Consider the following 70071-nt stretch of genomic DNA (forward strand, 5'->3'; position numbering starts at 1 on the left):
TGAGCTGTGGGCCTGGTGGGGGGAGTATGGGGGGGGAGTCAGCCCCACCCCCACCCTCCCGAAGATCTCACAGGAGCTCCTCCTCTGGGGCCTGTCAGCCAGGGGACCGGGGGCGGTTTGCAGCTGGGTCAGTCTGTGCTGTTGGCCCTTTGGGGACGAGAGGTGGGGGCTGTGGGCAGGAGCGGCTCTCCAGCAGCCCAGAAGGGTCCCTCATGGTCCACGTCGGACACGTGCTGTGGACACCTGAGCCGTCACGTCAGGCCGGGAGGGAACGCCTGCTCTCCAGACTCGTCCTCCGCCATCTCGCTGTCAGAACACTGGCCAGGACGGATCCAACAGAGGTGCCTGAAGGTGTTTCCAGAACCCAGCCAGCACCGTCAGTGTGTTCAAGGAACCACCCAGTCCTGCTCAATGTGAACGGGCCCAGCATCCTCCGACGCCCGCCTGATTCCAAGGAGAAAGAAAGCTGGTTCTCAGGCCTATAAGTCCCTGCACGTCTCCCCGGCCCAGAGCTCAGATCATTCCCACTCTGCCCCAGGACGCTTGTACATGCTATTCCCTTGGCTGCAGTGTTCTTGAGCACAGCTCACTCCCTCCTGCCCAGCCCCCTTGTTTGAGGGGCCTTCCTAGCTCCCTCCCAAGTGCCTTCTTAGGACACAATGGCTGCCTATCAGGCCTTCTCATGCCATGAGGCCCATGAGGGCAGGGGTTGGGTCTGTCTTGTCTACCACTGTCTCCTCCAGGGCCTCAGACAGAGCCTGGCCTGAGGATGTGCTTCGTAGGTCTTATGGAGACGGCGTGGTCGTCCACATGTGACGTTCAGCAAGCCATGGGCATTACCACAGAGAGAACTGCTCCCCGCCTCCCCCTGAGCCTCCACAGGCATATTGTAAAAACCCTCAGGAGATTCTAATGTGCGGGCAGGCCAACGTGTTTGGCTTTATTTCGATTCTCTACCAATTGGAGGGCGTTTAGGTTGTCCAGTTCTGGCAGGCCCCATCAACCATTCACTCTTGAGTATGAATTAGAAAGGAAGCCCGCTGAGTTTTCCTAACGCTTTGCTGGGTGAGATGGGTCTGAGGGAGTGGAACATTTCCTGGATGAAGAGAGAAAAGACAAAGGTGGTTTGGGGACAGAAAGTCCTTGAGGGGTGTGTGCGATTTGGGGAGGATGACCTGAGGACATGGGGGTGAGCAGGAAGGATGGCCGCATGTAGGAGGTGTAAGGCAGGGCGTTCCTCCTTCTGGATGTTTCTCAAGGTCAGACAAAGGATCCTCCCGCCTCCTTCAAGGGTGAGCTGAACTTTCCTGCCCAGCATGAGCGACCCGAGGTGCCCGGGGCCGAGGCTGATGACCCTTCCCTGCCGTCGGGTTGGCGTCCCTGACCGCTTGAGGCCCACGGGGGTCCCCTGCTCTGGCTGGTCTCTGTCGGCCGCGCCCTCCTCCCCTGTCATTTGACCTTGCCAATGACCTACAGCTGTTTCTCAGAGCGGATCCGTGTATGAGCCGTTCCTGGCTCTGGGGCCGGACTCCTGAAACTGCTGGGCAGGGTCGGGCGGCTCCTGTGCCCACTGGTCTCCGGTCTCCGGCCCAGAAATGGGCGTGACGGCCACCCGCGCCCACGCGGGGAGCAGCCAAAGATGCGGAAGCGGAGTCCGAAATGACCCCTCAGAAGCAGAGTTGGAGGGATCCCACCGTTTTCAGATCCCATCAGATGTCCTTTAATGCATGTGTTCTTTATCTCGGTGTGAGCGGACGGTGGTCACGGGCACCAGTGGCCCACGGGCAGGACTTCTCGGGCTGTGGGGTGGGTGGGCCTGGGTGGAGGCGTTGGGCCTGGAGGCCTGCCCTCTGGGGAGAAGGCAGCGTGGCCGGGCGGTGCCTGGGCTGGAAGGGGAAAGGGCCTCTGCCCAGCAGGACCCCTGCTACGAGCGCCCTCCAGGCCTGGCTGGAGCTGAGTGCTTTGCTATGGGCAGAGTGGGGACCCTGCTGCTTCCACAGGTGGGCACGGGGGCCATGGTCTCTGCAGCCTGTCTGGAGGTCAAGGTGCCCAGGCCAGAGCAGGTGAAGGCAGGCCTGGGCCCGGGGTGCCTGGATGTGGCAGGTGCAGACTTGGGAGTCCGAGAGGGTGGGCCACCAGGCCTCCGGACGTCTGAACTGTGCTCCTGCCTGGGGCAGGCTGGGGGCCAGGACGGGAGAAGGGCCGAGCCCACAGAACAGCAGCAGGTGAGTAACGCGTGAGCCCAGAGCTTGGAAGCTGGAATCCAATGACGCACACCTCTGAGAGGCTCGTCTGGTGGAGCCGTTTCACAGAGCTGGAACACGGAGGCACCACAGTCAGGGGAGAGCTGGGAGGGGGGGCCTGGAATGCAGGGCCCCCAGACCCACTTTTCCCGCAGCCCTGGAGGTGGGGAGGGGTGGGCCCGGGCGGGTGGGTGCCCTTCCCCAGCGGGCTGCCTGGGCTGCGGGAGTCAGCTGCGCTCCGTTCACTCGCGTCCGTCCCGGGGCTGTGGCCAGCCGGGGCGACTCTGGAGCACCCCCGGCAGCGGGGCAGGTGGGGAGGGCGGTCCCTCCGGCCAGCTGTCCCACCATGCGCTCTGGCGCCGGCCGGCCAGGGTCCCCCTCCAGCCCCGTCCAGGGTCCCCCTCCCCCACACTCAGCGCCCCCCGCACGGGCGGATTTCCCGCATCCTGTCACTACTCCTGCAGGCCGGTTCTGCCCCCCGCATGCTGCCGCCTCCCTGTCTACCTGGGTCCCCCGAGCCCGGGTAAGGTCGCAACCCTGCCCGGAAGAGGGGCCTCTCCCGCCCCACGGCGCCCACGCAGGGACTCTGGCACATGCTGGGGAATGTCACTGCAACTCTGACCCTCCCGGGTGGGCGTCCCTGAAACCCGCCGACTGGGTGCCCGTGACGGACTCTGGGGGCTGCTTCAGAGACAACCTCTTCATCCGACCCCTGGGAAGCCCGAGGCTGAGTCGCAGCGCTGCTGGGGGACCAGACAGAGCTCCGCCGGTCACTGGTGATGGAGTTGGAGGGGGCTTTCTCCGGGCCAGGGGTGGGGGCGCACACCACGGTGGGGGGTCCGGGGCTGGGCTTGGTCATCCGGGCTCACCTGGGCTGGGCCCTCACCTGCCACAGAGGTGCAGTTGGTCTGACTTCTATGACCTTCCTGAGTTTTCTCTGGTCCTAGGACCCCCGTAGGCATGTAGGCACGCAGAACCCACAGCCCGGAGACGGTGCCGTGGGCGGGACAGCATTCCTGGGGTTCTGCCCTCAGCCCCAGCAGCCTCGCCCAGACAAGTTCTGCCGGTCCCGGTCCCGGAGATGCAGGCCTGCGCTGTGTATTGAAAACCAGGAGGGAGGCCTGTCTGCAGGAGAGGAAGCCTCCCCACCCCCCACAGCCTCCTGAGCCCCAGCTCGCCCAGATTCGAGCCGAGCACCGCTCAGCGAAGCGGCCACAGGTCCGTGTCTGGAGCAACGGAGCAGGGGCCGAGGCAAGGACACTCACGGGCCACCAGCACGAGCAGCAGCTGCAGGAAGGGCCTTCCCGTCCCGGGGGCACTATCCGTGGGGCCCGGGATCCCCGTGTGTGCACGCGCCCACGGAGGCTTGTGTGTGCCACCTCTCTGCACGTGTGTGTGTGGTCGTGTGTGGTGATGCGTGTGTGAGCCCCTGTGTGTGTCTACACGCATGCACATGCATATGCATGTGTACACGTGTGTGCACTTTCTCCCTGGGTGGGAAGTAACACTCAGGACAGCGTCCGCCCCTCCTCTGGAGCTTGGTGCCGCGAGTGACTGCAGCCCGGCTTTCCCAGGGAGCGGCCCCGCCCTGTGGGTCCCCCGGCGCCGAGCCCGGGCTTCTGCGTGTGCCCCGAGCCTGTGTGCACGAGGCTGTGTATGCTCAGCATATGCTGCGCTCGGCCCTCCAGGGGACGTGTGCGTCAGTCACTGTGAACGGTGTGGTCGGCCCGAGGCAGCCTGGAGGCTGTGTTCACGGCTTGACCCGTTCATTCATTCATTCATCCTGGATCCGTGGAGCACTTGCCGCATTCCGGGCTGGCCTGGCTTTGGGGGGGCAGAGCCTCGTCTTTGGGAAATGTCCTGCCGGGGAAGGGGAGGAGGGAAGGTGGGCGAGATGCGGGGGTCCTGTGGGAAGACACAGCTGGCATCGCAGCTGCTGATGCTTCCGGAAGACCTGGGGTGCAGGGGGACAGGCTTCCCAGCATCCCCCGTGCAGCCAGCAGGATGGACTGGCTTGTGGGGCACAGCTGACGTGTCCCCCATCTCGGCGGCGTGGGACAGCCTTGTCTCGGACGCGGGGCTGAGGGCCTTCCTTCTGCCTGGGGCTGTCGGACCTTGCTGTGAGGCTCCGTGTGGCTCCGTGTGGCTGCCCCCTCCTGAGGGACTGTATCCTCTGGGAGGCGTGGTGGGTCAGGCCAGTGAGTGACAAGGACAAAAGTGTCACCTGCGGAGCCCCTGCCCCAGCGTGGGGTTGTGTGGGGCACGGGGATGTGCTGTCTCCACGCCATGGGGGGACTGTCGTGGTGGCCGTGATTCGGGCGGAGAACCGAGCCAGCCAACCCGGTCTCCCCCGCAGACGTCCGTTCCCCAGCAGTTACGGGGTTCCGCTGCAGTCCCGCACACATCAGGGCCCGGGGAACGGCAGCTCTGGTTACGGCGAGTCAGGGTCGCCGAGGGCTTGAGAAGTGTGTGGTTCAAGGTTGCACGCCTCCCTCGAGGCAAGCACGTGCGTGTGTATCCCGGCCCTCCTGCTGGGGGTTCGGACAGCACAGCTCGGGCTCCGGATGTTTCCTTATGTCCTCTTTCCGGATCAGCTTCCACAGGTCCCAGACGGATCCCCAGGGAACCGGTCATGGCAGTTTGCTGCTGCTGCGTGACAAGCTGGACGAAACCGAACCAGAGCAGCCCAGGCAGTCGGCGGAGTTTCTGTCCCTGGACTCGCCCGGGCCTGGGTCCCTTTAGGTCAGCGAGGCCAGTGTCTCCGTGTCCAGTCCCTGGGGTCTCTTTTCCTCCTGCCACCGGGCGGCAATGTTGCCGTAGTCCGGTTGAGGACCGAGAGAGGGTGACGGGCTCGGGGGTCTGTGCAGTCTCGGCGTAAGGATGACCCCGTCACTCTGGCGCCTTCTATTGTCCACGGGAAGGTGCAGGCTGAGCGTGGGCTCCCGAGGACGGGGGCGGGGTCCCATTCTCCACGGAGGAGCTGCCGAGAGTACGGGTCCAGGGAGGCCTCGGCCATGGGGACCCCAGCCGACCCACCACCGAGTCCCTCCTGATGCCACGCAGAGCGGGGGGCCCTTGGGCCCGCCTTCCTCGGCTCCCACAGCTCAGCCGGTGGCCGGCCTGCCTGCCGTCTCCCGCTGCCTCTGGGGCTCTGCGATTCTGTTTTGGGATGTCTGTGTTGGGGGCTTTCCAGACACTCACCCCCAGCCCTCGATCTGGTGTGTGTCCTACTAACACAAGAGGTGTGTGTTTGGGGAATTCGGGTGGATTTTCCTTCTCAGGTCATCCATGTAAGGGGCCTGGGTGGCTCGGGGACTCTTGATCTGGCCTCAGGTCACGATCTCGAAGTTGTGAGATCGAGCCCTGCGTCGGGCTCCATGCAGAGCACAGTGTCTGCTTAAGATTCTCCATCTCCCTCTGTCCCTGCCCCTCCCCGCTCACTCGCTCTCCGATACACTCACCCTCACCCGTGAGTGCAGCGGGGTGGGGCGCTTGGGCGCTTGTCCTCGCCCCGGGGGCTGCTCTGGGGCCAGGCAGGCTCCAGCCAGCTGCTGGGGAAGGGGCAGCCTCTCGGGGTGGGGATCGCGCTAGCTTCTTTGCTTTTTGAACTGGGTTCTGGGGGTGGAGCCCTTGGCTCTGGGGCTGGAAGGAGGCTGCGAGGGGTGCTCCGTTCTGCGGGTCACGCCGTCACCCCTTCACACCGACCCCCGTCACCCCAACCCCTCTCAGCGGCAGCCTGCACTCCCTGCGGGACCCTTCCCCATGTCCGACCAGCGGGACCCCTTCCTGGGGCCGCAGGCGCGGTGGGGCGTGGGGAGGGCGTGGCGGGAGAGCGAGAGCCGAGAGCCGGGCTGTGCTCCCGGACTCCCTCACCGCCGGGCTTCGTGAAGGGTGGGGCTGCTGGACCCCAGAGCCCTGGAGCCTTCCCCGTCCTCTTCAGAGACACCGGACAGACGGGGACACGGAAAGGGGAGGAGAGAGCCGGCCCGCCGCGTGGGAGGAGCTGAGAGCCGCTGCGCCCCACTGGGCGGCTCGGAGCACCACGGCTCCCTCCCAGGGGGCTGACGGCAGGACGTGGGTCCCGGAGCAGCAGCCTCTGAAAGCCGAGCGGGCGTTGCTTAGGGGCACAAGCGTGCGGCTGGCAGACACGCGGGTCCCGGAGATCTGACGCACCACGCGGCGACCGTCGTCAACCCTGATCAGAAGCTTCGAAGTTGCTAAGAGACCAGATCTTCATTGTTCTCCCCGCAGGAGCATAGGGACGACGTGCCGTGGTGCGGGGTTAGCCGACACCCGGGGGTAATCACAGCGCATCCCGTGAACCTGTCACGTCAGCCTCCGCCCATGCCGAACTCGCACAGCGTTACGGGACGAGCGCACCTCAGTTCGAGGAAAAAGGAGCCGAGCACAGCCGGAATGGGGACGGGGCGGGGTCTCTGGAGAAAACAGTCCCATGGGGTTGACGGACGAAGGCCAGGGGACCCACAGGATGGGGCTTCCTCACATGGAAGTCCAGACGGTGGGGGCCGCGGGAGGGCACCGCCCGAGGGCCGCCTCGCAGCTGTCCCGTTTCCTAGGCACGCGCTATGGGGCTGTTCCTCGCAATCCTCGGGGCCGCGTCCTGGCCTCTTTCCATGCAGCCGGGCAGGGGCAGTGGTATGCACACGGGCTTTGGGGCAGATGAGCCTCGGTCCTGTTGCTAGTTCTGGGACTTCACAGGTGGCTGAAGTTCTGTCTTGATTTTCTCTTCCGTAAAATGGTTCTAATAATACCTTATCATTGTTTTAAGATTAAAAGAAGGGGCTCCTCGGTGGCTCAGTGGGTTAAGCCCTTGCTGTCAGCTCAGGTCATGGACTTAGGGTCCTGGGATGGAGCCCCACATCGGGTTCCCAGCTCTGCGGAGATCCTGCTTTTCCCTCTGCCACTCCCCCTGCTTGTGCGTGCTCTCTCTCTGAAATAAATAAATAAAATATAAAAAAAATGAAGATTAAAAGAAGGGGGACGCCTGGATGGCACAGTTGGTTAAGCATCTGCGCTCAGCTCAGGTCACGATCTCAGGATCCTAGGATCAATCCCCACATCGGGCTCCCTGCTCAGCAGGAAGTGTGCTTCTCCCTCTGCCTCTGCTGCCCCCCCTGCTCATGCTCACTCTCCGTCTCTCTCAAATAAATAAATCAATCAAATCTTCAAGGAAAAAGATTAAAAGAAGACACTTAGCATATTTGCTATTTGGCCCAGGGTAAGTTCTCAGTAAATTGTAACAACATCGTCACCACCGTCACCATCATCATTGCCATCATCATCAACACCACCATCAACATCATCATCATCATCATCACCATCATCATCACCATCATCATCATCATCATCACCACCCTCATCACTATCACCATCACCATCACCATCATCATCATCATCACCATCACCATCATCATCATCATCATCATCACCACCATCAACATCACCATCACCATCACCATCACCATCATCATCATCATCATCATCACCATCACCATCATCATCATCATCACCACCATCATCACTATCATCATCATCATCACCATCACCATCATCATCACCATCATCACCATCATCATCATCATCACCATCATCACTATCACCATCATCATCACCATCATCACCATCACCATCATCATCACCATCATCATCATCATCATCATCATCATCACCATCATCACCACCATCACCACCATCACCAAAACCAACACCATCATGGCTGAGTTGTTAGATCACCTGGATGCTTCATAATCCTTTGATGGTCTAGTCCAGGGTAATGATAAAGCAAAAGAGCGGGGAGAAACAAAGGCCGCCCTCTACAAAATCTGACCCCAGATTGATCACGGGGTGTGGTGTGGGATGAGTGGAGATGAGGAAGGAGGAGATGGTGCTAGGGTGACAGGCTCTAGGGTGGATTCTGAATTCCATCACCTAGCAGGGATCCATGGTGGCTCTTTCAAGGTTAGGTGATACCACATCCTGGATAGGCCCATCCGAATCATGGTTTCTTGAGCTGGAACACAGTGAGTCAGAAGCACCAAGTGGGACTGGGCCGCCCATGGATGTTGGAGATGGGAAATAGAACTTCTAGGTCATCCTGGTTCTTCTTTGGTGCTGACTTGGGGGTCCCCCTGGGCTCTGGTGGGATGTGGGGCTGGCCGGCAGCTGCTTCCAAGGCCTTAATGGTGACTGCTCTGGTGCAAAGTCAGGGCAGTGGCCCCAGGGCCCCTGGATGGTCCAGTGCATGTGTGCCTTGGCTTTGTGGCTGGCTGTGGAATCCAGGGACTCCGGCCCTGAGCTCATGCAGGGAAGAAGCCATTCCCCTGGTACACTCGCAGTCCCTCAGGGGTCCTGGGTGTCCAGTGCCTGCTAAGCAAAGGTGACTGACAGGGCCAACCACGGTGGGTACGTGTCCTTGTGCCTCACTCTTGTGTATGTGTGGGGGGCTTGCAGCATGATTTGTGCCAACTGCCAACAGACGAAGGCCCTCTAAGTGAATTCCTGTGCACCCCATGGTGGGACCTGGCTGATGGTTAGGTCGCCTGCTGGAGTTGCACCTGTACTAAATTGTGATCAGGCGAAATTAGATGGAAAAACATGCAAATACAGTTGGAGCTTTTTGGCAAATTAGCATGTGAGCGGGCGGAGGTGATGGTGGCTTGGAAGGAGGCATGCTGGCACCGCCTGACTCATCGCTGGGGCGGCCAGACCTAGACGGCGGGCGCCCCGGGCACGTGGCTTTTAAATGGGGAATTATTTCAGCTACATTTCCTAGATTTCTGAGGTTGCCTGAAAAAGCCAAGAAAAGATTCCTCCCCGCTGTTTTCTCCTATCACATTGAAAAGGTAAAAGTTAAAGAGCCTTTCCATACTAATGGTCTGTGGAGACCCGCCTTGGTCAGCCCTTGGTCGAGCGCAGAGCACGCAAGGCCAGCGTGCCGCAGACTGAGGTTGGGGGCGGGTCATTTGGGCTAAACTGGCTGAAGACGGAGCAGTCAAGGCCCCAGACCCATGGTCATCCGTGTTTGGGAAGCAGTGGTCAAGCTCCGTTCGCAGGAGGGCCAGGCTGAAGGATGTCTCACAGGCACCCAATTGCACCCAGGCGATGCTTTTGGAGTTAGCTGAGACTCCATGAGAGGATGCATGTGGGGACAGGCGGTAATAAGGATCCGGTGGACCAGGACAATGGGCCTCACACGGGACAGGGCCACGTGCGTCCAGTTCCTTCCCTGGGCACGAGGGCTTGGATTTGGTCAAGGCCAAAGGCATGTCTGGAATGCCCAGCGGGCACTACAGACACGGCAGCTGTCATTTGCAGCAGAGCGAGGAACCCGCACACGTTATCCCCAGCCTCTGAGACCCCATCCTTCCTCAGGCTGTCTGGGGCACACCATTCCCATCACCATGTAGCCCTCCACACCCCTCCCAAGTCTTTACAGCTTGTAGGGTATTTTTCTAAACTTCCCCATGGGAGTACTTGGTCTTATGCTTCCCTGTGATTGGACTTTCCTTCTCTCCTCTTCCCTCAAGGTCACTGCACACAGCTGTGCTGAAGGGATGACCTTGCCCTCGTGTGGTCCAGGGTAGTTTCCCAGGTGAGGCATCTGTTGTTCTCTGAACTGCTGAGATGGCTGAGAGTTGCAGCAAGGCATCCTTGGTGCCCGCCTGTGGTGGGAGACATAGGGACCGGACACCCGGCTGACCCGTGGTCAGTCTCCCTGTGATGGCACCACTATGTGTCTGTCTTCTGACCTCAGAACTCAACCGATCTCCTCTGGCTCCAACTGGTCTCAACAGCAGCCATGCCCTGAGTCCCTGAGGAGGCACACACCTGTGGTGGAGGGGTTGCTACGGCAGGTGTCTGTGTGCTGACCTCCCTTTGGCTTGACCTGCCCCTGTGTGCGTTTGCTGTGAGCAGGGCTGTGGGAGTCAGTGGTGTTCACCATCTTGCTGGTGGAGGTGGGCTGAAAACAAGAAGCTTTTAAAAAAAAATTCTCTGGGATGGAATTTGGAGGTGGAAGAATCACCTACAAATTAATGTAGCCAGTGAACAAGTCTCTGTTGACCAGTTCCCCCCATTACCTATGTCTGTCGTCCTGCAGCAGGTTGGTAGGGGTTCCAGCAGCAACCACGACAACAGTGACAACACACAGCATGGACCCTTCTGGGACATTGTCCTGTCTTCAAGAGCTTGACATTTAGCTTGTCTTCCAAGGTCACTGCCATGGTTGGAGAAATGCGTTATATCAACTCCACAGCTGACCTAGACAACTAGAAACCTGAGGCCCGGGGGGCACTGGAAATAAGACATCTCCAGTCCTTGATGAGGGGAGGTGAGACACCAGCATCCCGAAGATGCCTGCGGGGTCTTCTGTGCAGCACAGACTCGTGCTTGCATTTGGAGATGATACGTCCCTTGCTCTGGGTCCCCCTGTGAATCTGTAACCGGGCACTGTGTTTTGTTCTTGGGAGGTCTGGAAGCTTTCAGCAGCGAGTACTGGGGAGATGTTTTCGGGTCTGTGTCTCTGAAGGTTTTGCTTCCTTTACATACAATGTGTCTTCCCCGAATCCTCATCTCCTGGGGGACATGCTGGTCCTTTCCCAGCACTGGGCACCGAGAGGAGAACAACAAGGCGCTGGAAGGAAAGGCCAGGGGAGTCTCTGGGTCGATCCCGAAGCTGTGTTGTTCCGGGCACTGCCCTGAGATTGCATCGTGCACCCCAGCACTGATGAAGTCCCACCTGGCCCCACTTCAGGTTAAATAAACTTGGCCAAGGACTCCCCACTTCCAGAGAAGTTTTGTTTCACTAGTCTTCCTGCTGCTGCTGAACTGCGGACAAAAGAGAAACAATTATTATTTGAAGGCATCAGGAAGCCACATAAAACAGAGGAGAAAACCCTCGAGGGGTATGAACTTTGAAAGGAGTTTGAAAGAAAGCTTTTCCCCAGACCCCACAGGGGACGGGCTCCAGCAGAAGGTGGCTGTATTGGGCGGAAAGGTCAGAGGCTAAAATTGGGCATTGCCAGAATGTCTGGAAACAAAAGAAGAAATCTCAGAAAGGCCACATAGGGGGAGACCCCTTAGCCTGGCATAATCTCTGCCCCGGTTTTCCTCAGCTCCCAGAAGCATGGACGCGCAGGGCAAGACTGGAAAGCTCTGGAAGGAGCAGCGGGTGGATGGGGCAGAGCTAACAGAGTCCAGCATCTGGCGGGTGCTGGGAAGACCAGGTTTGGAGGTCATGTCTCCCCAGGTGAGAGGAACTTGTGTGTGCTGAAATAAAATGATTGAGGCATGCAGTCAGAAGACAGAACAATACCCTATTTGAACTGCTTGAGAAAACTCTTAACCTAGAACTTTATACCCAGCTAAAGTGTCTTTCAAGAGCGGTGGCAAAATAAAGACATTTCGGATACACACAAACCAAGAGATTACTAACAACAGAGTCTCTGGAAGAATTCCATTGGGTGGTTTTATAGGTAGTGGTCAGAAGGGATCAAAGTGGACTGGGGTTTTGTGTTGGTCCGAAGCAGGGGAGACAGGCACACGCTAAAATTAAAAAAGATAACTCAAAATGGGTGGAACAAAAAGATTTTACAAAACTTTTAATTGACCCCAAATGACATAGCAGAAGAGAATAAAGGCAGAGAATAAGAGGACAAATAAATAAATCAGACCTTGGGAAATGTGTTGGCTTTCAATGGTCGAGCTCTGCAGTCCCATGGGGGCCCACAGCAAAGACCACCCTCTCCAGTGGGGAGGATGAGGTCTCTCAAACAGTCACTGATTTTGCCCAACCAATGGTCCCCTGAGAGGGGAATGAAGGTTTGGAAGGCATGTCTTGCTGTAGCAAGGGGGAGCCTGGGCTTGGGGAAGGGACGTGCTTGCGGTGTTCTCGCCGGCACAGTTGGACGATCGCCCCGTTGGAAGGCAGACGCAGCTCACATCAGTTTCCGTCCCAGTGCCCAATGCTTCAGCGAGAGCCTGTTGAAGGTTCTAGGTTCCTGCAGATATTCCCATCCCTGAGGGGAACCCAGGGAAGGACTTGTGCCCTCAGGCAGCAGAGTAGTGCAGAAGAGAGGAGGGGCTGATAAGTGACTTGCCCAAGTCGACAGCAACGTCCCAGGGTACGCAGGCCAAGGGGCCCCCGCCCAAGGGCCCAGACACCCTTGGGGCCACTCTGGGTTGGGGAGTAGAATTTCCTAGGGGCCGCGAAGGCATCTGTAAGCGGGTAGGCTCATGGTTTGGGGATTTGGACGTTAGAGGGAAGACAGTCTTGCAGGCAGTCTAGTGATGTCTAGGACCTTTGGGTCCAGGAACGTGGGAAGCCATCATTTGGTCTGTGTCCTGTGTCCTGACGTGGCCCTGTGTTCCGGGCACTCCCGATCTCACCATTTACCCCACAGAGAGGGGTGTCATGTGGGTTTGGAATCCCAGTTCCTGCGCTCCGGTTATGAGTTCAGAGCTGGGAACCCTAAACCAGCACCTGGTGTTTCCCTGAGTGCTGGTGGGGGCGGGGGCGGGGGTGAGGCCACGAATGGGCCAAGTGGGTGTGACTACCGCCATTCCACGCCCCCAGAAAAGGGCTCCCAGAGGCTAAGGCCACTGGCCCAGAGCTAGCGTTCAGGATTCAGATTCTGCTGCGGAGAGCAAGCAGGTCTTTGGGTCAGGGCAGCTCTCTGGGGCCCGTGGGTCAGTAATCAGCCCCTCCCGTGAGCAGGTGCTTAGGCTCAGGTAACCAGAGCTGTCCCTGTGAAGACCCGTTGAAATATTCATGCTCATGGCCTTGGGGGTTCTGGACCTGGGGGCCTCCGATGATGCACGTGCGCCCCCTCCCCCACCCCGCCCCGCATTGTAACGGCTGCAATCCCGTCTGCACACGCCCCGTCTGCTTTGTTTCTTGGTTCAGTCCTTTGACTCATCATTCCGCAGCTCCAGCTCCTGCCCCACCCCCAGAGCACCCAGGTTGGGAGCTGTGGGTCCTTTGCAGCGCTCACGGCTGCTGGGTGAGGGCTGAGTTACATGGAGAGTGCTGGGCCCCGGGCCAGCTTCTCAGCACTTTCATGAGATCGTGGCCTCCTGGTAAGGTCCTCCTCGGCCCCGAGGCGGACTGGAGCCGCTGCTCTAGGTGCTGCCCAGGGCCCCGGGGACCGAACAGGTCTGTCTGCCCTTCTGGTCACATCGGGTGACCGTGGACTCACCGGGCGTCTCAGAAAGGACGGGGCTCAGCCTTGGGCTGGAGTCAGGAGGTGGGGCTTCTGCCCCAGCACGGGCTGGAGTCACCGTGGACCTTGGTTTCTTCGTCTGTGCTGGAGGGACGAGGGTGGGTTCAGAGGAAACTTCCCTGAAACGTACGCACTCGTTTTTAGGGAAACTGCACACGCACACACATCATACGCACACGTGCACACACACAGGAACACCCGCTCGCACATGCGCACACTCACTTGCAAACACAACACGCACACACCCATGCACGTGCGCACACACACGCACACACCACACCACATCACACACCCCAGGGGGCTCACGGGCTCCCAGGTTAGAAACTCTCAGAAAAGACCATGTTCTTCGAGTTCTGGTCACGTGCTCCTAGCGGGTCGTGGAGCCCGCGCGGTGGGTCAGCACCGGCATCTCCGGAGAAGGAGTGCAGAGGTGGAAAGTGGCAGGAGTCGTGACCTTGATGAGGGTCCTGCGCACGCAGTGTGCTCTGGATGGCCACGGAAAACGCTCCTCCCTGTGCGTCGTGGTCTCGGGGTTCTGCAAACACGAGGCAGGCCACCTGCCAGATTCGTGGGTCCCCAGGACGCAGGGGCCGGCAGGGCAGACTGCGCCTCCCGGAGGGCCGAGCAGCCTGAGGCAGAAAGCCCGACTCCCTTCTCGGGTGGGGAGGGCACAGGCCTTCCTGTTCCTTTCTATCTTCCTTTTGCCGGGCAGTCCCCGTTGGCCGTCTGCGGGGGTCCCTGCTCCTCCCGTCTGCTGAAACGTTAGGCAGGGGGACCCCCCCCCCCCCCAACCTCTCTGGTGATCGCACGGAGGAGCGGACGTACTTCCTTCCCCAGCTGAGCGCGCTGCGGGCCTTTCAGCCGGAGCAGGACCCAAGCTCTTCCCTGCCAGGTGTGCGGGGGACCCCGACTCTCGCCGAGGGCGTGACTGCCGACCGCCCTCATCCGCCCATGGGGAGTTTTTCTGTTTTCAGAAAAAGTGGAACAAAATCCAGCTCTGTTCCTTGAGCTCTTCTGAGACTCAGAAAAGAAAAAAGTAATGATTCCATTATTTTTTCCCTGAACTCTCTGGCCTCATTTTGCTCCGATACACACTTTTGTCTGTGTCTGCACTAAATCCGTGTCGCATCCCGCATCTGCCCTGAACGGCGTCACTCTCACTACGGTTTTTCCTAATGTTTTTGTGACTTAAAACAATTTTATTTTATTATTATGATTAGAGATCTCTATTTATTTGAGAGAGAGAGCACGAGCAGGGGGAGAGGCAGAGGGAGAGGGAGAACCCTGATGTGGGACTCGATCCCAGGACCCCGAGATCACAACCTGAGCCGAAGGCAGACGCTCTGCGCACGGAGCCTCCGGGTGCCCGGAAACTATTGTATATTTTCACTGTGTGGTACACGTACGTACAGAGGCTGTACTCACACGTACGGTTTGAAGCCTGCAGCCTCTTCCCAGACTAAGCGCTTGAACATTTGGCAGAACCGTAGGAGCAGCTGCGCGTCCCCCGTGGTCACGTGTCACCCCTTCTTTGAGTCCCTGCTGTGTGCCGGGCCCTGTTCTGGGTGTTGGGGACCCACAGTGAACGGAGTGTTGCCCCCACCCCGGGGCCATGATGCTTCCCCTGTGGGCACGTGACCCTCACTGCCTGGCTGGGCGTGTGCCCCCAACCTCACGGTGCGTGTGTCCTGGTTTGGGGACGTCACGCCAGCCAGATGCCATGTGTGGTTTGAAGGTCTTGTTTCCCAGGGCCACCGGGGCTGTGCTTGTCGGTGGGTGGGGCTGTCACTTGCTGGTGCGCATGCCTGCGTCGTGTTCCGGGCTGTGACCGGGAGCCAGTCCCCACACTCTGGGGCTGCTGGCCACCTGAGTGGTTTCTGACTCACGGCTCTCAAGAAAAGACAATGTTGCTGTGAGCGTGGCTGTCCGTGTCCCCACGGCCTGAACTGTGACGGGGGCACGACAGGTCTGGGTTACGGTCCCCCCCAGGGGGATTGAGTGCTGCCCCCTGGCTCCTGGGGAGCCGACCCCCCTTCTCCTGGGCTCAGGGTTCTGCACTTGTTCCCTTTGAAGTCTTGGTCCACCTCCGTGTTCTGGCCTTGTGCTCTGACTTCTAGCCTTCTCCGTGTTGGCAGTCCCCAACGGGGGCAATGGTGGCCCCCGGGGGACACTGGGCAGGGAGGTTCCAATGGTTGGGGTGCCCGTCCCAGCGCCCATGGGCTCCCAGGGTTGCAGCCGTTCTTGGGAGTGCTCCCACATTCAGACGTCATCCCCAAGTGTGACTCCAGCCAGCCCTTCCCTGTGGGCATCCAGGCCAGGGGACTGGCCCCAGGCCACTGGCGCTCAGGCTTCCTCTTCCTTGTGGCTCCCTTGGGCCGAGTTCTTACCCCTGACGGCAGAGGAAGGGGCCGGGTCACTGCCCATGCCAGTGAGCTCCCCCTTTTTGGTCCTGCACAGGGTCTGGGGGAAGGCCTGATGCCAGGCCACTTGTCATCTTGTCCCTTCATCCACTGGGCAGGAGGACCTGCCCAGGTGTCTCTGCTCTTGCACAGGGTTGACCCCACCGCCGCCTGCCATGCCTGCCCTCCGGAGGATAGCTGGCAGTTTCTCGGGCTGGAGAGTTCTGTCTGGCTTCCTGGAATGCTTGCCCGCCGCGATTTACCTGTGGATCGGGGACTGTGGTCCAGATCACACCGTAGAACGCAGCAGTGCCCGGACCCCCCGGCGGGGCAGCGTGGGGCTTTGATTAGAGATGTCGTGCAGGGGTGCTGGGGGAGAGCTGCCGCCAGACGCACTCCCGTCACTCAGACTGTCTGTGGAGTAAGACGTGGAGCTCACCACAGCGGCCGCCTTCTCTGAAGCACGGATTTCCTGAGGTCCCTTTGTGGACGGTAGAGCTTACTTGATAGCGATCAGGGAGCGCGGAGGGGGTGGGGAGGGGCAGGGTCGTCCGTATCAGGTCCAAGGTGTGTAAGGGGCAGGGGCGACAGGAAGAAGGGCAGGGCAGGTGGGACCCCAGCGGGCGGCAGAGGTCAGCACGGGGACTCCTGCGAGCCTGTGCGGGGGAGGGTGTCTGTGCCCCAGGAGGGGGATACCCGTGTGCTTCCCGGGCATTGGGGTGGGGGGCAGGTGTCCTAGCCTCTAGTACAGGAAACATCTGGGACCCCTACCTCCGGGGCTGCCCCACAGCTGCAAGCCCTGGAGGGAAGCCGGCAGGGGCAGAGGCAAACGGTGGGTTTGTAACATGATGATCGCGCCATAAAGGTTTTCTTTTATGCCTTCCGATCATTAGCCCTAAATTTCCTCCCGACCATCATTAGTTCTACGTTAATGCAAGGAGTGCTCATTTTTGTGCCGCATAAAACTGCTACCCAGTTAGGTTTTGTGCAAAAGAGGAATTAGAGACAGCAGGACTGAGCACTCATTCTTTGTTTTCGGAATGACTCCTGCCTCCGGCTTTCCAGACCCTCCCCAGCCGTCATCCTGTCTTCCGGCCCTTCGGGGCACTGCGACCCAGGGAGCCCAGGCAGCTCTGTCTCCCAGGAATCACCCCCAGCGTCTGGGCGCTAACAGCTGCTGAGCCCAGCTGTGGACCCGAGATCATCGGCACCTTCCTGCCAAGGCCAAGGTCACCTCTCACTCTGGGGCTTCTCTGGGAACAGCGGTGATGGTGAGGGGTGCGGGGAGCTCCAGGGATCTGAGAGCCACCACAGCTGGGGACCCTCCTGCCTAGCCCCCTCCCTGCTGCCTTGGTCTGCTCAGGCTGCCGCAAGGATGCCCAGCCTGGCCACGGTTCTGGAGATGAAGGTGCCCACTGCCCCGGGGTCTGGTGAGGACCCACTTCCTGGCAGGCCGTGTCCTCACTGTGTCCTTGTCTCTCCCTCTCCTCCTAAGGGCTCAAGCCCCACAAGACCAAGGGCCCCGCTTCCCCTCCGTCGCCCCCCACAGGCCCCATCTGCTGAATCATGGGGAGGGGGCGTAGGGCTCAGTCCGCAGCACTCTCCCTGCAAGAGAGGGGTCTCTGGGGCCGCTCACTCCATCGCCACGGGGCCGCTTTTGGATCTGGTTTATGAGACCCCAGCTCTGCTCCTTAAGAGGCCACGGTCCCTCCGGCTCCCCACGCTTTGCTAGTCTCTCCTGGCAGCACCTCCCAGAAGGATGTGGCCCCGGGAAACCTCCACGGGCACAGGCCCAGACTAAGGGAAACCCAACCCCCCACCACTCAGCTGCCCCAGGCCCTCCCGCTGGGCCCCTCCCCCACCCCCTTGTGCCCCGCCTCCTTTGGTCTGCCCTTTGTGAGGACATTGCAGGTTCTGCGGGGGAGGGGTCTCCCTGCCACCACAGCCCCCCAACCCCCGCGGGTGTCCCCCATGAGGTCTGTCCTTCCTGAGTCTGCATATGGTTTCTGTGTGATGCTTGTCCAAGGGCTTCTCCTGTCCCTGAGTCCCGCGTCCCAGGGGACGCCAAGCTGGCTCTTTCCAGCTCACCGGGCTGCCTGAAGAGAGCCAGGAGCAGGAGCAGACAGACAGACGGTGTCCTTGGGCACTCAGAGACAAGGAGGCGGGGCAGGCCCACTGTCCCTAGGGAGGGCTCTCAAGCGGGGGTGGGGGGTGGGGGGGCTCTCCACAGAGTGGGGGGAGGAGGACAGGACAAGCAAGAGGGGCCCCGAGGGAATGCGGCCACCTTGCGTCCGGTCTCCTGCCCCCCCCCCCCCCCCCAGACCCCAACTCCCTGCTTCTCAGGCTCCATCATTCAGCTCCAGTGGGGGGTTGGGGACCGACCCGCTGCACAGTCACCCTGCATGTGACCGTGAAGGGACGTTCAGGTCTCAGGGCGACCTGAGACTGAAGGGCCACGGGGAGATCTCCGGGTCAGCTCCGCTGTGGAGAGGAGGACCCCGTCCAGGTGCCTGAGGCCCGGGTGGGCCCCTTGGCAAACAGCCACGGAGTTGGGCCACGTCGGGACAGGCCCGGGCTCAGCCCCCCTTCAGCAGCTGTCACCACGCCTGGCACATGGGTACAGGGCTCAGACCTCCTCGGTCAGGGTGCCTGGCAGCCAGGCCTCTGGGAGTCAGCTCGAGCGGTCCCTGCTCTGGGCCCGCGTGCTCTGGGCCTCACTCCAGCCCTCCGGTGTGAAGGACACTGTGGTCACGCGCAGGGAGGGGCGCCCGGTCTCTGAAGCGGGGCTCCTGTGAGAAATCGCGGAGCCAGGAGAGGGGTCACAGGGGCGGCCAGGGGCAGGGACCCCAGAATAGCAGAGGCCCCGTGCATGGATCCAGGAGGACGCACATGCAGACCGCGGCGAGGACAGATGTTGCTGGAAAGGGCGCGCGGTGGGGCGGGGCCAGGAAGCACCTGCGAGGCCAGGCCTCCCTTTCGTAAGGAAGTGTACGCGGGGCTGGCGAAGAGCCAGGCTGGGACCAGGGGCAAGAGAGGGTGACGGGGGACAATTAAGAGAGCTGCTACGCGGAGGCCAGCTGGTCTCCGGCTCCAGCTGAGGGCAGGGAAGGGGGTTGGAAGCTCCACAAAGTCCGGTCAAGGGCAATTTCGATCAGCAGGGCCCACGGATCAGTGATCTGTTATGAGGCCAAGAGTGGGACCTTGGTGGGACTTCAGCGGTCTGTGCCTGGCCTTGTCCTATGTGACCAGGGGCACACTGGTGGGTCCTGGGATAGAGGTTCCTCACAGGGAGCCACTTCCAGAACGCTGAGTGTGTGTGGGGTTGCTTTCCGATGGCTGTTTCCCAGGGTGCCCTGGCTGCCGTGAAGCTGGAACTCACCCCAGGGGACCTGTGTCCCTGGCGCAGAATAACAGGAGAGGCTCAGCTCAGCCGGGCCTGGAGAGGCCAGTGACTGTCAAGGTCCCATGCAAGCCAGAGGCAGTTGGTGTGGGAACCCAAGGTGCCTGGCTCCCAGCTCGGGTCTCTCTGTAAGATCAGCTGGAGGATGTCCCCCGGGGTGGGGAGGGGGATCCCCGGGGGTGTGCGTCGGGTGCCCACGTGGGGATCCTCCGTGAGTGGTGGGGACCCAGCCCCGTCTGAAGGGGACAATGCCTCTCAGCTCCTGTGACCGCGATCTGGGGGGGCTCAAGCTCAGACTCGTGGCATCTTCTGGTTTCTCAAGGGGAGCAAGACATCAGGATTTACTAGTTTATATTTTAAAATGACTGTGTAAATTAAAAAAAACACGCCTGTGATTTGCATACAGCTCTTCAGCCACTGGTCTGAGACTTCTTCCAGAGCTTTCCTGGCCCTGCCCGACAAGGGGTCGACGATTCACTCATGCTTGCTAGCCCCCTTGTCGGGTCTCTGCAGCCCAGGGAGCGACGGGGATCCCTCAGTCACGCGTTAGAGATGTCTGGATGCAAAGTAGCTCAGCCAGAGATCTCTGACCCTGCCAAGAGCAGTATGACAGCTGTGGAACTAGAAGGGGCCAGCTAGCTCCCCTTGCTCCAGCCACCCTAGGCTCTACGTGGCCTCAACTCCTGGGGGACGACACCCTGGGCTGTCTCCCTTGTCCCCTGTCTCGGGGACTCTCGCTCAAACCAGTCAGTCCTCTCATGGTCTGGTGCTAGCACGTGCTTCGTACCTCTCTGTTGTGGTCCCTTAAATTGCCTGTTTGAATCTCAAGTTCAATTTCTAAGGGGTCTTCCGGAATTTCTGTAGCTGGCCACGATGGAGAACTTGGTATAGAAGCTGTGCTAGGTCTTTTCTTTTTGCCAAAAAGCTGGACAAGTATACGGAGCATGGGGATTTGGACACTGGGACGAGAGGTTGTGCAGGAGAAAGGGAATGGACGCAGTGAGTGGTCCGATTTCTCCTGGCGGTGGTGTCCCTGCTCCAGCGGGGAGGACACTGCCGGCAGCCTGGGGGCCCGTGGGTTGCGGAGACAGAGGTTGGGCTGTGGGGAGGCCACAGGACGGAGTGCCGGAGAGGGCAGAGACGTCAGAAGAAGGTCTCGTTGAGCTTGTGCTGAGGTGGGCAGGGGATGGCGAGCCGGAGCCTCGAAGCTCCTGGAACCCAGGCCACGGGAGGAGGTGTGCAATGGATCTCAAGGAACCCTGGGGCCATCGATAGAGATGGGAAGGCTTCTGCCTTCATAGGAGGGATAAACTAGCCCTAGAAGAAAGTGTCCTTGGATGCATCTCAGGAAAATATAACAACAGAGCTGGAAAGGATGAAGTCGAGAGCACCTCACTTGATATAAATGGAACCTTTCATGTTGCGATTCTAGGAAATACTGTGCCTGGAGGTCTTTAAACGTTTTTTTCAATGGTTTGATGCACAGAGAGCTAAGGAAGCATGTCATTAGCCTTGAAGGAGAACCAGCGCCAAAGCTGCTGGTCCTCAGACCGCATGGAAGCCGGCCTCTGCTGAGCGCACCTGCTACCCCCCCTCCCCCGGAGTGAATAAGGCGATAAGAAGCAAATGCAGCTTGGTTTCTTCAATACCAAATGTGCGTAGGAACTAGACAGCAAGCTGGCATTTTCCTGGGAGGACCCTTTCTAAAATACATTTTATTATTCTACATGCCTCCATGAATCTTGGAGAGCTGATCTTTCCAGAATGCTCTTGGGGGGCCACTTGTTTTTATCTGCTTTCCCCTTAATTCTGGCCAGTGCCTGCGTTTCTCGCCTCCTGCTACTAATTCTGGGGATTGTTGCCGGTCAGAGCCCCTGCCATGCCCAAAGCATGGACATCTGGTCAGAGGCTGGCCCAGTCACAGTGTCCCCATGTCCCCATGCCAGCAGCCACAGAGGCTGGTCCAGGGATGGGGTCCCGAGTCCTTCCCTTACTCTGTGGGCCACAAAAAATCATGTAGAGATGTGTTTTCTGGAGCCCTTTACTTTCCCCAGTCTTCCCACCTGCGGGGGAGGGAGAAGTTAGAGCTACGGGCTGCTGTATTGGTCAGGGTTCTGCAGAGAAACAGAACCGATAGGACATCCGTATGAGGAGATCTATTACAGAATTGGCGCACCAGCAAGTCCACGATCTGCCATCTGCAAGTTAAAAACCAGGGCAGCCATTGGTGTACTTCAATCTGAATCCAAAAACCTGAGAACCAGGAGCTCTGGTGTTGGAGGGCAGGAGAAGGTGGATGTCTCGGCTCAGCAGAGGGAGAGGAGTGGCCCTTCCTCCAGCTTTTCATTGTATTTGGGCCCTCGGCAAATGGGAGGACCCCCACCGGCGTCGGGGCAGCCCGCCCCTCCTCAGTCTGCTGACTCAGATGTGAATTTCTTCTGGAAACACCCCATGGACACACCCAGAAATGAAGTTTTACCAGCTGTCTGGGCCTCCTGGTCAGGTTGACACATGAAGTTCACCTTCACCTACACCGTAGAAGCTCCCACTTCACCCCCGTTTCCAGGATCCTCCCCTGACCTCTGTACCTGACGTTCCTGGGTCTGGAGACTTAATGCTTTAATACTTCAGAAAACGAAACTCCAGATTCTTGTGGGGAAATGTCTGGTATAGGGGCTGGAGGGAGACTTCTGCACTTTTCCCCAAATCCCCAGCTGTATATCTCCGCCTCACCCCACCTTCCATGCGTCTGCTACATTGTGTCCCTGAGCCTTTCTGGGGCTCTGCGGTACAGCCCGCAGCAGTTCTTTCACTGGGTTCCAGTGAACAGCAAATGCACCTAGTTTCTTTCCTGAAATGACTTCCGTTTATCTTTACTCTGGAGGATAGTTTAGTTGGGTATAGAAATTCCAGGTTGACCACAATTTTTCTTCAGCACATTGGGCAATCACTTCACATTTTTTAAAAATAGATTTTATTTATTTATTAGAGAGAGAGAGAATGAGAGAGAGAGCGCGAGCACGTGCACAAGCAGGGGGAGCAGCAGAGGGAGAGGGAGAAGCCGAAGCAGGTTCCATCCCAGGACCCCAGAATCCTGACCTGAGCCAAAGGCAGATGCTGAACCAGGCAGGTGTCCCTGGCATATCTTGATCTTGTTGAGAAATTCACTGGCAGCTTAACCGTTTCTCTATGTAGGAAATCTATATTTCTTCCCCATAGCTTTTAAGATTTTTGTTTGTTTGTATTTATCCTGTCTGGTGCGTGGCGTGCCCTGTTTGTCTGAGAATTCAAGGATTCAATTCTGAAGATCCCGAGTCGCTTACTCATTGTTTACCCTGGAATCGCAGTGCCTGAGCTGATTTCCTCTGTTTTCTACTATTGGAATTCCCAGTAGGCGTGCGCCAGCTTTTTTTTATCTGGCTTCCGTGTCCCTCAACTTTTCCTTCGTATTTCCCTTCTTTTGACATCTCTAAATTATTTTCTTGATATCTCTGCATTATTTTCTTGGCCAGTTCTTCACTGGTACTTTCCAGTTCACAAATAATTCCTTCTAGGTAGCATTTATTCTCCTCCCTGAGGTTTTAAAAAAATTTTCATGGCCATTGTTCTCATTTCTAGCATTTTTAATGGGTTTTTCCCTATCTCTTCCTGTTTTGTGTTGATTATCTCCTTGGTTTGTTTACCAATGTCTGGGGGTTTCAAACACATCTAAGTTTATAATGTCTCCTTGGATGGCTGTATTATTTTAGCTTCTCCCAGTTGATGACTTTTTGGGCTGGGTTTCATGGCATTCATTTTACTAATGTGTTTTCAGGCTTTAGTTTTTCAGTTCGTTTGAGGGGATGTTTTCTGTTGACCTTTACTCCCTGCCCCACCCCCCAGCCTCGTTGTCGGTTGCGTGGGCACTTCTGCAGCTGCCTCCTTTGGGTTCCAATTCAGAACGAGGTCACGCTCCAGCAGACTGTGATTGCCCCCACCCCGTGGGGATTGTGGCTGACGTGGCTATCTGTCCCCTGCAGGTTAGAGCTTCTTTTCAGCCTTCATCTACAGGCAGAGAAGCTCCCCGCCAGCCCACTGCCTGCCTCTGCAGGCTCCCTGGTCCATGCAGCAGCCGGCTCATCCCTCCCATCTCGCTGCGGAGCCTTCGATGTCCAGAACCCTGGCCAGGGAAGGGCATATCTCCTGGCTGCTCTTCCTTGTCCAGACTTGATTCTGAGAATTCTTGCTGAGAATCTTGTTCCCTTTCAGGATCCCCAAAATGCTTGGCTCACTTTAGGGCTCAGCTTTGCCTTCTTAAACATAAAAACCCCACCACTGACGGGAGTTGGGGTGGGATGACCCTGAGTGAACTGGGCAGGCAGTTCCCTGATGTCACTCCTCACGCACCACTCCAGTGTGTCTGCTCTCAGTCCCTTTCATGCAGCCTCTGCCACTGCCTCTGTCTGCCTCCAGGCTGGGCCTTGCCAGTCCTCTCTTCACACTGTCAAGAGGTCCTGCCCTCATCTGGAAACTCAGAAGCGTGGCAAGGCTCAGTAGTCCTCAGGACAAAGCCCTGATCCTTCTCCAGGCCTAGTGCCTCCCTGTTAGGGTGTCCCAGTCCCACTGCCTCTCACACCCAGTGCTTTCTCCGCTCTGGACTCTTGCCCCCACGACTCCCCTACTCCTTCTGGCCTCACGGGTGAGATGAGTGCGGGCCGGCCCCCTCCTGATGTCTCGGCCCCACGTCTCCCACCCCAGGCCGTGCTGCAGGGACCAGCAAGCCCCATTCTGCAGAGAGCACTCAGGGGCCAGGTGTTCATTCTCTAGTCCCTGGGGCTTGGCGAGGGGAGGTGCTCAGCAGTGTTGATTCAATTAACGGAAGGAGGATTAGTGTTCTGGCCGGCCCTGCCCTCACACATGTGGTTTGTCAGCCCCACCACTAAGTTAATCTGCCTCTGGCAGGGGCAGGGGTGGGAATGGGCCACGGATCAAAGTCTTAACCGGCACCTGCCACTAGCCAAGGGAAAAAACAGCTCCTCTCTGAAAGGGAAAAAAAGATCAAAAGAACCAAATGTATTGACGGAAAAGCCATCTCTGTGAGAAGGCAGAGGCCGAGTTCTTAGCAGTTATCTTAAGAAGAAAATGAAAGTCAATACTCACCCGGAGAAAGTCAAATCTTATGCAGCCTCCCGTGATTTCCCAATCAATGCAAACCTTTTTCCTGTTAATATTTCTCCCAGTGAAGAGCTTTCACTCCTCAGATCCTTACTCACAGACCCATTTGTCTGGGCACGCCGCGTTCCCTATTGTTCATAAAATGCACGTGCATTCGGAAGGAGGAAAATCCAGTGTTCGTTCAGCGTACTCTGGGGTCCCTGAATTACAAGAAAAACAATTTCCACTACAAAACAAGGATATTACGCTACACAGGGATGCCGACTGCACCCAAGAGAATTTCCAAGGGGGTGCGGTGTCTTTCCTTGTTCAGATGAAATCACGCCACTGACAAACAGAAGGCTTTTGATCAGACCATGTGGGCGAGGAGACAGTTGCATGATGAAGGCCACACATCGGCCACCGTAGGGGGTTTCACCCTGGCTGCTCTGTGGCCCCCTCACGGGCAGCGGTGGGACTGGCCAGGGTGGGAAGCACGTCAGAGCTCTTACCCAGTGTGCTTCTCTTCTGTGGTCTGGGGGCCCCCCAGGGCAGACAAGGGGGATAGAGGTGGATTGTGCGTACACCCAGTAGACTGGCATCCACAGTCACACTGAAGGTCTGGCCTGCCGGGCTCTGCTGGCCCACTGCCCCGGAGAACCCCTCCCAGGGCGCCGGAGCTCATTGTCACATGGCGGCTGCTTTCCACGTGTGTCCCTCACACTCGACACTGGGCTTGCCACGCACAAGTGTTTTCATCCGTACCCTGGAGGGAGCTTGCTGGGACATCAGAGGCCCTTGCCCCCACTTTGTGTCGTGCCCACAGGGGTGGAGCGGGCAGGGAGAGGCTGACAGGCCTTTTGTGGGTTGGTGGCAGAACACAGCGCCCAGCACCCCCATCATGTGGCATCAAGGTAAAGGGAACCTCCAGGGCAGTGCCAGGGGCTCTGTGCCCTCGGTGGGGTGGGCGTGTCACCGGGGCCAAGCAGCCTGCTGGTGAGAAGATTTAGGAACACACAGTTCCAGGGGACAGAGGGGAAGAAATTAGGTGCCTGTTTTGGAAAGCTGGGCCGTGTTCCTCCTCTCCTGCCTCTTGTGCAATTGCCCACATTCCCCACTGGGCCTCATGGCCCTGCCTCTCCTGCTGAGACCTGCTGTGTCACCTCCAAGTGGGGAGCGCGCTCGCCACCGGGCCAGCTGTCAGGATGACTGAGCTCATGCCCCAGAGCCCAGCTCCGAGCAGGTGGTCAGCCCACTGGTCACCTTAGTGCTGCCTTCTGGGGCAGGACCCACCTTCTGTCCCCGGCGGCTCTGCTGCCCCATGACGGAGCTGTGATAGGGAAGGGCAGGGCTGGCAAGGATGCCGGGTGGGCCAGGATCCCCGCATCCAGAACCCAACTCCTGCTCCTTCGGCCAACTGCTCCCCCTCCTGCTGACCAGGGTGGTTCTCCGGTCTCCCTAGATGAGGAAGGCATCTCCCTGGACCTCTAGGGCTAGGGCTACTTTGGTTGACTTTGGAAGGTTCTGGAAGCTTTGTCCCTGCTCCGGGTGTGTTACTTGTCATGGCCTCATCGTTTCCCTGCAGACGGGACCAGTAACTCTGCTTAGATGAGACAGGCCCATGGGCTTAATGTGGGGAGAAGTGCTGTTGGGGGGCTGCTTGGGAGACTGAGCTATTGCCATTGGTTCTGGGGACAAACGAGCTGTCCTACAAGGTGGGCACCTGGACAGGCCCCCTGGGAGGCCCAGTTACAGCTCTGGGCTCCCGCCTCCTCCCAGGGCGCTCCGACTTGCTTCGAGACCACGGTGCCCCCTCCCCATTTCTGGCATCCAAGGCCCACCCCTGACAGGAAGCCCGGGACCCCTGTGATGGGTAGAGATTCTGGGGCGGCCCCTCTGGCCATCTGCAGATGACCCATGTGCTGCAGCGAAGGGCCACGTGGGGTTTTCACACGGTGACTGCCAGTTAGGCCCCTTGTCGGGGGCCGTGGGCCTCTCACTGTTTGTCTGTAGGCGCCCCACTCCGCAGAGGGCTTGAGTCCGGTGGTTCCCGGATGCCCTGTCCGCCCCCTTCCCAGCCGCCTTCTGCACATGCAACGTGCCATTGGGGGCCTGTGGTCGTGTGTGGGTGAGCGGCCGGAACCCCTGCTTCCTCTCTGTGGGGCTGGGGTCTGCGGGCACGAGTGTGACCCCTTCCCCGGCCAGCAAGCTTCTGGAGCCCGCACATGACGTGTCTTTGCTTCTGTGAGAGTTTGATCACCTCCGTGATGACAGTCTCTCAGGGTTTGGCCCGTGAAGCGGGAAGAAGGCATCAGTGACTTCTTGGTACATACCGGGGGATTGGGTGTGAGGGAGCGACAGTGAGTAGCTGTCCCGCAGCCACACGCTGGCCACAGCGGCACTGGGAACAGCTCTCTTTGGGCACGAATGGCGGAGATTTCTTGTGAACCCAGTGTCCAACCTCCCTTTCTGGATGCACCTTCCTGCCTTCCCTGAAGCCTGGCGAGGCCACGTGGACTGGGAGCAGCAGACATGAGTTCGAGTCCTGGGTGGGCCAGTAGAGGTAAAGCCCGTGCCTCCCCTCCGCTCTGCCCCTTAGGCCGCCTGGAAACGAGATGAGAAGGCAGGAGCTGGAGCAGCCGTCCTGGGCTGTGAGGGTGACAGAGCAGCAGACAGGAGGAGCTGGGTGCCACGTGTCCTGGCGCAAACACCGGGGCATGCGGCTGAAGGAGGTAGCTCTGTCCTGCTGGTGCTCCTGTGTTTGGGGTCCCTTTGTTAGAGCAGCACGACCTGCGCCTTCAGACACCCAGCTTCTGGCGTATGCCCCTTGGCCTTACCTTAAGGCTAACTTCACTTTCAAAACCTTCGCTTATGACTCTGTTTTCTAACCCAACTGATCAGACTCGTTTGCTGAGAAATGACATCAAAGGCAGTCAGGACTGACTCTTCTACCAAGTCTCCTGTTTTACTTCCCTCTGCTGTCTGGCTTCTCTCTCTGAACGCCGGGGGCTGACAGCGGGGCCTGTGGGAGGAGCCCCCACCGGAGAGTGTGAGTCCCTCCTGCAGGGGAGGGAGCACCATCCTCGGGCTGCAGACGCCTTGGCCTGGCGAGCTCCGCCCCTTGTCCAGGAAGCCAGCGGCTGACATGGGGCCCAGAGAACGAACCGCCAATCCCAAGGGCCATGGCTTTTATTTTGTGCACTTTTGTTTGTCAGACGTTCAGGCCCGAGATCTGCCGTTTGCCTTCACTTTCGGTCATTTGGGCTCTGGGCTCAGTTCAACCCAATGCACTTGGAGTTCAGCGGGTTGTCCAGATCGTAAACTCAACTTCCGCCTCGGTTCCCGTCGCGGGGACATTTCTGCCCAGCAGAACCGTTTCCTGCTAAGTGGCCCCTGGCCCCTTGTTCCCAGAACCGGTGAGGGCCACAGGCGGGAGGCTGGCTCAGGTGACCCCGGTGTTCTCTCGTCCCTCCTGGCTTTGCTGGCCGACCGCTCGCGGGCAGCCCTTTGCACGGCCTCAGGCCCCCCGGAGACCCCGTTCTCTCCTCGTCCCAGAGCCAGTAACTCAGTGACTGCAGAGCCTGCCCTTGCGACGTGCCCACTCATTCCGACGGGCCCCCTCCTGCAGCTGGAAGCGGCTTCTGGCCTCTGGGGCCTCCCACGGACAGCCCTCACCTGGGCCACCTGCTAACGAGGGGGGCGGGCCAGCGGCTCCGTGGACGCCTCCGTGGCCGGGCGTGAAGTCTGGGGGCAGGCCTGCGGCTGCTGGGTGGTGGCTGGCTTTCTCTGAGCTTGCTCTGGGCCCTGGGACGTGGGAGGCAGCCAGGGGGTTTTGAAAGGCCACGGACCCCTGGAGGGGGATGGCTGTCCCTTTGGGTTTCCTTGGGGGAGTTGGTGACAACATTTGGGCAGTGAGGCCAATGCTGGCTTCAGTGGGCTTCAGGCCCTCAGGCCTCAACCTCTGTGGGGGAAGGAAGAGTGGGCGCTGTCCAGGGCTCCCCCAGCGGCCCAGGAGCTATCACGGACAGCACTGCTGACCCAGAAACATCGGCAGGCCCCTGGCACCACCCGTGGGACTTCCAAGACTTGCGTGAATAAAGCCACGAACACAGGAGTCCTGATCCCTCCACGGGCCGCCCAGGAGCCTGAGCCCCGGATGAGGGCACCGGTGGGCAGAGGCGCACCAGGGGAGGGAGAGGACTTGAGGTCTGGTCCCCCGAGGACCCCTTCGGTGCCTCCCGAACGGTGGGAGGGCCGATGGGGCGCAGTGGGGAGACGCTCTTAGCCAGGCCGAAATCTCTGCTATTTCTTGTTCACGACCATGTGCGTTTGCTTCTGGAACTAGCGGGTCAGAAGGAGCAGGACAGGAGGAGGGCAGGGCTCCGGGGCGTGCTAGACGGAAGGACACGTCGACTGGCAGGAGCTCTGGGACGGCAGAGAGCATCCGGCTTGCATCCATGTCCCTTGGCCCTGGAGCGAGGCAGGGCTGGGAGAGAGAGGCCAGAAGTGGGACCAGGGGCTTCTGGGGGCCGTGGGGGAGGGGTGTCCTCACCTGGAAACAAGCAGAATAACCTTGCAGGGACCCCTGCTGTGGGCCATCCTCACCGCTGGGGCCCGGCAGTTCCCAGTTCCCCTGCCTCCTCGAGAGGCCCACCCCCGGGGAAGGGAGAGGCTTCGGGCCAGGACCTGGCAGGGAGGGGTGAGCCCTGCGGGGGGCTGGGGAGGAGTGGCCGGGGCTGTGGGGAGAACGCAGCAGGTGGGGCCGCGAGGTCAGGGACCCCGCTCAGCAGCGAGATGTCACACCCCCTCTTAGAAAGGTGCAGTAAAATGGTAATCACATGTAGCCGGACCCCAGGAACGGGGCCCCCAAAGCAGCTTTTCTCCCCAGGAGCTCCCCGTGGGGCCTGTCTGGCTCAGCGTCATGGTCATGACCGAAAGCTGGACGAGGGAGGCAGCTCTCTCCAGAAACGAGATGGCACGTCCCCCCTCCCTCAGCAGTACTATCCCCGCCCAGGGCCACTGGCCTCTCAGTCCCCTGCTGCCCCAAACCTGTGCCCCCCACAACACCGGCAGACAGGAGGGGACAGCCAGGGAGGCTGGGGCGCAGCTCCGGAGGCTGGCAGAGGGACAGAGGTCCTCCATGGTCCTGTGAGCCCCCTGCTCTGACCTGTCACCTGTCCCCTCCCCAAGGACAGATGCCCTGATCCTGCCTGTACTTTGAAGTCAGCCAGCGGGGACGTAGCCCGAAAAGCCATTCGGAACTGTTAGGCGAAAGCAGCTGTCTGGGCCTGAAGAGTCCCAGTTTGGGTTCACTGGAAGGAAAACAGGCAATTTCCCTTTTCTCTGAAGTTGTTATTCGTGCAGAGATTTCCTGGAAACTCCAGCAAGACCCCTCAGGCAGATGGCCTTGTAATTACCCGCCAACTGCTGGCCACTTGGCTTCCCCTGGGGACCTGCCGGCGGAGCCGGCGGCTGAGCCCGCCCTGGCTTCCTGGAAGCCCCCTCCGCCCCCGCCGTCCGCTGCCGTCCTGGGGAGAGGAGCCCGTGGCCCCGCTGGAACCCGCCCCGTCCAGACGGATGTGCGCGGCTTGGAACGTGGGACAGACTGAACGCGGCGTCTGTCTTTCTCTGCCCGAGGAAACGGGGCTGCGGAGGGAAGGCGTGTGAACAAAATCCGGGGAGTGTCTAACTGGCAGCATCGGACGGGAGGGAGCCTCGTCCACGGCTGCTTGCCTTGACCCTCGGGGCTGTCGAATGCACTGCCGTCCCGGTCACGGCCCGAGGGACGTGGCTCTCCAGCGCCAGAGTGCGGCGTGAGACCGCATCCGTCAGAACGGGGCCACACATGCCCTAAATCCCAAATGACCGCGAAGGTCCAAAAGTTTTAGTTTTAAAAATAAGCACCCTCTGCCACTGGAGACAGCCACGGTTTTTCTCCGTGGCATCGCGGTGCCCTCGTGGGTACATGTGTGAGCCCACTGTCCCCTGAGCCCGTCCCGGTTTTCTAGAGCTCCCCTGTCTCTCCGACAGACCCCGCCTGTGTGCCCGATCCGGGTTTCCAGCCACCTAGCGGGGCTGTCCCCACCATCCAGCGCCGCATGGGACCACCCAAGCAGGGCTCTGCCCACGGCTGTGTGGCTCCCCCCAGCCACCCCGCCTTGCTTGCTGACCCCTCCCCTTCCCGCCCACCCTGCTGTCTCAGTCCCGGCGAGCCGCCAGCGAGCTACGCTTTGAGCTGGAGGAGGTCACCTTCGCTCTCCTGGGCGGCTCAGGCCTCGGCACCGGGCGTCTGGGGCCTGGCCGGTTCCTGTGCTGGGTCGGTCTTGTTCCGGCCTCCCCTGCCCCTGCCTCCCCGCTTCCTGGGCTCCTCTCCTTCCCGCAGCTGGAAATCCAAGAGGAGGAAATGCAGGCCCGAGGGAGGGAAGAGGCTTTCCCTTTGAACGTCTGAAACCTTGGGGGTTCCTTCCAGGTTTGTGAATGCGGGGCAGGTGCGGGCTCTCTGGGCCACAGGCTGAAGCCAACGGGGCCAGTGGGGCGCTGCCAGCTTCCTCCTGATGGAGGGGGGGTCCTTTCCCAAGAATCTCCCCATGCGGGCCTCAGGGGGGCTGATCGCAGGGTCAGGTACAGTTTTGTGAGGTGCCCCTCCCCCACACTCTCCCCTGACTGTTCACATAGGGGCGGGTCCCCGCTGACCTGGGAGGCAGAGGGAAGGGTCCACACCCTTCGCAGGTGCAGGCTGAGTGCCTCGGCCCTGGGATCGGGAGCAGGAAGGGTAGGGGGTTCGTGTCCCTGGGGTCAGGACAGGAGATGCCGGAGCCCAGGGTGGGCAGACGCAGGGCTCAGGGGAAGGAGTGTGATGTTCCCCCACACAGTCCTTCCTTCTCGGTTCCGGGGGCCAGAAGCAGCTGCCTCTGCTGGGCCGGCCCGTCCCCGGCCACGCCTTCCTCTGTGCATCACCAGACGGCAGGGGCCTACGTGGCTGGTGGAGGCCCGGCCACCTGGGAGGCGGTGGGTAGCTGTCCCCTCCCCCTGTCTGCACTGTGGGAGACGGGAAGTCCTGTCCCACACCCAACCCTCACCTGCCCCGATGCCCACCTGGCTGGGCGGTGGCTCCGGTAGGACCTCGGGGCCACTCCAGGTTGGGAGGATCTGGTGTTTTGCTGTGAATGGACGTCCGTAGAGATGCTGGCTCTCTTGCACAGCCTGTAAGCACCCGCCAGGGGAGTGCCACCGTGAGGGGGTGTCGGCCACCCCCCGCGGTGCGAGCTCAGGTTAGGGACTCATCACGTGAGGCAGGAGCCAGGGAGGAGACCGAGGTCCCGTTCAACGTCTGCTCCCACCGTCTGGAGGGAGACATCCGTGCACTCAGCAATCCCTCGGGGCCGTCGGGGGCCCAAACAGGGTCACGCTTGCGGAAGGGCTCTCCAGAGGTGAGGGTCACGTAAGGGGACGGTATCGGGATGGAAGGTTCAACCCAAAGAGAAGGTACAGCCGCAGGACAGTGGGGCCCCCACGCCCGGAGCCGCCTGCCCCCCCAGAAGTCACCCACACTCCCTGGGCGACCCGGCCGGCAGCGTGGGGCCCGGCGTCCCCGGCTCTCCCGTGTGAATACCGACTGCGTAGACGCTGCGTGCATGGGGAGAAGGCGAGGAGGACACCGGCCGAGCGGAGGTGACGGCCCTGTCGCAGCTGGGACACGGGAGGCTCCGGCTCCGGCTCCGGCTCCGGCTCCGGCTCCGGCATCTTCCTGACGCGGCCGCCCTCCTCCCGGCCGTCCAGTCCTTTAGGGATGGACACAAACCTCGGGGCCGGGGTCTGGCGGGCCTTCCCGGAAGGGATGTCCCCATCCTCCGGTCTCTGCATACGCACATAAAAAGCCAAAACGGGGTCTCAGGAACGTGGCGCCTCGTGTTTATTAACGAACTGGCTTTTACACGTAAGAATTAAACGCCACATAACTGTGTTACCCAAGTCCAGCTATAGCTCGTGTATCAGAAACATCACTTCATGATGCACGTGGCTATCGGGGTCAAGTCTGAAGGCGCCAGGAGACTCCTGTCTCCCCTCCGTCCTGATGGGAGGCTCCGCGGCTTCCTGGGGAGGGACGCCCCTGACCAGCCCTGGGGTGACACCTCACGTCTGTCTCCCCACGGCTGGCCCAGCAGCCTAGTTCCTCAGCCTGTGGCTCCTGCCCCGTGAGATGACCGGTTGGGTTCACTTGTCCCACGCACAATGGTCGCCTCAGTTTCCCCGAGGAGCAGCGTGACTGCCGCAGGGGGTCGGTGACGCGCACGTCCTACCGCCTGAAACTATTCCCTTACCCGGCCGAAGACGCGCTCACGGTGAGGATGTGCAAAGGAGGAGTGTATGGGGGTTAGTGGGTGGCCCCAAGCACCGTCAGGGGCGCCCTTAGAGAGACAGACGGGGAAGACGGAACGGACACACGGAGAAGATGGAGCAGAGGGACATGGGGTCATAGCCAGGGACACTGGGGTGGGGGTCCCAGTATCTGGGAGGCGCAGGAAGGGTTGTCCCCAGAGCCTCCAGAGGGAGCCCGGCTGTGGCCAACACCTTCATTTCAGACTTGTGGCCTCCGGCACTGAGGGAGAAGGGATTCCCTTTCTTCTAAGCCACCTAGCTCATAGCGATTTGTTCTGGAAGCCCTAGGACACGAATGCAGGCACCTTCACTGTTGTGCCTTCGTTGCGGTCATTTTCGTACGGGGTCACCCCGGTCTCCTTCTGCCAGGCTGAGCGCTTTCTCTGCGGCCGAGCCAGAGCCTTCACGCGGCCGCTGTGACCTCGCTCCTCGGGGACCGAGCGCCTGGGCTGATCTCGGAACACCTGCAGATCTGGTTGATTGTCTGCGGCCTCGCCATCGAGCTTTAGAAACCTCCCCTGGAGATCCCAGCTCAGGGGCTCGAGCCCAGCTGGTCCCACTCTGAGTTGGGGGGGCGGTGTGTCCTGGCGGGGGCCCCTTCGCTGGGAGCCGAGGCGCCCGGCCGGCTTGGGCCGCGCTTAGCACAGTGTCATCCTGCAGACGGCCGGCGTCCGTCGGGCTAGACCGAGCGCCCCCTGACGAGAGAGGCTTTCGGCGGCTGCTAACACCTGCATTTTCCTTCTGGACTTTCTGAAACAGGGCTAAGCCACGTTGAACGCGCAGAGAGAGCACAGACCATCCCTCTCCTCTGTTGACCTACGGGAGGGTGAGCACACCCAGGGCAGCCGGGAGTGCCACTATGGGATGAGTCTTGCTTCCTAAATGCTGACCCAGAGGACAGATATCGGCCAAGGTCTGGCAACACTGACGAGAGCTGGGAACAAAGCCGCGGCCCAGAAACCCACCGGTGCTCTGTCATGATTGGAGAGTGGCGTGCCTGGCCCCAGCACTTGGCCACCCCGGCAGCCTCTTGGCATGGCCTCTCCGCTGTGACCCGGGTAGCCGGTCAGATCCTGAGCCCTGACGCTCCCTGTCCCAGCGGTGAGGCCCGTGGTGCCGGCACACGGGATCGAGCGGCCCCGTCCCCAAACGTGTCTTGGTGGGAAGGGCCAGTGTCTCCAAGCGGCTTCTGGGTCCCGGGCTTCCGTCTGCGTGGTCAGGCCACTGCCCGTGGAAAACACCCTCGCCCCGTCTCCCTTCGTCGATCTGCCGTAGCTAAAAATGAGAACCGCGTCTGTGACTGTGCTTGACTGGTCTCCGAGCGCTGGTCTCCACGAGAACACCGCCCGGCCTGGCTGCCATTCAAGGAAAAGAAGAGAACATTCCCCCGTGCCGGCGATTCTATTAATTAAAAATGTTTATCTTCTCACATTTGAATGAGTGATATGTTCACAGACTCAAAACCCAGAGGGCATGCTACCCCCTGCGAGTGACCAAAACGGTACGGTGTTTGCAGGCAGAGGGACAGACGTGCCCATCGGCAGGACGGCACAGAGAGCCCACCGTCCGCCCCGCTGATCGGTGACCGGGGGCCAAGCAGCCCGACCAAGGGAGGACAGCCCTTTCAGCGGACGGCGTGGGAGCGGCTGGTAGTCACGGACCTTGACCAGAGCCTCACACCTGATACGAAAATTGATTCCAAACGGATCACAGGTCAAATGTTAAATGTTGTACCTAAACTTTTAGGAAAAAGTAAAAAATCCTCAGGATCTAAGGTGAAGCGTTTTTAGACTTGACACCGGAAGAGCACATCCATCGCAGGCGAGACTGTAGGCCAGACTTCGTTAAACTGAGAAACGTCTCTTCTGAGAAGGATCTTGTGGGAGGGTGGAGGGGCGGGGCGTGGACCGCAGGACCGTATTTGCGGTCTGGGCCTCGTGCAGAGGGCGGGGCCGAGACCACACATAGCACCCCAGGCCCCACCGCGAATGCAGGCTGGTTGGAACACGGGTGGCAGACACAAACCAAGGGTCCACGGAGGACAAACGGGCCCGTGGCAGTGGGTACCACGGGGTGGGGGGATCTGCTGCGCACGCTCAGAGCGGCGGACCCACAGCAGCGAGCACACCCGCCGTGGCGGGGCGTGGACACACGGCCGGGAGGAACGGACACAGTGCGGCTGTTCTGGACCAGGGTTCCGGTGTTCCTTATGAAACCGCGTCTGCCTTTCTCCCAGCGGGACACAGAAGCGTGCATATGACAGATGATGACGGCGTGATAGCCCAGATGTCCCAGATGTCCGCGAGCAGCTGGACTGACCACAGCCCGTCCACACCTGGCGCCCTCCTCCAGGAGGCAGCCCGGCCATAGCTCCCTCGACGGCTCGCCGGGTCCTCAGAGAACCGTCCTGTGTGAGGAGACCTGTCTCCAAGGCTGACAGTCACTGTGACCCTGTGACTGTGACTGTGTCCAGCCATTCTGGACGTGCGCAACCATGGGGACAGGTCAGGGCGGTGGGTGCTGGGGGTTTGGAGTGGGGAGTTACAGCGGGGCCACACAAGGGACCCTTGGGGTGGGATGGTGTGGTCGCCGTGTGAAGCTGTCTGCGTGTGAGTGTTGCCTCAGCCCAAAGCCGCACGCACATGCACGTGCGACTTGACGTGGGGACATCTGTCGGGCCGAGCGTATTGATGTCGGGGTCTTGCCTGACCTAGAGCTTCGTGTTCACAGTCGGGCGGAAACAAATAAAGTTTGTTCTTCAAAATGTATCCTCAGGCCCAGGCGGGCCGGGGCCGCCCTCCCTGACCAGGCCTGTGGCCGGTGATGCTGGTCCCCGGGGCCGGGCTGGGAGTGCCACATGCCGCTGTCCACACTGCAGTCCGCCGGTGGCCGAGCACCGCCGAGATGGAGGTGCGGGCCTGGGGAAGCGACTGCCTGAGCCCCGCTTCACGTCCCTGCGGCTTTCTCCTGGGAGACTCCGAGGCTTTCGTCCATGGTTTCAGCCCTTGGAAGGGGAGCCGAGCCCTTACTCCTGGCAAGACGGGAGACAACTCTGCCCGAAATAGAAAACCATTCATAGGGACGCACGTACCATCGATGATTGGGAGAGAACGGTTACACGACTGCTGTAACACGAGACCGACGCTTCCATGTGTCCAGCGTGTGGAGGGCAAATCTCCGTTTAAGGTCCTCGTGAGATAGATCGGCTTCTGTCAGCCGGGGTCCCCTGGGCCATGCAGGAGGTCGGCGGGTTCCGTTCTGGTCGGGGAATACGGCCTGGGCGGGGTGCACCTGGGCGGCCCGGGAGCCCTTTCCATCCGGGTGGAAGGGAATCGTGTCCGTGATCGGTGGTTCTGACACGGCATCGCTGTCTGGGCTGGGGGCCGCTCCCTGCTGTACGGGGTGTTTCGTGGTGTCTGTCGGTCTAGATCCCTCCGTGCACCTGTCCTTCTGCCCTCTTCTGGGGATGCAGGGCAGGGAGGGGGAGGAGGAGCAGGGGAGCAGGGGTGTGTGTGACCATCTCGGGTCCCGTGGGGTAAGGCTGTGGGGCTCCCGCCTCCCATCCACCCCTCTTGGGAGCCTCCCGCCACCCACCCCTCCTAGTCTCGGGCCCCCTCCCCGTTTTGCGTATCTAACACCGACCTTCACAGCTGGGACCACCGGATCCTCATGCACCCGCCATGGGAGCCACTGTTACTACATCCATTTAACGAGGGGGACACTGAGGCACAGAGAGGTTAGGATGTCACTGCGGGTGACGTCTAAGCCCCGGCAGTCGGGCTCCAGCGTCTGGCTCTGCCTCAGGCAGACAAGCACCCCTTGTCTGTGTCCTGCGACCCGGACTGGCTGGGACACTGTGGGCTGGGAAATCCAAACTCCTCCCGACCCCCGGACCCCATGGCGCTCCGTGCTGGTCCTTCCGCGCTGTATCTGTTTTCATGCACTGGGGATCACACGCGCACAGGCTGCCTAGGCGCTTGCAAGGCTCCCACCGGCCTCCGTGATGGACACAGGGAGCTGAAACGCTTCAGAGCAGTCAGCCCGGAGCCGGCCAACCAGGACCAGCAGACGTGTGAAACCGGTATGCCAGGAAGTAAGGCAAACAGCAGGCGAGGTGGTGAGCACAGGGCTGGGTGACCACGTAACACGGACGGGCGAGGCCTCCCTGACTGCACGATATTTCCGCACACACCCGAGGGACGTGGGGAGGCAGCTGGCTGGAGGAGGAGCCGTCCAGGTCGAGGGAACAGCACACGCAAAGGCCCTGGGCAGTCAGTGGCCTGCTTTGGTGTTCCAGGAAGGGCAGGCCAGTAAGGCTGCAGAGGAGAGATGGTCATAGAAAGTTCCGACAGTTTTTGCCTCACTGCCCCCAGAAAGTTGACACCAGTGCGTACCTCCAGCAATGAAAAGTTTCCCGAGGCAGGAGGGGTAAGAGGAAATCGGTTGCAAAGGAGAGGAAGGGACTCTGCGGTGATGGAGGCGTCGCACATCTTGATGGTGGGGCTGGTTGTGTGGGTTTAGACCTCTGTCAGACACACTGACTTGTAGTTTAAATGGGTCTCATTTATCGTACACAAATTACACCTCAATTAAAAATGCACAGAAGAGTGTGGTTCCTGAGGGTCACCGAGCAGAGGCAGGTGTGCAAGAGGCCCTGGGCTTGGGCCCCCAGCACAGCATCTCCAGCCAAAGCCTGCTCTGTGGGGACATTTCGAAGGAGCGGAGGACCCAGCCCTGCTCTGACAAGTGTCCAGGACGCTCCAGGTCCGGGCCAGGAGGCAGAGCACCCCTCACCTGCATTCACATGGGGCCTGGAGGAAGGGCCCAGGCTGTGGGTGTGCGGGTCCCCAGGGAAGGGCCCACCTCTCCGGGGCTCGAGCTCTGAGCAGGTGTGGTACGGGGGCTGCTGGGGAGACGGTTTGGCGAATCTGGAGCCTCGACCCAACTGGAGATCAGAAAGAGGCCCCTCCTCCGGGAGCTCCCCAGGAGACATAGACTGTAGAGGAAGGGGCCAGCTCTGGCCTTCCCCGGGCAGGGTGTGCCTGTCCGCCCCTCGGGAGCCCCCCAGCCCAGACAGAAACCAAGAGGCTGACACCAGCCTGCCGTCACCTGCCGGGAGACAGTGAGTCAGCCCCAGGGGGTCTCTGCCAGCTACTCGGGCCTGGGGTGTCTGTGATGACCCCCCCACGTCCAGCCAGCACCGGCCCCCAAGAGCCCCATTTTCAATGTTTGGCCGTCACTACTACTTGACTTGGGATCAAAGTGCACATACGTTCCTACAGTGGGCTTTCTCCCGGGATACGACCGAGGGAGCATTTCCTTGCGGCGTGTCGCCCGTCTGCTGCTGCAGACTATCCCGGCAGGTGGACCCCCGCTCACTCGGGCGACCAGGGTACACGGTGTCCTCGGTTGTGGGCTCATTCAGCAGCTGCGCCCGTGTGTCAGCGGCATGGCTTGTGGCTGCCTGGGGGCTGGGTCACCAGCAAAAATCAAAACGCCAGCTGCGCCCATCTGTCACCAGCTGACGGGCGTGGCGGTGGCGGTGGCGGAGCGGGGGAGTTGTGTGACGTCTGTCTGCACTCGGTCCCTGGCAGGACTCCGGGAAGGTGCCCGCTCGCCCAAGCCGGGTCTGGCGGAGGCTTAGGCGCGTCAGTGAGCCGGGGGCAACTGGACGTGCGCGGTCCTGGCCGGGCCCGTTAGTGTCCCATCATCGGCTTATTCTAATAACTGAGCCCCCGCGCCTGGTCCCCACCGCACGCGGAGTGCCGAATGCCACGTAAAACATCTTCCTACGTGACAGGTCTTGGCACCCGGCGCTGAGAGCTGCTGAATGAAACCCCTGGGGCTGGGACGAGTTTCTTGCTAAATGCACGCGTCTGTAAGGTCTCCGTCCCGTTCTCCACCTGCGGGACCCCTCGTCCACATTCTGGGTTCCACACGTTTTCGGGGACCCTCTCTAGACCGCAGGCCACGAGCATCTCAGCAGGTGCTGGGAGAAGCCCCGCCTGGTCCTGCTGAGTGGAGCTCTGACCCCGGAGGCTGGCCTATGGGCGACCGCACACGGGTCGGGGGCAGCTCTCCGGAGCAGCTCAGAGCCCAACCCCACTCCCAAAGCACGCACGCCCCTGCTCTCTTGCGAGGTTGGATGGCGGATGGGGGCCGGGGGAGCAGGGAGCAGGTTCCCCGCAGGGGGGTGGAGAGGGTCCCGAGGTTGAGGGGGAGGTAAGTGGGGCTCAACTTGGGCTTCTGCACCCCCCACCAGGGAGCTGCCCGCTGACCGATGGCCTTGCCAGGGCTTTCCAGGGAAGGCTGTCCATGGGGAAGGGGACCCTTGGGAATTGGTGACCAAGGAGGACAGGACTCTGTAGGTCCCAGAACACCTGCGGCATCAAGACAGCTGCAAAGTGCAGGAAAGGCCTCGGTGCTCTCGGAAGAATCCCGAGGGCACATCAGCTCACCTGGCCAGTGCCCCAGCTACCAGGCGCCAAGGGGCAGGTGCTCAGGACTGTGTCCTAGACTCTCTCCACGTGCTCTCCTGTGCCCGTGGAAGCTGGTGGTGGACGGCGGGAGAGGTCATGTGCGCGGGCGCGGGCTGACCTGACTGTAGCAGCTCGTGATCAAAGGGGGGCCCACAGCCCCTCCGGCACCTGCACAACTCCCCGCGCCCGCAGAGGAAGCCCAGTCCCCCTAACTCCCCTGCCTCGAACTGCGCCTTCCCGTGCCCGGCTTTGCCCTAAGGAATGCAGCAGCGAGGAGTGTCGGAGGTTCCAAACCCGGGCCGGAACCGGGACCTCCACTTCCTACTTGTTGGGTTCCGGCTGCCACACTCTGAGGCCGGCCGGGCAGCCCTGGGGAGCCCCGTGAGAGGGGAGTGGGGCTGGGGGCACACGGGGAGTCCCACACAGAGGGGAACCAGGGCCCCCCGGCAGCCCAAACTTGTGACAATGTGAATGAAGCTCTTTGTGACTTTTCCACCACCCCTGCCCCCAGAACACCAGGGAGAGCAGAAGAGCCCCAAATCAAGTCAGAGTTGTGACGCGCGTGTGCGTGGTTGGTCTCGGGCTCCCTCGTTATTCAGCGATAGATAATGAGACAGAAACGGATACGGCAAGACTCTTAAAGATGCAACTCGAGGGAGGATTTCGGGATTTGCTCGGGGCCCACGTCCACGGGGCATTCGCCTGGTTTCCGGAAACGGTTCCGCTGGATCTGAAGCTTCGGGTGCTGACGGGCTTCCTTGCTACTGAACCAGTGGTTCGTGTGCTGGGCCTGAGCTGCCTTCGTGGGAACCGTACCTGGAAGGGCCCGGGGGTCCTGGTGGCCTCCCGTGAGCGTGGCCACTTCCGCCAGCTTCTCTCTGACCGGTGTGCAGCCCGGAGGAAGGGGCTCCCAGGTCCCCAGGGAAGAGCTTCCTAACCCCAGGCAGGCCAAGGGTGGGCACGTTTTCCGGAGCTGCCCTGCAGTTGGAGGTCAGGGTCGTCTCCCCCTCCCCGCTGAAGCAGCCGGACCAGCGACGGGGCAGCCGGAAGCGGGGACTTCCTTGCTGGCCCAGGTCTGGAGGCAGGCGATGTCCTCCTGGTGCGTCCGGTGCCGGGTGCCATTTCCGGCTGTCCTCTGGTGCGTGGACCACACAGGGAGGGCGGACCCCCGGCTGGGGAGCCATGGCCTTCACCCAAAAGACTCTCTCATGCTTCCGGGTGTCCAACTCAGAGGCTCTCTTCTCTGCAGAAGCTTCGCAATCGAGGACTTGCTTGTCTGTGGAAGACACTTTCCAAAGCCTGTCCCTCTTCGCAGCCCCCTGCCCGCTCTCCAGCCCCAGAGCAGGCAAGCCGTGCCCTTCTTTGATCTCCAAAGGCGAGGAAGAAGCAGAGCTGCGGGGAGCCGGCGAGGAAGAAGCAGAGCTGCGGGGGGCAGGCGGCTCCCACCGGCTAGGTGCAGAGAGAGAACCTTCTGGCTTCGATCTGGTCGCTTCCTGGCATGACTGACTTTTCCGGCTCACCTGCTACCCACCCGTCCTCTCCGAGCCAGACCCTGGCCACCCTCTCTGCCCGGGGTCCTCACTGAAGCCGGGCCTCTGCCATGGGAGCAGCAAGGGCCGCCTCCTGTCCACTTCGCTCCTGCTCAGGAGGACGTGACAGGACAGGCATGGTGACCGCAGTGTCCCAGGGACCGGTCCGGGGTCTTCGGTGCATTCCTGCGTTCCTCCTCCCTGGGGACGCTGACCACGTAGGCCAACGGCTGCGGCTGCTGCTCCCGGTCTGTAGGAAGCAGGGAAGTTGCAAAACGTGTCCCAGCCCAAGGCCACACGACCAGAAGGTGGCCAAGGGCCGCCAGAGCCTGGGGTAACTCTCGGCTCTGTGCCCCACACAGCCCTGTGTCCGGAAGCTTCTGGGGTGCGGGCGGGCAGCTTGCTGATGCTAATCACCCTTGTTCCCCAGACAATAAAGCCGACCTTCCTGGCCACCCTCCACCTGGATGGCCATGGCCGTGGCAGTGGGGTGTGTGGGCCTGGCTGGGCTGTGACAGGGGGCGAACCGCCTGGCCTCCTCGTCCCGCTGTGGGGACTCTGGACGTCCTTGCAGGCTGGTGTGAGTGTCCCAGTGGCTGGGAGCTGCCGGGACAGCCAGGGTCTCTGCTGGGGGAGGGTCAATTCACCCAAGCCGGTGGTATGGCCTCACCCCTGCTTCCCTGGCAACTTATTAAAAATTTTTTAAAAAAGATTTTATTTATTTATTTGACAGACAGATCACAGGTGGTCAGAGAGACAGGCAGAGGTTGGGGGAAGCGGGCTCCCCGCTGAGCAGAGAGCCTGATGCGGGGCTCAATCCCAGGACCCTGGGATCATGACCTGAGCTGAAAGCAGAGGCTCTAACCCACTGAGCCACCCAGGTGCCCCATTCCCTGGCGACGTCTCCCTGGTCCTCCCACCGCGGGAGCACTGCTCTTCGGGCACGCGGGTCCCCTCAGCAGCGGACAGAGGAGCGAGAGGGTCTGACCCCGGGAGGGGCTGTGAAGGTGCCTGCAGAGCCCCTGGGCCCCCAGCTGGGCTTGCTTACGGGGCCCAGAACCCTGGTGTTAGGAGTGGGTGTGGGGACCCTGCCATTAACCGGGGTCACTCAGCCTGCTGGTGCAGGGTCCAGGCCGGTAAGGACAGGCAGGTGCTTCTCGGGTCACATATCAGACGTCTTCCGGCGGTGGCCCCCACCCTAGATACAGGAAAGGTTAGCAGGCTGTGGCTGGGGGCTGGGCATGGGCTAAGGGGACAGGACTGAGGGAAACCGGCGCACCCGGGAGAAGCCAGCCCGGCGTCGTGACCCCCGCCTTCCCCGCTGGCGAGGACAGCGCACGTGCTGACATGGGGGGCAAGGCCCGGCGAGGACGGAGGAGGCAGGGGAGCCCTGCAGGGAATCTGGGGTTCTCACCGTGAGCTCTGTGCTGGCCGTATGGCGCCTTATGAACCTGGACTTGGTCAGCCGCTGAGGGGGTAGAAATTCTCCCCCCGGGAGTTTTGGGAAAACTGGCAATTCTTTCAACCCAAGAAATGCCCACTGGCAGAGCTGGAGCTGGAGGGACCGTTTCGTCCGCGGGCCGCCTCTGATGGGGGACCTCAGACACCAGCGGCCACTGTCCAAAGCCCTGGGGCCGGCGGGGAGCTAGGCTGCTGCCCACGGCTGGGCACGGGTCCGCCAGCCGCTGAGGGCCAGGCAGGTGCAAGACAGCCTTTGGGAGGAGACCCACGCACCCTCCCTCACGCACACCCTGATGCACACTTCACAGCCCCCACGCACTCACGCGGACCCATAACCCCCACGCACACCCCCATTCTAGACGGTTCCCAGACCCGCTTGCGGCCCCCAGCAGGGCCAGTGAAGCTGACCTGTGGGAACGGCTCTCAGCAGTGCCTTGTTGTGATGGTGGTGGGGGGGCTTTGTCCTTCCAACCTGACGACTTTGCACCGAGGCAGGTGCCCAGCCCTCCCAGAACACTGGGCCAGGCCCCGTCACCTGCTCTGGCCCCAGCCTCCAGCCTCTCCCGGTGTCCTCCCTCTAGGTCCCCGGGTGTGGTCCTCAGGCTCCCCCACGGCCCCCACATCCTGCAGGCTCTTGGGGCTCGGCTGCCTGCGGTGGGGGGGCCACTCCACACGGTGGAGGGGGCCTATTTCTCAGGTGCCGGGCTCCGTCACAGTGACCACAGCTTCCTTCCCAGGCTCCATGCCTCCCCGGCCTGGCAACGGGACCCCTGGGTGGGCCACCCTGGAAGCCTGGCCACCCTCCAGAGGCGGCCCCAGGGAGCAGGGCCCTTTCCTTCCTCCTCAAGCTCACCTCCTTGGGACCCCGAGGCAGCACCCACATGGCCTCTGTTTATTGTTGTTTCCAGAAGTAGTTCTTTCCCACAATCCCCCCACCATGGAAGGACTTCTTACTTAAACACTTGGAATATATTTACTTTTGGCCCAAGGTCAGGTGGCTGACGGTTTCACACAGCAAGGAGGATCCTGAGTCAGCTTGGGAAGCCGGCCTTTTGGGGCACTGACACACACACCCCTCTGGGCGTGGCGGGCGGTGACAGCTCCGGGGGGGCAGCCCTCTGCTCCGGAGCATCTGGGAGCTCACGGGCACGCAGGTGCAGGGCCCCGGGCTGGTGCTGACGGGGTGTTCAGGCCAAACTGTCACGGGGCCGGCAGTCTAGAAGGACATCCTTACAGAAGCGAGAAGCCGACTGCTTGCTCACATCGAGAAAACTGGGAGCAGGCAGCCTGGTGTGGCGTTGGGCGATATCGGGGCCCGGCTGGAGCTACCCTGCCGTGCCCCCGTCCTAGTTCAGGACTTGGATGTCCCCTTCGGGAATCCAGAACGACCCTGGGGCGCCAGGCGTTCTAAGTCTAGGCAGGTGTGGCTGGGCCTCTGGCAGCCCGGAGCCAGCCACCGGGGCACCCCCTTGGGACGATGGTCCCTTTTCTTTTGCCTTCCGCTTCTCTGGTTCCGCGCGGCCCTGCTGCCGGATGCGTGGACTCGGGGCCTGGGTGTGCAGGGCGGGAGCATTCGGTGCTAGGATGAGAAGAGGACTCGCATCTGCCCCGTCTGCCCCCGACGGAGGCGTTGACTGACAACCCCCCAGTTCCCCGTTCCCTGCCAGAATCATCCCATTCTGCAGGTACAGAAACTGAGGCCCTGAGAGCCCGTGGAATCCTGTGGCTGGCGACGAAGGGAGAGCTCCGTGACTGGCAGGGTGCAGGTGACGGGAGGGGAAACACAGGGGACACACCAGCCTCCCCGGAAGGTCCGGTGCCCAGGACTGGGTCCCTTCCTGGCCGACCCTGCCTGAGCCTCCTCACGCATCGGGGGCCACAAGTGCTCCTGCAGGGCGGTTTCCACAGAAGTAAGGCCAGCCTTCCCGTTCTGAGGCCCATCTGTCCCCAAGGAGAGGAGGGGCCCACAGCACCACGTCCCACAGGAAGCCCGTCCCCTTCATTGCCCTCCCTGCGGACGTGCATCCCAGGGGCCCCTTGGAGCCCTGCCTGGGATCTCCCAGGCCCGTCCGCCTTCGAGCAGGGCTCGGCGGCCCTCTACGTGACTGGCCGCGTGTGCACATGCCCGGACACATGTGGGCGTGCCGTGGGGTGCGGGGGGGGCGGGGTACGGGGACAGGCTGTGTGGACTTGTCATCTGAGACGCATCAGAGGTGGAGACCGTGGGCCTGCCCTGCGCGGGCTGCACGAGGCTGTTTTTAGCCTCGCCACCTGGATGTGCGGAAGCGGGCCGTCCCCCTGCCCTGGACAGAGCCCCCTGTCCTCTGTGGCCCGCCACCCTCCCTCGGAGCCCCGCGGATCAGGGTGGGGGAGGGGCACCACTCCCCATGAAAGCCTGTCCCTCGGCCACCTGATTTCCAGCGGCTGGGATTGTTTTCAGACTTGGGGTTTCAGCGCAAACCTTCAGGACTGGAGGGAGGTGTCGGCAAGTTAATACAGCAGGGTGAACTTGCCGGCATTTTCTCTCCTAGGAGGACCCGTTAGGAAGTGGAGAGGCTCTGTCTCTGGGAAAATACAAGTCGGGGGAAAGCAGACGTGCCGGCCTTCACCTGGGACATTTCTTTTTATAATGCAGGTGGTCCTCGGCCCGAGACCGTCCGGACGGAACAAATCCCAGGGCGGGGACTCCATCCGAACCTTCTCCCACTCTTGGGGGTCGGGGGAGGGTGACGCGGACGCAGGCCTGTCTGTCGGTGTCGTCACAGTAACGCAGCCTCGCGGTTTGTACTAGAATTAGAGTCAGGGACAGGCTGCTCCCAGGGGGTGCTGGGACCAGTGCTGGGAGGGGCAGAGGTCCGGCTCAGCTTGGCCCAGCTCCCCATAGGCCCTCCCCACGGAGACAGATGCTGTGCTGGAGGGAAGAACCTTCCAGCAGCTGCCTGCTTTGGGGGTGCTCCTTACCCGGTTCTGGTTTGAGTTCTTTCTTTTTTAAATTTTACATTTTTATGTATTCATTTATTTATTTATTTTTTAAGATTCTTTTTTTTTTTAAAGAGAGACAGAGTGCGTATGAGAGAGAGACCACAAGCAGGCAGAAAGGCAGGTAGAGGCAGACAGAGAATCAGGCTTCCCGCTGAGCGGGGAGCCCGATGTGGGGCTCGATCCCAGGACCCCAGGATCACTATCTGAGCTGAAGGCAGAAGCCTCACTGACTGAGTCACCCGGGTGCCCCGGTTTGATTTCTGAACAGCGGGTGAGGTGAGTCATTTGCGGGGCGGGTTTGGTGACTGACCACACCCAGACTTCTCATTCCCCCAGAAGTGCCGGTGCCCCAGCAGCCTCCACCTCTTGGAACCTTCCCTATGCAAACCCAGGTCAGTCCCTGTCCCCAAGGCGAGGGGCGGGGGCAGCACCCCCAGGCGGCTCTTGTGGGTCAGTGGAAGTCATTGCCTCCTGATGTCAATCCTTCCCCCTAGACCCCCCCCCCCCCCACCTTCCAGGGCCCACTCACATGTGCAGCCTCAGCAGACGGGCTCCGGGCGGGGTTTGGAGTGTGGTCTCTGTCCTGGCAGGCCTGCCAGCCCCGCCTGGGAGCTGGGAACTTGTCCTCCGCATGTGCGCTAGAGCCTGCCTGGGCCTTACTTCCCCGGCAGGGCGTGGGGTTCCCCCAAACCCACCATCTCCACACCGGTGACAGGCGCTGCCCCACATCTGTGGCTCACGCTCCAACCAGGCGTTGGAGGAACTGGGCAGGGAGTGTGTGTGCGTGCGCCTGTGTGCAGTGTGTGTGCGTGCACAGGTGTGAACATGTGCGTGCGTGTGCCGTGTGCAGGCACATGAACATGCACACGTGTGTTTCTTATTAACCCCCAATTACTGTATTTGACTTGATTCGGATCCTTATTTACAGCAATATTTTGTTGAGACCATCGCTTGGTTGTCAGTTAGAATTTGCACATGTGGGGCATTTCCTGAGCTGGTGTTCCCTGGCTGGTCAGTTTGGGAAACCCTGGCCGAGGCCCACTGCCCGTCCTTCCCGACACCCACACTCCCCCACACGTGAGGACGTTTTATCTGGGGAATTCTGACACTCTTCCAGGGGCTTCTCTCCACCCTGTTGGGGTGGGAAGCCCCGGGAGCCAGGCCGGGAGACCCCGGAGCTGGGTGAGCGGCCGGGAGGGAAACCCAGAGCGGCCTGTCTGGGGCTCCTCGGTGCACCTGCGGCTCCTGCTCCGGGTGCTGCGGTCAGAGGCTTTGCCCGCGTCAGTCCTTCCCGGCTCGCGGGGCGGGAGCCCGGGCACGGCCAGCGTCTCCCGGGTCGTAGGGACGCGTCGGTTTCGAGGTTAGAGTCCTGTCGTGGGCAGCTGCTCCCGCACGGACCGCAGCGACTCGACCCTGCGTCCATGCCCACCCCTTCCCTTCCGTCCCCGTCAGCCGGGCCCTGCGGTTTCCTACCCCGGAGGGTGTGAGGGTCCGCGGACGGACGCGAGCCGAGCTCCGACACGGCAGGGCCGGGAGGGTCCACGGGCGGAACTGGACCCCGCAAATTCACGGGCTGCAGCCCTGACCCCCCGCTCCCCAGTCCCTCAGAACGTGGCTCCATGGTCCTGCCAGTGATTCCGGCGCAGGGGTCACTGCGGACGGCCTTACTGCAGTCCGGGTGGTGTCCTCACAGGAAGAGACCGGGACACCGACGCGCGCGGCGGGCGATCGCCGCATCCCCGCGCCCGCACGCCCCGCGGACAGTCTACGGAGGGGCGGGCCCTGGCCTCCGCGGAGCTCCGCCCCCGCTGGAGAGTCCCGCCCCCTGCATGGAGCCCCGCCCCCAGGACAGACCCCGCCCCCTCTGGAGAGCCCCGCCCCCCACGCGGAGCCCCGCCCCCCACGCGGAGCCCCGCCCCGGCTGCGGCCGGAGGAGAATTCGAACTCAGGGCCCTGCGGGGCCGGGGCACCCGTGCACGCCCCGTGGCCATGTGGGGCGCAGGCCTGTGGCTCCGGGTGGGAGCGCGGAGCGCGGCGGGAGACGTGGCCTGGTCCGAGCCCGGAAGCCCGGCTGCGCCCGCTTCATCGAACGACGGGCCGGGGACCCCGAAGCCGCGGCTGGGGACGACGGTCCCGGGACGGGGTGGGGGGCTGCTGGCGGAGAGCCAGGAGGGACAAGCGCGAGAGTGATGGGGGACGTCAGGCGGGTCGTCCGGGGAATCCGGCAGGGCCGCTGGGGAGGCGAGTGTGCCCTGAGCGAGCGCCGTGGGCCGGCCGAGCGGGCAAGTCCGAGTCGGGGCGCTTAGCGGTGGCACCTCCGGGGTCCGCGGGGTCACGGCGGCGGGTCCCGCCACCTGGGCCCGCACATCAGCCGCCGCGAGCGCGGGTCCCCGAGGTTCCCAGGAACGTGGCTCCGCTCACTTGTCTGGTCGCCCGAGTTCCTACTGCGGCGGTGGGTGTGACCGGGGACCCTCGGAGCCTCACCCGCGTTTCTCCTCCCAGCCCTGCGGCCTCCTCCTGCCCCAGGCTGTGGTCTAGACCTTCCCTCTGCTCTGCACGGCCACGAGGCTCCACGTCCTGGCGTGGCCTTCCGGGGTCCCCCGTGCTGCTGGACACAGTTCTCACGGAACAAAGCTGTGGGTGTTCCAGGACCGGTCAAACTGGGCAAGAGCTGCCGGGGTCCACCCCGTTCTAGGCCTGGAGGGGCCCCCTGGAGTGACAGAGACAGTTCTGTGCCGGCCAGTGAGGAGGGGGCTCGCCGGGAGCAGGCGGCGGGCTTATGGGCGTGGAAATCTCAGTGGAGGCTCATTCATTCATCTGTGGGTCCAGGTGTCCCTTCCATGAGCTTTCACGGAGGCTGCCGTGTGCCTGGCACCGGGGCTGCACCCAGGACCGTCCCTGGCCCCTGCGTCTGGCCTCCTGGGACTCAGGTGGCATTGAGGGCGACCACCAGCCACACGTGTAGGAAGGGCAGGTGAGTGCAGGGTGGAGGGCGGTGGGAGGTGGGGGTGGGGTGGCGACACCAGGATGATATGGCACTCCGGGGCTCCCACCGCAGGGGACGGAGCAGGTGCCCAGTGGGGCATGGGTTGGGTCAGCGAGGCTGCAGGGGTGTGAGCGAGGCACAGATGGGTCCCTGCGGAGGAGGCAGATCCATCCACGGCCCGGAAGCTTCGTGGAGCAGACCCGGTCTGTGCTGGCCTGGGGGGTGCTCGGATGTAGCCAGCAGACGTGACTCCCACTTGCAAGCCTGAATGTGGGTGGGGGTCCTGGCAAAAAGGTGGGGAAGGACCTGTCCCAGGCAGGAGGCTCCGGGAGGGGTCCTGTGAGGTCTTCCACCCCCTTCCTCCAGCCCTAAGAACGTCCTGTGCCTGCTGGTGGCGAGAGGAAGAGGGCCTCCCCCCGGGCTCTCCCTCCCACCTCCCGCGTGGACGGCCGTCCTCGTCCTGCCTCCCTCCCTCCGCCTGCCGGCTCCGATGACGCACGCACAGGCCCCAGCAGCCGTCATGACTCTCCACTCACATCCGCTGTCATTGTTGGTGCGGTGCTCCCGCCGAGCCTCCCGCTAGCCATTCCCCAGCGGCCTTCCCTCCCGGGGAGTGCTGCCCTTTCTGGGCCACAGCAGGTGGACGGGGTTGGGGGGCAGGGAGGCTTGAAAAGCCCAGCCCCCACCTCCCTTCAGGAGAAAAGACACTCACTGTCCATCTGGGGGCGAATCGGGCAGCCCCAGGGGTTGGAGGCTCTGGTGCCCCCCGGGACTGGGCACCTCCCCTCCACTGCCCTCTCCTCCCACAGGGTCCCACAGGGTTCACCACCCTGCTCAGCAGCTTTGCGGGTCCTCGCTGAGAATCCAAGCCTTCAGGCACCTCCTGTGATCCTGACATGCACAATTTTACTCCAAGTCCCAAGTGACAAGGGACAGTGTCAACGTCTGTGATTTCCGCTGGGATCCCCAGGCTGCAGGAAAGGAAATCAGCTTCTCACAAACACGGGACGCAGGCTATGTTGCCCCGGCTTCTTCACAGCCCAGAAAATGCTGGTGGCGCCCTAGGTGGGGGGGGCGGCGACCAGGGGGAGGGGGAGGCAGCCCTCCCGCTGCGTCCATGAGCCCGGCTGCTCCCTCCTGCTCCCCACTTGGGCACCCTGCAGCACATCAAGACCCGTGCCTGGGGCACCTGGTCAGTGTGAGGGAGGGGAGGTGCTGGGGCGGGCCGGTGTCCCAGGAAGTGGGTTCGCCACGGCAGGAAGGGCGAGAGAAGGCCTCACTGGGCAGGGACCTCTGCAAGGGTTTCATGATGGATTCTCGTGGCAGACCAGCGGGAGGAGGGGGGATGTGGCCATTTAGGACAGAGCTGCTCTGCTTCCAGACCAGCCCTCTGGAGTCCCAAGCCCCCAGGGCAGCCTGCAGAGGGCCGTTCAGGTCCGCGCCTCCAGCCCCAGGAGAGTGGGGGCTCAGTCAAGTGTCCACAGTTCAGCCGAAGGGTGCTGGAAGACCCGTGTCTGTCGGGAAATTTGGGAGAATCTATCGGGGGTGCTAGTCCTTCCTGGGGCCTCCTCCCAGAGCTGTTGGTTCTGTCCGTTCACCAGCCTACACGGAGGACAGCTTGTAAGTCTCCCAGAGCCAAGGTAGCCGGAGGACTGAGCAGCTTAAAACCCCGAAACGGATTCTCTGGCGGCTCTGGGGGCCAGGGGTTCTCCCTCAAGATGTCAGCAGCGAATGCTGCCTCTGAAAGTTCCGGGGACAGCGTGCCTCGTGTCTGTCTCCCAGCTGCTGGTGCTGCCTCTGAAAGTTCCAGGGACAGCGTGTCCCGTGTCTGTCTCCCGGCTGCTGGTGTTGCTGGCGATCCTTGGTGGGTAGATGGGTCCCTCCGACCTCGGCCTCCACCACCCACGGCCGCATCTCCCTGTGTCTCTGGGCGTGCTCTCCTCTCTCAGGGGACACAGTCATCGGTTGTAGGGCCCACCGTACTCCAGTCTGACCTCACCTGCGCTAATCACGCCTGCAGAGACCCTAGCTCCACATAAGGTCACAGTCACAGGTCCCAGGGGTTAGGACACGGACGTATCTTTCTGAGGGGCTGGGACACACAATTCAACCTACAGCGGACTGTGACGTGTTTCCCTCCCTTTAGGAGCCACTGAGGGTGGGCTGTGGGCTGGAGCCCGTGGTTCGGGCCTTCCTGGTGGTCACCCGGGGAGGGCGCTGGCTGTTTTTCACCGGCACCCCAGGCAATGGTCAGCACCACTGAAGTCCCAGCACCCTGGGGCCGCCCCTCTCTGCATCTTCCTGAGGACAAGCGGCAGCTGCTTGCTGGGGGAGGGGGGAATCAGGAAATGTCTGCTCCAGGCTCCCCCGAGACTTGCGGGGTGAGTGGGCAGACCATGGCCCCGTTGTGTTCAGCCACGGCAAGAAGAAACCCAGAGGCTCACACCTGGCCGCTGTCCTGTAGAGGTGGAGGCTGTGGGGAGGGTCCAGCGAAGCCACCAGACCATCCCTTCCAGAGAATGCTCGTTGAAACTTCTGAGGCCGGTGGCCTGGACTGGTTGAACAGAATTAGGATTTTTCTAGCAGAAGAGGAGGAGGACACTCTGGGAGGGGGCCGTGGGGACAGGCTGAGCCTGGGGCCACACATTCATGGCCATGTCTCCAGCGACTGCCCTTGTAAGTGTGGGCAGGGTCAGGCTCCGGCTTCCGTGGGGGCCACACTGAGCACAGGGTCGATGCACCCAGGGACCCCTCTTGGCTGCCGGCAGGCGAGGCTGGAGCCAGGTCCCCGTGGCCGGCTGGCCGTGTCTCTTGACTACGTTCTCGTTAGCCTGCACAGTCAGTCAGGGGCAGCCCAATGGTCACACGTGGGAAGGAAAGCCAGCCGGCTCCCCAGGGAGCGCCGGATCACGCCGGGGGGCGGCGAGGACCCTCCCTCCTCCCGTCCACTTAGTCCACCTTGAAGCTCCTTGCTCACAGGCTCAGGTGGGCACCCGACGAGAAGCCTGGATGCTGTGTGTCCAGTGGCAGTAGCCTGATCTTCCAGAAGGATCTCCAGGCAGGGTCTTGGGCCCCCAGCCTCCCAACCGAGAGCCAACCCCAGCATCCCCATGCAACGTCTCCGTGCAGATGTGCTCCTGGGAAGCCCAAGGCAGGTGGGAGACGCCCCTGGCAAGGAAAATGCCCTGCCTCAAGTCGGCCGCCCCCTGCTTTAGTTTTGGACGGGAGCGGGGTGGGGGGGCCCTGACTCAGAAGACCTGGGGTCTAACCAGGCCCGAGGGACGATGCTCCGTCTACCCCCTTGCCCATCCAGCCCTGGCCAGCTGGGGAGTGCCCGCCACGGTGACCCCATTTCCTCCCCAAATGTGGGGTCCAGGGCTGGACAAGCCAGATCTCAGAGGCCCATGCCGGCCACTCCACCAGGGCCCACATGGACATGAGGGACCGATGTCCCGGCACCCAAGGCCTGTGGCTGCTGGCCCGGGAAGGACCATTGCTCGATGCCGGAAGGGGAGGCCTGGGCTGTTTCCCGGGCAGGAAGGGTCTTCAGTCCAATTGAGGGGGAGCCCTGGGACCAGCCCGGGGTCACCTGAGTTCCTGCTCCTGGGCCTGGAGAGGCCCCTGCCCGGTATGAGTCAGAGGTCACAGGCCACTGGGTAGCTGTGGAGAGACCCTGGCAGGAAGCCACCCTTGGATGGCACAGCCGTGGCTGGAGCCTGCCAGACCTGACACCCACGTCCCAGGGGCCAATGCTGGTGTGGGGCTGGGCCTCTCCCGCTGAGGCCGGTGACTGCCCCCCGTGCCGATGGCGCACCGAGGTAGCTGACACAGTCCTGGGGACCACAAGCAGCCCCACACTGGCGGATAAATGTATCTTGACCCCAGGGAGGCAGGCGGCCACAAAACACTCCCATGTTCAGAATTTGCCTCCAAAGCCTGGAGGGGTCATCTGAGCGCGCACTCCTATAGCAGGGCTCTCCTCCCCGCCCCACCCCTGCGCCGTCGTCCTGCGTCCCTGCCTCGGTGACGGTCGTCGGCATCGCTGGGCGCGTTCCGGTCGGGAGACGAGACGAAACGGCCACCGATGTTGAAGTGCCCCTGCGTCGTCTTGTCCGCCGCTGGTGCACTGTTTGCAGGCGTTCAGCCTTTGAAGACGTGTTTGGAACGAGGCTGCTGAAGTCGGGCCCCCCCGCGGGCGTGATGCTCGGAGGGGCCGCGGGCAGGTCGGCCGGGGCACCTGCCGGTTGGAAGACAGGAGGGCGTCGCGTCCTCGGCGTCCCCCCATCTCGCAGGCGGGGTTCTTTCTCAGCGTGTTGGCGTCAGAGCACGGTCTCGCGGCCTCCGCCCCGAGCCCCATCTCCCCATCCCCCAGCTGCTCTGGGGGGTCCGATCTGACCGTGACCTGGAGAGTGGCCCTGAGCAGGAAACTGCTTTCTCCAGAGCAGCTGAACTCCCTCAGCCATGGGGGGACCACCCGGCGCTGCCCGCAGACCGGCACGGCACTCACGCCCTGCGGGGGGAAGGGTGGGGGGGGCCCTGCGGACCTCCCGAGTGTCCACGCCCGGGCCGGGGGAGCGAGCCGGGCCTCTTCCTGCTCGGCCCGTGGGCCCTTCCAGGGACTGTCCAGGGCCGACGGCCACACTCAGGAGCACAGTCCCTGGGACGGCCACGTCTCTTCCCGCAGAGGACCCTCACCCTGCGCAGAGAGCACCCCGTCTTCTCACGGCAGGCTCACCCCCCAGATCTGGGCATTAAACTCACGGGCTGGTGAAGCCAGCGCCGGGGAGGAAGCTTCTGGTCAGGTTGTGTTGGTGGACACGACCCGCCAGAGCCTTGGTTACTTCTTGCCTCCTTTAAAAAATTGTTTTTTTCTAACAATAGCGTTTTTGTTTACTCTAATACACTAAAGAACAGTTCGTTTTACGTATGCATTTGATGGATTGTGGTAAAATACATGTCATGTGGAGTTGTCGGTCGTAACCCTTTCTAAGAGCAGGGCTCGGGCCAGCGAGCACACTCGCCCGGCTGTGCCGCCGTCCCGAGTCCAGACCAGGGGTTCCTCGCATCTCAGAAGACGGAAACTCTCTTCCCATCGAGCACAGCACCTTGTTCCCCTCCCCCAGCTGCCCACAGCCTCTGTTCTACTTTCTGTCCCTGAATGCGACTCCCCTAGGTCCCTCCGATGAGCGCAGTCACACAGCATCGGTCCCTTTGTGTCTGGCGTGTGTCACTGAGCACAGTGTCCTCCGTGTCCCTCCGTGGGGCAGCAGGTGCCCATATCCCCGTCTTTTTTAAGGCTGAAAAATACTCCCGCGTGTGTGCCACCGCATTGTGTTCCTCCGTTCCTCCGTGCAGGGAAACTCGGGTGCCTTCCAGTCCCCGGCTGTCGTGAGTGACGCTAGTGCGAACAAGCGTGTGCGGATATCTGAGTCCCTGCTTCCAGCTCTCCTGGGACTATGCCCAGGAGTAGAATTGCTAGATCGTATGGTAACTCAACGTCTCACTTCCTGAGGAATTTCTAGGCTTAATTTTTTTTTTTAAGATTTTATTCATTTATTTGACAGACAGAGATCACAAGCAGGCAGAGAGACAGGCAGAGAGAGAGGAGGAAGCAGGTTCCCTGCTGAGCAGAGAGCCCGATGCGAGACGATCCCAGGACCTGAGATCCTGACCTGAGCTGAAGGAAGAGGCATTATATATATATATATATATTTAGAAAAGGAGAGAGAGAGAGAGCAAGAGAGATGGGGGCAGGGGCAGAGGGAGGGAGAGAGAGAAAATCTCGAGCAGACTATGTGTTGAGTGTAAAACCCAACATGGGACTTGATCCCACAACCCTGAGATCATGACCTGAGCTAAAATCAGGAGTTGGACACCCAACCGACGGAGCCACCAGGCGCCCTCCCTTAACACTGTTATTATAACGTCTCACAACTAACATGACCAAAAAGTCTTATTCTCTACCGTCTCCTTTCCCGGGGGGAATAAATTAGCCGGATTTGAATAGGATGCCCGTGCCCGCCGACCCAGCCGGCTGACCAGGCTCCAGGCACCGGCAGAGGCTCGGGGTTTGTGACGGCTCGCTGAGGACCGCGTGCGCTCATGAAATCCCACTGAGGTTGTACCAAGGAGGGGGGGTCCTGTCAGTAGGGGGGGTCCTGTATTTTTTCACTGACCATTTAGAATTGACCGTGCATGAAAACAAGGGTTGCTTTTACTATCATTTAAAAGTTCTGCGTGTGGCTGTGCTCCCAGCAAACGACCCACAGCCGCTTACACGGCCCTTGGCTGTGGGCTCCTAGGATGCTAACGCTGGAACCACGACAATGCTTCGGATGGCGCTGGGCCCAGGCAGCTTTGCGGGTCACTCCACCGCACCCCTAAGCAGTAGATACCCCAGTGTTGCCTCAATGGCCTCAAAGCATAGGCAAGGGAGGACATTTCAAAATTTTTTTTTATGAAGCCGGGAGCAGCACCCACACCAGTGGGGTAAAGCACAGAGAGATAACTGTAGCCCCGTTTCAGGAACGAATGTCAACGCAAAAATGCGTAAAACCCAGTAAGCTGTGGCCTGGGGATGTAAAGATAATCTGGGACGCGGAAACCTCTGAAAATCGATCTCCGTGTTCACTGAGCAGAAGAGAAGACTCAGGAGGTTACCTCTAAGGGACAGACATTTGACAGAACCAGCGCCTGCACATGCTTTAGAGAAACAAGGCCAGACTCATAAGGATGTGGATGATTCAAATGACGGAAAAAGCCCGTTCGACGGATCTCAGCCCAAGTGCCTGCGTTGTGCCGGATGAGCAAAACCCAGAAGTATTTCGATGAAAGCCAGCCTCGCCCCTGCTGTTTCGTCCGGGTCTGAGGACGAGAGGGCGGCGTGCCGGCGGAGGGCTCAGGCCTGGACCCCAGAGAACCCCGGGGACAGCCACCCGGAGCAGAACACCGCCGAGACGCCCAGGGGCCACTGAGGAGGACCTCCCTGTGGCGCAGACGGCAGTGGCAGAGATGGTGTGATGGGATCATATTGTGCCTCCATCCGCAGCGGAACAGACGCTTGGTACCAAGTGAGAGGAGCAGAGACTGCCGCAGCAAACGCTACGACACCTTCCTCCAACGAAACACCAACAGGTCTTTCTCCTTAGAACTAGCCAAGCTGGCAGCCGGGTTGGGGGGTCCGTTGAGCGTCTGACTGGTGGTTTTGGCTCCAGTTGTGATCTCAGGGTCGTGAGATCGAGCCCCGCATCAGGCTCCATGCTGGGTGTGGACTCCGCCTGAGACTCTCTCTCCCTCTGCCTCTCCACCCCGCCCCTCCCCTGAATAAATAAATAAGCCTTAAAGAAAAAACTAGCCAGGCTGATCTTAACGTTCACATGGAAAAAAATGAGCAGGTGAGTTGCTAGGGAAATTCTGAAAGAGAAGGTTATATCAGGCGTCCAAAACAAGACAACAGACCCCAAATGGGGTCACTTGTGCGATGCCCCCGGTCATCAAACAGACTTAATTACAGCTCTGGCTTCTCCCAGAAGTGGGAGCTCGGCGTCCGTCAGGAGTCACCTGGAGGGCACAAGCGAGGTCATCTGTCTGGCAGGCCCCGCGGTCCCCTGAAGGAGAGTGACCTTGCCCAACTGGTCTGTGTTCTCCTGGGATAAGGCCCCCGTCCCACTCCCTCCTGCCCAGACAGCCCCTCGTCTGTGCAGCCCCCCAGGGCTCCTTTCCGCCCCGCCACCGTAGCGCACTGTAGGACGCTGGCGGCCGCCGGGCTCAGGAGTCGCTCAGGGAGGCCAGACCTTCAAAACTGACTCCACTGGATTTTGTTTTTTAACTCAGGCTAGTGGCCCTACCAGACACGTATGATGCTTAGATGGTTGCAACGCTTGGAACGTGGGCCGGCGAGACAGAGGGGGCCATGGGACAGAGTCTGGGACCCCGAGGCCGACACCTGGGACGCTGATGTCTGATAGAGCGAAGTCCGATTTTCAGTAGATCCTGCTGAGACAACCCCTCGTTCTCCGGAAAAAACAAAATGACATCCCTACCTCACTTCCTAAACCCCCATATGTTACAAATATAACAAAGGTTTAGTCGTCGAATTCGAAACCGTCAACATACGAGGAGAAAGCAGATTGGTTTCAGGACGGCGAAGGTCTTCTGAAGTCAGCCCGAATCAGAAGCCACGTATGACATCGGTAAAGCAACAGTGATAAAACCCTGGCCCAAATGAAAGCACCGTCAACGGAGACAAGAGACTAGCGAGAAAGGAAACGGGGCACCTGGAGCTTCCCAGGAAAAGCTCTCATTTCACTCATATATAAAGAGGCTCTATAAATCAATGTGATAAAGACCAACAAAGTAATGGAAAATGGGCCGAGAACAAAACAGCTCACAAAAGGCTCTTAAACACAGGAAAGGCAGCCAGCGGCCCTGAACAACAGCATGGGGAGGGCAGGAGAGGGGCTACAAGCAACACCATGGAAGCTGGGAGACGGGAAAGACAGAGCTGTGTGAAGACCCACGCGGGGCAGGTTGCGGGAGAAAGGCGCTCTGACACCTTCTGCGGGGACATTTTTGCAACATTTATAATATTTACACTCAACAGCTCCATTTCTAGGGATTTTTCCTGCAGATACGTGCACGTAAGTGCCAGAGAACATTTGCATCCGGGTATCGATTGCAGTTTTACGTGCAACGGTCAGAGGCAGGAAGCAGCCTCCATGTCCATCAGCAGGAACTGGTCGGCTAAACCGCGCGCTTGCACTGTGGGATTAGCATCAGGCAGCTGCTAAAAGGCACAGGCCAGCTTTGCGTGCAACCAAGTAATTGCCAAGTGCCACGGTGAGGTGCAGAACAGGCCATGCACCGTGCTACCTGGGGGCACGGGGAACCCCAGGGCCATGCACTGTGTTATCTGAGGGCATGGGAAACCCCAGGGGTATACATTGTGCTACCTGGAGACATAGAGAATCCCAGAGCCCTGCTCTGCACCACCTGGGGACACGGGGAGCCCCGGGGCCATGCATCACGTTGCTGCGGTTATGAGGAACCCCAGGGGCATGCACCGTGTTACTGGGGTCACGGGGAGCCCCTCAGCGCTAGCGTCTCTGTAGAGAGTCATTTTGTCGGTTTGCTGGGGCAGCCATAACAGAACACCACAAACCGGGGGGCTTAAGTCCCCGGGATGGTATATTCTGTTGGGGTCCTGGGGGCTGGAAGTCTAAATCCGACGTATCAGCAGCAACACTCCCTCCGGGGCTCTCGGCGAGGACCTTTTCAGCCTGATCCAGCCGCAGGGGCTGGGGCGGTCGGGGGCTCGAGCTGCCGGGGCCCACTCTCGGCCTCCGTCTTCCCGTGGCATTCTACCCCCCATGTCTCTCTCCTCCCCGCTATTTGGTAAGGATGCTCTCGTGGGATTGAGGGCCCACTCTAACCCAGGACAATCTCACGTAGACATCTGCAAAGACCCTTGTGCTAAATGAGGTCACATTTATCGGTTCTGAATGGTCCTATCCTTTGGGGGCCACTGTTCAACCCACTGCAGTTGGGAACGGAGGTAAGAAAGACGTCTTGGCCCGCTCTTTGGGATTTCAGACCGTGTCTCGGAATGACCCATGATCCGAATAAGCAGTTGGTAGTCGTGCCTGGTGTGGAGGACATCTGGGCGCCATCCTCCAGGTGGGCCATCCCTGGCTGCTTCCTGATGGAGGAGGGGCACGCGGCCAGGACGGGGAAGTGACAGCGGAGTGCCCCAGAGCAGCGAGTCCCTTGCCTGGGCACTGCCCTTCCGTCGCGGGGAAGGGGGCCGTCTCTTTCCAAGTAGGTATCTGTTTGCATTAAATCTCTTATTTTTAATAATGCAAATATTCCTACTGACGCAAACACTTCCCATTTTTATTTATTTATTTATTTTTTAAAAAGATTTTATTTGTTTATTTGACAGACAGAGATCACAAGTAGGCAGAGAGGCAGGCAGAGAGAGAGGGGGAAGCAGGCTCCCCGCTGAGCAGAGAGCCCGATGCGGGGCTCGATCCCAGGACCCCGAGATCATGACCTGAGCCGAAGGCAGCGGCTTTAACCCATGGAGCCACCCAGGCACCCAACACTCCCCATTTTATGTTAACTCACTCACCTCTTACTTTAGCTGACCTCCAGCCACCATACACACACGCACACACACACATGCACACTCACACACACGCACGCACGCACACACACACACACGCATACACACACACTGGCGCTGCCCGGTGGACGCCGCTGGTGGGAGGGCTGGCATGGGCAGGTGGGGCGGGCACCCCCTTCCCTCCCCGGTTGGCTCCAGGAAGGGCCGAGTCCTTTTCCTGTGCTGGACTCAACACCCGCCACCCCAGCTGTGCCTCACAAAGCTTTCTTTGACCCATGAGACACCAAGGATTTGCATGTTCGAAAAGCTTGGGTCAGTCAAATGCAAACTATTCTATGCAAATGTTTTGAGAACTGTTTTAGCCACTTCTCCATCGTTGGGGGCGGGAGGTGGGTCGCTGAGTCTTCTGCTCTGCCCTCGCTTTGCCCTCCGCCCGCTTCTCCCTCGCGGGCTTTCCAGCTGCCTCTGTGCACCAGCCCCTCCCCACATCCCAGAACCTGCAGACTCTGCGCACACTGTGGCTGTCCCAGCTTTGGGCGCTGCCTTTAGCACCGGTGGGCAGAGGCAGGGACCGTGCTCAGCATCTTCCAGCGCACAAACGGCCCCCAACAAAGAATTCTCCGCCCCCAGATGCTTATAGCCTCGGAGGGGAACCCATGACCTAAACCAACCTGACCTGTAGGCATCAGGGCGGGTGTCAAGGATCTCGGGGTGGGGCTGCAAAGCCTGTCAGAAGATGAGCCCTTCCGGAGGAATCCCCCGCTCCCCTGGCTTTGTGAGGAGTGTGTCCCCCTTCTGGGTCTGACCTGCCCCGGGGAAGGTGGCTGCCCTGCGGGAGCTCAGGTCCCCTCCCCCAGGGTGGTCTGTCTCTCTCCCTTCTCTTCATCCTCCTCTGAAGCCAGAGGCCCATTTCTGAGAGGTCCTTCCACCTGCTGGGGTGTTGGCTTTCCTCTTGCCTGGGAAGGACAGAGGGTGGGTGGCGGGGGGCTCTCACCTGGCGGGGGGCTGCTGACACAGTGACATGTCACTGTTCCCCCGTTCTCCTGCCGGCCCGGCCCCGCTCAACATTGGGCAGGAGGCCTTTCCTTCCCCGGGGATTGGCAGACCAAGCAGCAGGGCGGCACCGACCGCGGGGCCAGAGTGTAAGAGCGACAGGAACAGGGTGAGCCAGTTGGGCAGGAAGCACCGGGCAGGCAGAAGCACCGGGCTAGTCCACGCGGGACTCTCGCGGCCAAGGGGGTCCCGGGTGCAGGTCTGGATGGGGAGGGGCCACACAGGTCCCCCGAAGTCTTGGTGTGTGAACACAGCCTCCCCCCAAAGGCAGTGGACAGTTTCCTCAGCCTCCCCCAGGGGTGCCCCGTGACCCCGGCGTGGTTTCGCTTCCTGCAGCTGCTGCCTCTGGGGGTTCCCCTTCCAGCTCTGCTGGGTGGAATTCTGCTTGCGGGGGGTGCACGAGGAAGGGCCCTCGGCGTGGAGGGTCGGGCCCAGCCGCCGGCAGCGACCTGGAGGCCCGGAGGCGGGCCGTGCGGCTGGGTGCCCAGGGTACGCGTCCGGGAGAAGCTTCTGGGGAATGGAGAGTCTTGAGCTGAGTCGCTTTGGAAACATGTGCAAGTTCTCTTTGGTGCTACAAGAGCAGTCGAGATCGGAAGCAGGATCCAGGGGAGTGACCCCCGGTGACACCCAGGCCCACCAGGCCGAGAGGCTGCAGAGCCGAGGGCAGGTGCCTGGGAGCCTCGTGGGGCTGCCCCTAACAGCCGAGGCTGCCGGCTAACACTTTGCAGGTTCTTTCTTGCAGTTTCGTCAATTCAGAATTAAGTATTTTATTTCTGAATAGTATCCTTTACAAGCTTAACACGGACTCGGGCCCTGTCCTAACGCGAGTACTTATTTGATTACCTTCAGAGATATAGGACTCTATCGAGTGGTTCTTTTTAAAAATTTTAAATTTAAATTTTATTTTCTCATTTGTCTCAGAGGTAGAGGTCAGTGATTCAGCAGCTGCGTACGGCACCCAGTGCTCATCACATCCCGCGCCCCCCTGAATGCCCGCCGCCGCCGCCGACTCACCCCACCCCTCCCCTCCAGCGACCCTCCGTTGGTTCCCTAGACATAATGCCTCTTATGGTTTGCCTCCCTCTCAATTTTCTTATTTCTTCTCGATGGCCTTCTGCAAGCCCGTTCATGTTTTGTTTGCAGTCGCCCACAGTGACAGGCCCAGGAGGGTTCCGCGGGGAGGTTTGGGGGTGTCACAGTCCTGGAAACTTTCAGTGGGAACTTCTGTGGGAAAAGGGTCTTTGCAGGCTTAATTAATGGGAGGATCTCGACATGAGACCATCCCGGGTTATCTGGTGGGCCCTCCGTCTGCTCAGTATGCCTACAGGGACACACAGGGACAGGCCCAGAGGCCGAAGTCGGGCTATGCCACCGCAGATGCGGGACGGCTGCAGCCTCCGGGCGCCGGGCAAGGCAGGAGGCCTCCTCCCGTGCAGGCTCTGGAGGGAGCCCGGCACGGGGATACCTTGATCGCAGGTGAGAGCGTGCACAGTCCCGCTGTTTGAAGCCACCGTGTGTATGAGAATCTGTTAGGGAACCTCGGGGACACCCGCCTAACCTGGGAACGTGAGAACAAGGAAAATGCCTAGTAGCCCATGGACTGAGAATTTTCAGGCAAAATAATTACTCGGGGTTTCTTTGTTTCTTTGTTTTTCATTAGAAAGCCATATTCACGTTGAGGGTTTATATGTCCGTTCTGTCCTCTAGTACATGGCAAATCCGAGACAATCGTAGGGAGCGACCTGGCCCAGAGAGATCAGCATCTGGTTCCTTAACGGCTTCACCATCAGCAAGCTCCCTCCCACGCCAGCGGCTCCGGTGTCCCCGCCAGCGGCTCCGGTGTCCCCACCAGCGGGGCGGGCGGAATGAAGGAGGGTGCCTCCGTCAGCTCGGGCGCCGTTAAGAACAGACATTTATTTTTCACACTTCTGGAGGCGGCAAGTCCGAGATCAGGGTGCCTCACTGGCAGCTTGTGGGGGCTTCTCTCCCTGGCTTGCAGATAGCTGCTTTCTCGCCGTGTCCTCACGCGGCACAGAGAGAACGAGTCTCTTCTTGTAAGGACGCTAATCCCATCCTGGAACCCACACTCATCACCTCATCTAAAGCCAGATTCTTCCCAAAGATCCCCCAACCAAATGTCGTCCCACGGGGGTTAGGGCTTTGACACGTGAATTTGAGGAGGGGGACAAATTGCAGTCCATAGCAGAGGGCACGGCCCTGCTGTTTAAGGACGTTTCTGAAAGTTGCATATAACACATCTGCTTCCGATATTGGCCGAACTTTAGGCACACGGTCACACCCAACTGCAAGAGAAGGGAATATACCCAGCTACGCTGAGGGCTTTCCATTACAACGAGCTCAGGGAAGAGTTGGGATTCAGACTTCTTCCACATTGCTTTGTCCTGACCGTGATACCTCATGGTCCAGAATGGCTGCTTGAGAGACAGTCATCACCTCTGCATTCCAGCCAAGAAGGCATTCCTTACTCAGTCAGACCATAGCGTGGGGGTGTTGTCTTTTATCTGCATACAATGTATTCAGCCAAAAGCTGGGGTCCTTAATACTAATGGAGAAGGATGGACAGGGAGTTGGGGAAGTAGCAATCTTTCCCACATACACCGTCTGCTTGTCTCCAGGATCTTAGCTTAGCCTCATGTACAATGGCTCTCTCCTCTTCTGACATAACCGCGAAGTCTCCACCACAAGCTCCCCAAGTGCCTGGGCTCGGCTTTCCTTCCCCTTTTCCTCCCAGAATCTGGCAGCTAGGAAACAGCAGGCAGTCGTTAGCCTAGCATTTGTTTGCTTAGCTGAGGCTGAGTTGTACCAGGTGTGGAACCGGGAAGCAGAGGCTGGCGGTTGCTTCCTGACCTCAAGTCAGCCTACCGCCCATGCCAACGCCTGCCACACACCCCACCCCGGCCCTGCGCCTCCTCCAGTTTCAGAGTTTACAAGTCTGGGTCCCCTTAGACTTTCCACCCCGTACCCCTCCATAAAGTTTCAGAGCTCTTTCTAATAAACCCCAGACGGAGGGACTGTTTTGCCCGGCAGCAAGTTCATCCCCTGGCCTTCTTGAGACATTTAACAGCCAAGGATTGTCCAGTGCGGGAAGAAGGCCATAGAGGACAGACACCTGGGCTCAGGAGGCGACGAGGCACGGGGGCAGGGAGGGACCGTGCCCTCAGCCATCTGTCTGCAGCCGGGCCGGCGGTGGGGGGGTTCCAGATGGCTCCGCCGACCTGTGGGCTCCCCCCTCCTTTATCTGCTCGGCGCTGGGCAACGGGACCCCACCGTGCACTGCTGAAACCGTCCCGAGCTCGCCGGTTGGGAAGATTGTCCCCGCTCTTCACGGCCTCCAGACGGGAGAGGTGCCTCCACGGGGCACGTGTGGATGGACATCGCCAGCGGGCACGTGACTTTGAGCTGTCGGGGCTGGGGCTGCCTTGGAAGGAGCCGCGCACATCCCTGGGGCCCTCCAGGTGTCACGTCCAAACCCTGCCGGAAGGCCCCACAGCTATAATAAGATTTTTCATAACGGGTCTTGGGAGGAATTAGAAATATAACTTTTCAGGCGCTTACTGATTATCCATGAAAGGGGCACGCTGTGAGATTTGTGGCCCCCCTTTTAAAGGCACTGATTTCTATATTAAAACAATAAAATATGTCCAAGGGAGTGCTGGCCCCACAGTGTTTTAGTGGCTCCTCCCCCCAGTTCTAGAAAGCTCGACCACCGGAGGAAACCAAGGAGAATCTGCCCCCTGGCTCCTCGTCAGAACGTTCGAGGCTGTGTTTGGCCAGATGGAGAAGACGGGAAATTATTATGCATGTTCCCAAGGCAGGGAAAGAGCCTCAATCTTAGTGCTCAGCCTGGCAGTGTGCCTGCTCGAACCGGCTCAGCGTCACACGGGGGCGGGGGGACGTGCTCCTCCTTTCCAGGCCCTGATGTAGAAACTCAAGTAGCCGCTATTACCTTTCCAGCCCGTAAGACGAGATGAAAGGTGATGCTTGCACGGGGCTGTGGGCAGAGGCAGGCCCAGCGCAGCCGACCCCTGTCCCCATCCACGGATGGGCTCGCAGCCTCCCACTGTCGCCCCCAGGGCATGGGCTGGCCTGTGTCCCTGCCCCTTACCCAGATGCTGGCGTCCTAACCCCATACCTGTGGATGGGACCTTAATTGGAAACAAGATCTTCGCAGGTGGCCGGGTTAAGATGAAGCCATTAGAATGACCCTAATCCGATTTGATGTCCTTAGAGAAAGGCGGCATTTGGACGGAGAGACAGACACGCACAGAGGGGCGGTGATGTGAAGGCAGGGAGAACACGCCACCTGCCAGGAGTGTCCGGGGCTCCCAGAGGCTGGAAAAGCCCGGAGCAGGGTCCTGGGAAGGGCTTCTGGCCTCCAGCACCGCGAGACAGAGATGTCAGTACCCAGACTGCCCAGGCTGTGGCCCTTTGTGACAGCAGACCCCAGGCCCTTGCCTGCCCCAGATGACAGACCTCGTGTTACTAGCTCCCTTCTCTGTGCCCCGGGCCCCCCATCCAGCCGCCGGCCCCAAGAGAGCCTGCCCTGGGGTCCTGCTCATGCCGAAGCCTCCTGGGTCCCTGCTGGCGAAGTCACTTCCCCGGTGCCACCCTGGGGCAGGGGAACAATTCGGAGCCCCTCCGACTGCCCCGCAGTGGCAGTGCTGTCTGCCAGCATCGCCAACCTTGGAGACCACCCCTGGTGCCAGACCCTGCCCGAGGGGCCGGGAGGACCACTCCATGAGCCTCCTGGAGACTCGGGCTTGGGACTGTCCATCCTTGGGGGCAGTGCCGGTCCCGTGGGCAAGAGGACATCTGGTCGTGGTGGCTTCAAGCCTCCAGCTGGACTTAAAGGGAGCCTCTGCCCCTGCACCCTGACTCCTGCCTTTCGGTCAAGCTGTGTCCATGACAGCCCCCGGCTTTATATTTCATATGCGGAGAGGCTTGTGACAAAGAGACAGGCACATGGGTTCCAGCCCTGGAGGAATCTCGTCTCTGAGCTATGCCACGAGGCTCGTGGGCGACGTGTGGGAGCCTGAGGCATGACCCCCGGGACATGGGGTGGCCACTGGCGTGTCGTCCAGGTCCTGGTGCTTACAGCTGGACACGGGGACACCGAGGCAGGACAGGACAGCCAGCCTGGGGAGTGGCTACGACGGTCCTGCCCAGGTGGCGGCACCGGAACCCCGGCCCCCTGTGCCCACCACACGCCCCTCTGCGCTCTCACCCTGATCTTCCGTATTTCTCGCGCCCTGGCCCAACCCACGGTGGGACGCTTTTGATGACAGACTAGCAGGGTCCCCCCCCAGGATCGGGTTTGAACGCGGGCGGCTCGTGTCGCAGCCACCGTGTCTTGGAACCTCGGGGGCAGAGCTCCGGCATTTGTAGGTACGGTTCCTGCACGGACCGGGATGGTCACATGTCGCCCACGTCACAGGGCAAGCAGGGAGGGTCTGGGGGCAGCACAGGCGCCTTGGCTGGCCGCCGAGGAGCCAGGGAAGGGTCAGCCCTGTGATCTGCACGAGGGCCAGTCCCACGGACTTAACCGCGCTCGAGGGAGGTTTGGGTGACGGTGCGCTGAGGCATGAGGAGATTGTCCTGGGGTGCTGGCGGGCAGGACACGGCGCAGTGCTCCCCCATGGACACCTTCCGGCCCCAGGGAGACAGACTAGGAAGTCTCCGGGGCAGGCCGTGGTTTCTCAGAACAGACCCTTCTCCCGTTTCTGGTGGAGCCCCCCACCCCGCCCACCCTCGGTTCCAGAGGCCAGAGACCAGAGCGCAGGTGGTTCCCTGCCGAGAGCTGGAAGCTGCTTGGAGAACATCCGACCCAGCATTTTCTCTAGAAAGCAAGGCCCCGGGAAGGGTCCAGGGTTGTCCAGAGACACAAGGCCAGTGTGTGGAAGGACTGTGACCTTCTCAACACACCACATGGGCCCTGCAGGACCCAGCAGACTCCAGTCTGAGACGGGCTGCGCCTATAATGCAGGGGTGTGCTAGTCTGGGCCGCCCCAGAAGCCGGACCCCAAGCCGGGTTTGGTTTGGGGGAACCCCCATGAGAGCAGGCATGGGACAGAAGGCTGGGGAGGCCGGGAAAGCCGTGGATGGCTGTGTCTGACCCAAAGTGAAGGGGAGGCCGGAGGGCACAGGAAGGTCCGGCCAGGCCCCAGGAAGGCCTCCAGGCTTGCGTGGGGGTGCGGGGTCTCCCGGGAACGCTGCCTCCAAGGTCCATCCGTGAGCTGCCCTCAGGAAGTGGGTTCTCAGGACAGGGTCTCAGCAAGGCCACCAGGACCTGCGGCCCCTCCACTCCCTGGAGGTGGAGGCTTCCCTCACAGCCTCAGGCAGTGCCTTAAAAATCCACCATCGTGGCCCTGCCCCCGGTTTGTGGTTCGGTGCCTCGGTGACACTGTACGGACGCAGAGTAGATGTCCGCACCTCGACAAGCGCCCCGTCATTTCACGGCCTTGCCAGGTGCATGAGCCACAGCCTAGAGGGCCACAGCCAGCCTGCGTGTTGTTGTCATTGTTACCGGCGACACCGGTGCCGCGCCGTGCCCTCGGCTGGCTTGCATCATCGCCTGGTCCCCGAGGTCGTCTGTGTTTTGGCCCCCAGGTTTTTCAGCTCGTTCTCTGCTGGGTCTCTAGGACTTCGGACAGCACCTGGCACCGAGTACCTGCTCACTGAATGATGGACGGACGCATGGATGATGGACGGACGGAGGGACGGATGGATGGATGGGTGGACAGACCCTGAAGACAATGTGGGTCACCTACTTTGTCCTCGGACGGCGACCTCTCATCTGCTGTGACTCAGTCCCATCTGCTCCCTGCCCCCCAGGCCCTAAACGTCCAGTCCTGTGCTGTGGCCCGCTAACAAGGACACGAGCTGGGTGTCCTGCCAAGAGTGTGCGCCCTGCCTCGCCTCCCGTCTGGCTCACCCGCCCTGGGCCACAGGCGAAAGCCTCTGTGTCGCTTTTTAATGGTCTGCTCTGTCTGCCTGGCTTCGCACTAGCAGCCGGCCAGCCTGGCTGCTGAGCGGGCGCGTCGGTCATTAAGGCAGCGGGTCGCCCGCAGAGCTGGACGGCTTCCTGCTGCCCTGGGGAGCCAGCCAGAGCCTGTGACCTGCCCAGTTCTGGGAGGAGGCGCTGCTGGGGGCCCGGGATCCACACAGAGCTGCACTTTCAGTGGTTTTGCTCGGCGTCCCCTTCGCTGCAGATTCAAACCAACTGTGTCACTGCCCAGGTGGCCCGGGTCCCCCGGGGTGGGGAGGGGGAATGGCTTCCCTGCACGCCTGTCTGGGGGTGCCTGCTCCCTTCCCACAGCCTTCCCCACTGTCCCTCCTGGCAATGTCACAGGGAGGCCCGCCCTGTGTCCCCTGGCATGGGCCTGGGACGGGGACCCTGAAACGCCAGCCCACGTGGGGGCAGTGGTGGGTCTGCCCGCACATCGGAGCCAGGCAGGGTCACCCAGATTCCTGGGCTGCTTCCCAGGACCCTGCGGGGGCCTGGAGGGGCTGCACCTTCCCAGCTGTTTCCTGTGACTCCCGGGGACGGACCTGTAGCGGGGCAGGAGTGGGGCGGCTTCAAGCAGGGGCGCCGCGGTCTGGTGCAGAGGCCCACCCCCCGGGACAGCACAGTGCTGGCCGCCCGTCGTGCTGCGGGTGCTATCCTGAGCTCCTTAGCTGTCTGAGTCACTTCAAGGGCAGGGCCTGCAATCCAGAGGCACGGGGATGTTAGACAACTTGTCCAAGGTCACACAGGAGCTGGACTGGAAGCCCAGCGCTGCCTGCCCAATAAGCACGGTGATAGGATGGGCAGTGACAGGTGCACTTCAGTCCAGGAGGACTGCTCGGAGGCAGTGACAGAGAGGAGAGGCCTGCAGAGCTCCTCTCCAGCGAGAGAGCCAGGGTCCCCACTGCTCAACGGGGCGGGTCCACGGAAGGGCCCCAGCTTGTCTGAGCAGGGACAGCATGGAGACATCAAGCTCCGAGGTGATAGCCCCACGGGGCGACAAGGGGAGACTGCCCTGGACGAGTCCGGGGGCACGAGCTCCGTCTGGGGCTTTCCTGAACATCCTCTTCCCAAGGACGAGTTGACCTTGGGAAGAGGATGTTGGCCGCCTCCACTGCCGGCCATCCCTGGCCCTGGCTCTGGCTGGGCTGTCCTGCTGCGTCCAGCGTTCAGGTGCTGGAGCCCACAGAGCGCACGGCCCACCTCAGGCCACCCCCAGCGAAAGGTCTGCCCCATCCGAAGCCCTCCGCACACGGAGAGGTCAGGTGGTCCTGCTACGCTGCCCGCACAGAACAGATCGAACTCTGGCCGTCCGCTTCTCCTGCCCGGAGGGACCAGAGTCCTCACCTCCTGTGCGTGTCCATGAGCGTCTAAGCCACTGAGCCTCCAGCTTTGTGTGCAAGCGTGGAGATGGCCACGACCACGGGCCACCAATGCAGGGCTTAAAACAATCGAAATCTGTTCCCGGGCTGCCTGGAGGCCAGAAGTCTGAGAGCAAAGCATCGGGGCTGTGCTCCCTCCGTGGCTCTCCGGGGATCAGCGTCCCCCGCGGGGGTCACACTGATCCAGCTCCTTGCTGACCTCGAGGCCCCTCTGTGCGGGCTGCTATCCTGGGAGGGCACGTGTGAAAGGGTATGGCCCGGGAGCCCCACCAGCTGTGCCGTGGGTGCGCGGGGTGGGGGTGGGACTCTGGCTTCCTCTGTCCACCAGGGTAGGGCACAGTCACCCCCGACCTCCCCACCCTGCGGAGATGAGGCCAGCCGGAGACCCGGTGGTGTGTCTCCAGCAGTGCCCCCCTCTGACTGCTGCCCCCGTGGCACCCCGTAGGTCTTCCTGGTTGCTCCCTCTGCACAGGGACACGTCACATGGTTTCTGGCTGGGCCAGGACTTTAGCAGGGTGGAAGCGGAGGGAGATAGAAATGTCGCCCGTGGCTCGGCGGGGCTCCGGGTCCCTTTCATGGTCCCCGCGGTCCCCGTGCTTCCAACTTGTGAACCGGCCCCCACCTCACCTCGGTGCCTCCCCCCCTCTTGGCACAGCCGTGTGTGCACGTGCGCGTGTGCGCACATGTGTTTCTGCATGCCTGTGTGCGTGTGTGTGTGTGTGTGTGTGCAAGGCGTGGCTCCCGAGTCCAGCAGGCTCCACTCCACCGGGGCAGCTGTGAGGCTCCCAAACCTTCTCCATACACCCTGGGGGAGGGGCGCACGCCCAGATACACAGGCGTGCACACACCTCACATGTGCACACGGGGACGCACGCATCACACACACGCACACACGACCAGGTGGTCAGAGCGAACAGCTCTCCCCGACCAAGGTCCCACACTCGGACAGGGGTCCTGCCATCCACGCCGCGGGCTGCTCTGGGGAGGGCACTGTGAGGTGTATGTGTGGGGCCCCCCAAAGTGTCAGGCGGTCTCGGCACCCCCCGGGGCCCCCGCACGCTGTGCTGGTACCGCGCAGACAGTGTGGAGTAGCACGGTGTTTACGGAGCCCTGGAAGCTGGGGGGGGGCCTCAGAGCCCCTCATCGCCCCCCCACCTGGCCTTCTCTACCGATGGGTCCCCGAGGGAGCCAGCGCGGGCTCTGGACTTGCCCTGCCTCACCCAGGCCTGGAGCGGTGAGTCCCCACACACCCTGACGTCAGCCTGGCCTTCCGGACAGGAAACCCGCAGCATCCGGAGAGTCCGTCCACGGGCCGGGCCGCTGCTGTACCAGGAACGCTGCATCTCTGGACGAGGGGGGCTGAGATGGCTCCGTCCGCTCCACGAAACCTCAGAGCAGCCCCCTTCCCTCCCTCAATGGGCAGCCAACATTCTGGTTCTGCCGGAGGGACCACCCCCAGCAAGGGCAGAGCTGGGGCGACCTGGGACGACCTGGCCCCTCCCTCTCCCCGGAGGGACCAAGGTTGGGTCAGCGTCAGGCCAGGCAGGGCAGGGAGTGACCCCTCCCACCCCCTAATTTTGAATCAGGCTTCAAGCAGGCACTCAGCTAAGGTCCTGGTCCTTCGGGTCCTTTGGGAACCATCACCTGGGGTGTGGCCAGCCTCCGTGCCCGGCTCTGTTGTTCACGGGAACTCACAGGACCTCGCTGGGCACAGACCCGTGTTCGGAGCCCACTCTGTTCTCTTGGGAAGTGCCCACTTTGAGGATCGGGGAGACCGTGGGTGTGAGTGTCCTCTCCGGGCTGTTTGTAAGCACAGACCAGAGCGGAGGGAGCGGGCACTCAGCGGGCTGGGTTCAGGCCGTGATCTTCTGGCTCCTGGTGGCCGCTTCCCTGTAACCGTATGGGTGGGGATTCCAGGCCCCTCTGACCTTGATGCCCAGCAGCACCTCATCACCCCGTGCGCTGGGCTATACGGCTTCCTGGGCTCTGCCCCGGCAGACCTCAGGGGAGGCGCTGAGGGGGAGGCTCAAGCTGCTGCTTTGCGAGCGAGGGCCCCGATTTTGTAGGGCGTCTGGGGCCTGGATGCCAGCGGCACGGCTGCTCACCGTCTGATCAGCTCAATGTGGAGCCTCAGTTTCCTTTTCTGCAACGTCAGTCACACGCGCATGGAGCTCAGTTGGAAGGCTCGGCGGACGACAGGCGCGGACAATAAAACACCAGCCGTCCAGCAATACGAGAAAACGTCCAGAACAAAAGCA

The sequence above is a fragment of the Mustela erminea genome, chromosome 1 (assembly GCF_009829155.1).
Source record: "Mustela erminea isolate mMusErm1 chromosome 1, mMusErm1.Pri, whole genome shotgun sequence".
Lineage (NCBI taxonomy): Eukaryota > Metazoa > Chordata > Mammalia > Carnivora > Mustelidae > Mustela > Mustela erminea.